We start from the raw sequence: 61,124 nt of genomic DNA, 5'->3' as shown, positions 1-61,124 counted from the left end.
TTTTTATGCAGAAGTTACACTAGACTAAAGTTCTGGATAGAAAAATTAGCTTTTATGTGGAGAGAAACCCGAGAAAACAGACTTTGAAAGTAGCCCTCGGCCGACCTCGAAAATCGGCGTCTTTCACTGATTTGGGGTCGATGGACAAAAATTCGCATAGCGGGTGGAAAAAAGAATTTAGAACAATTCTAACTGCAATTTTGTAGTGAGGATAGATAGTACTTTCGATGGTAGGAATATAAAAGAAATCTATTTTTTGAGCCCAGATCGAGTGGCACGCTGTTACAGAGACGCCCTCTTAAGAATGACGACAATAAATGCTTCCAGTGGGCAATTAGGTCTGCCTTATACCCAGTTGAGAAAAACACAGCGCGCACGAGTAATTACCCAACAGACGACCTAGATTGGACTGACGTTTCCTTTCCAATGCAGTTAAGTTGTATACCAGACTTAGAGGAGCGCAACGACCTAGCAATAAACGTTTATGGAGACCGGGAAGAGACCATTGTCCCACTAATTTTGTCAAAGCACACCGGAGAGCGCATTCACCTATTCTACCACGGCGGTCACTATTCCTGGGTTAAGAACCTAAGTCGATTATTTTACAGACATACCAAGCATAAGTGTAAGAAGTTCTTCTGCGAATCCTGCCTGCTTCCCTTTCCCGACTTAAAAGCCTTAAAGAAGTACGACGAAATCTGCCGTGGCATAGAGGAAGTTGCACAGCGCATTCAAATGCCAGCAGAGAAAGACTTATTCTATGAGGATTTCAAGTGGCAAAGCAAAGTTCCCTACGTTATTTACGCAGACTTTGAGGCAATAATCACGGATGAATACCAAGAATCAGGTAATACGCAGCGTAAAGGCCTTCATGAGATTTGCTCTTACGGTTACATTGTAGTGCGCAGCGACGGTAAAGCAGACGACCCAGTTATATACCGCGGTAAGAATGCGGCCGCACTCTTCCTAGAAGCCATTAAGGAGGAGGAAGAGGACATTAGACAGCGCTTACACACCACAAAGCAACCAAAGCTATCCAAGGCCGAGCAAGCCGCGTACGCAAAGTCAATGACGTGCCACGTTTGTAAGCATAATCTCCTCCAATTTGGACGGAGAGTTAAGAAGTGCTGGTCAGACGACGGCGCCTACCTTGGTGAAGCACACCCCAAGTGCGGGAAGTACGCACGCAAGGGTGAGAAGGCTGGAAAGCCAACCACGCACTGCATTCACTGTAAAAAGCCCTTCGAGGAAGACTTCTACGTAGATAAAGTTTTAGACCACTGTGAACTAACCGGGGCGTACAAAGGCGCAACGCATTGGAGATGCCGCAACAAGATTGACCCAAACATGGATATTCCAGTATTCTTTCACAACCTTCGCGGATACGATTCCCACCTACTCTTACAAGGCGTTGACGGCCACGAAGTTAAGTGCATACCAAATAACAAGGAGCGGTACATGTCCGTGACAATTGGTAAGTTAAAGTTTTTAGATTCCCAACAATTCATGGCAGACTGATTAGCGAACCTAGCTAAGTATAACGAAGATTCACCAATCTCAGACCTTTACGAGGCAGAGCGCAAGGGAGTTTACCCCTACGAATACATGGATTCCTGGGAGCGCTTTAAAGAGCCCCTTCCACCAAAGGAAGAGTTTTACAGTTCCCTAAACGAGGCTGGAATATCAGACGAAGAGTACGAGCACGCAAAGAAGGTTTGGAAGAAGCACGACTGCAAAAACATGGGATTACCACAACGTCTACCTACTCTCGGATGTAGTTTTATTAGCCGACGTATTTCAAGGCTTTCGGAAGATGGCGATGTCTTACTATGGATTAGACCCAGCAAACTTCTACACCTCCCCCGGGTTATCTTGGAGTGCCCTGTTAAAGAGCACGAATGCCCAATTAGACCTCTTAACAGATTACAAGATGTACAGATTTATGGAGGACGGAATTCGCGGTGGGGTTTGTGGACCATCGAGGCGATTTGCGCGCGCCAGTAACCCACAAGTTGAGGGGCACGACCCCGAGAAACCACCCACGTATATCTTTTACCTAGATGCGAACAACCTTTACGGCTGGGCGATGTCCCAACACTTGCCAGTGCGCGACTTTGAATGGACTGAGCCACGCAAACCGGAGTTTTACATGCAAATAAGACCCAACAGCCGCAAAGGCTTTATCCTTGAGGTGGATTTGGAATACCCAGAACACTTACACGACCTTCACGACGATTACCCATTAGCGCCAGAGTCGATTGAGATACCTTTTGAACAACTCTCCCCATTACAAAAGAAACTTTGCCCCACATACAAACCATACCGCAAGCTTACTATGAACTTAATGAACAAAAAGAAGTACGTAGTTCACTACCGTAACTTACAATTCTACGTGCGCCACGGAATGCGTGTAACGAAGGTCCACCTCGCGTTAAAGTTCCGTCAAGAGCCTTGGATGCGGCCCTACATAGACTTTAACACGCAAAAGCGCACAGCAGCCAAGAACGACTTTGAGAAGAACCTGTTTAAGCTTATGAACAACTCAGTGTTTGGTAAGACAATGGAGAACATCCGCAAGCGGGTGTCGATAAAGATTGTAAATACGCGTGAAGAGGCTAAGTCTTATGTATCCCAGCCAGGCTTTGTACGCTACGTAGACATGCTTAACTTCTATGTAATTCACATGAAGAAAGCCAATCTCTTCTTAAATAAGCCCGTTTACGCCGGCTTCACAGTGTTAGAGCTGTCTAAGTTGCTCATGTATGAGTTTTACTACGACAAATTAAAACCAAAGTACGGTGACAAGTGCCGTTTATTGTACACCGACACAGACTCACTAATAATGGAGATTGAAACCCCCGACGTTTACGCGGACTGTCTTGAAGACATTGACGAATACGACACGTCCGGCTACCCAAAAGACCACCCACTTTACTCAGCTAAGAACAAGAAAGTTATAGGAAAGATGAAGGATGAGGTGCTTGGCAGAGCAATTGTAGAGTACGTTGGGTTAAAGCCAAAGATGTACAGCGTCTTAAAGAGCGACGGCGCAGATAAGAAGGCAAAAGGCGTAAAAAAGTACGTAGTTAAGAAGCGACTTACGCACCAATCTTACTTAGATGTCTTGAATACCCAAAAGACGCAGCGCCACAACATGAACTCCTTACGATCGTATGGCCACCAAATACACAGCGTTACCCAGGAAAAGGTGTCGTTGTCAGCATTCGACGGCAAGCGCTGGATGTGCGACGACGGAATTTACACGCACGCGTTTAGTAATCACACAATAAGCAGTTCTTCTTTGACGAACCCACGCGTGGGACCATCATGAAGATAATACAAGATGGGCTGACCCTTCTTAGCTATTGCACTTTGGATCTGGTAAGTTTCCAAAGACCAATTAGGATCCGTAGCTCTTTTGGATCCTCCTTCTAATTCACCCGTCTCATAGAGATATCGAACCGTGACATTGCCTAATCTCTTTTCCTGGGGGAAGACCGCCCTTGAGCTTCTGACGTAGGACTTGTGTTCCACGTGTTTCTTTTTTATGGCATCCTTGGGTTTCATTCCCGTAGCCCTGGCCGCCTCATTATTTAAAGCCGCGACGACCTGGGGGAGCCTCTGAGTCCATTCCCTGTTGCGCTCGGAGGGATCTTCCAGCTCTTTCCAATACTGGTACCCAAAGAGACGCTCGGCCAGGGTCTTATTAAATCTTTCGACGATGCTCTGACCCCTGTGGTACTCAGCTTCGACTCTTCTAATCTTGGTGTCGTGGTCTTTCAGGGTCTTAGTAACCACGCCCATGAACTCTGTCCCCGCATCCACCTGCAGCAGCTTGGGCCATTTCAAGACGCGCTTATAAATCCTACCTAGGGCTTCTGCGACTTTCCCAGAATCCTTGCTGGTTATGGGTTCGGCGTCCTTGTATCTGCTTGCGATATCAACTATGGTCAAAGCGTATCTATAGGTCTTTCTTCTCACCTTGTCGTGCGGTAAGAAAAGCAAATCCGCCTGATGAACTTCATTAGGGGCATTTACGGTAAAGCTGGGAATGTACTTGGGCACGGGAAGATAGACCTGCCAGAGGGTTTGTTTTTTTAACCAGTTCTTGGCCGTTTCTTCTGATACCCTGGCCGCGGTCGTGAGTTTCTTGATAGCTGATGCTCCTCTCCAATAGCCTTCAGGTCCATAGTAAATCCTTTTAAGTTTGTCCTCTACGCGACCCATTATATGAATTCCAGGACGAGATTGATCTTACGTCCGTTAAAATCCACCGTCTTTCCGTCCACCTTAATGGTGATGTTTATGCTTTCTACCAAATTAGACAAATCGTAGCACAAAGAAATGGGAGTGTATTCTACCAGGTCAAATGGATTACCTTTGGGCAGAAACTTGGACATAAGAGAAGACTTTTTTCCATTGCTGTAACTATGGACCAAGTCGCAATAGACTTCATAAGAGGATGCAAGTTTCCATTTCACAGGTATGGCCGTGTCGGTAATTGTCTTACCCAAGGCGCATAATAAAGATCCCAATGGGTCAAACTTTCCAAAAGTTACTGAATAGTTTGGCATATTATGTTTGAGGGTCATTTCGTGCGGCAATCCCGTGGTGAGAGTATAACCGCGCTTGGCAAGCTCCTTAGCAAGGGTGATTGGCGTGTAATGTCCATCAGGCAGCATTACGCCTTGATAATTGCCGCTACCGTTATGCTCAGTGACCAGGCCCCCAATTAAATTATACCAAGAATTATACAATGAGCAACTAACCAGCCGAACCTTATGGGCTTTGATGGGGGGATTCAAGTAAGTGGTAAAGTCATTCTTGTCACTTTCCAAAAAGACGATCATTATATTAGATACGCCAAAGCTACGCCTCCGGCCAGCCCTGCGACTCCTACGAAGACCAATTCATTGTCTTTTTGTTTCTTAGAAGGCTGGTAGTAATTCTTGAACTGTGGCTTTCTTAACCTAAAGTCGGGGTGTGCTTGCGCATAAAGTTTAAAGGCGTAGTCTGTATTTTCGAAGTTCTTGTCTGCCTGCATTTTGTCTTGGTAGTTCTTGTCCAACCAATCCCTGTAAGCTTGTCCTTTTTCATTCCAAGCTGCCACGTCCCTTTGCTACTTTTCCAGCGCCAAATCATGCCTTTTCCTTTCGGCAGCCAATTCTCCGCTGCGATCACCTCTAACTAATCTATCCAAATACTGACCACCATAATTAGCTCCAGTGAATGCTAAAGCTGCGATAACTCCGCCTGCGACCAAGGTAGCCATTTATACATTAGGGATGTACTTTTCCTTCCGTAGGTAATCCTTTACCACGATAGCCCCACCCACGGCAGCGGTCATCTTAGCAAAATTAGCGAAGCTCTTGCTTGGATCTTCAGTATAGTCTTCTTTGAGCACCTTCTTACCTACCCAACCAATACCCGCAACAATGGAAGTAATAATAGCTGCTTCTTCAACAGTTTTCAATAACGCGGTTGACATTATATTACAAAGCGAGAAGGTTATTCCATCACGGGTATTTTGCTTCGGGGCTCCTGCGTCACATGTACGGGTTCCAATTCTACTTTTGGCTTCGTAGCCCGCCATTGTAAGTAGAGGCTGCCTGCTGCTATAGCAACTCCCAACGCGCCGATGACGTACCCAGGATTGATAAAGGATTCCTCTTCTTTTTCCTCTTTTTCTTCTTTCTTGGCTTTGTTCTTCCTGTTCATCTCCGCGAGCTTCTTCCCCGCCGCGACTCTACCTGGAGATTTAGCCTTGGTGATTCGTTGCTCCTCCTGAGGCTGCTCTGCCTTCGACTCTGGTTCACTCATTTATACTAAGGACTTGAAGGACTTGACAAGTAACTTAATAGGACCTGAGCAAGTACTTAAGGACGACTTGACTAAGTACTTGAGGCGACCTGGGAAATTCCTGAGGATGACTTAAGTAAGTACTTAAGAAGGACTTGAGGCGACTTGATCAGGTACCTCGGCAAGTGCCGCCTGGAAGACCTTTTCAACGTCCCTGTCCTTCTTGAAGTCCTTCCAAGACGTCGTAAGTTCCTTCAAGTCGACATGCTGAGCTACGTGAAGTGCAGCAGAGGCGACTGCCATTAACTTACCACACTTCAAAGACAACCACCCACAGGTTATCTTAAGTTCTTGGGATATGACATAGTCCTCGTTTATGTACTTCCGCAGTTGCTCCACGTCGTCTATGGGCAGTGCAAGTCCGAGGAGTTTGGTGGCAAGTCGGATAGCGGAGTCTGCTACGGCCTCCGTGGTCTTACTTGCAAGGGCAGCCTCGTACCTCTTATGGAACTTCTTGACTTCCTCTTCTGACAGCTTATTTACCTGCTCATGGGTGAGTTCCTTGCCTATCATTTCTTTGCACTTCCCAGATGACACCAGGATGTTAAGTTGTTCCTTAAGGTTACTTTCATCTAGCTGTGTGGGGACTTCTATCAACTGCTCAATCTCCATATATGTTAGGAGTTAAAGATCGCAGATCTTTATGGAATACGGAAACCTCAAAGAAAAGATCATTTTGGAATGTTGGTGCGTCTTTAAGTGCCGCATGTATTCGTGCAACTGTTCCTTGGATATCTCGCCACCGTAGTCGCTTAAGATGGTTTCCAGGTCAGATCGGCTCGGAGTATAAAATACTACGAGAGATCCTATGTTTACCCTAAAAGGCTTGGAGACACTGGTAAGCTGCTGCGAGAGCAACCAAACGCTGATATTGTCGTGTCTGCCGCTGAAAGCAAGCTTTACTAACTCGGAGGTGCGTCTTTTTACGTCGTCCCCGCAGGCGATGTCATCCAGTATGAGGAGTGTCTGAGTATTCTTGGGGAATTGTTTATGCCAAAACTTAAGATGGCTGGATAACTCGTTAGGGTCTAAGATATCCACAAAGAAGTCGTCATCTTTTGCGCCTACGCCCGTCCAGGTGCGGTTATTCACGTAGGTGGGGCATAATAGCACGATATAGTCGAAACGGTATCTAAAGGGTCCTAATAGCTGCTCTACCACAAACTGGGTCTTTCCGCAGCCGGTGGGTCCTACTATCAGAGCGTTACAAGGCATGTGATCTGGGTTCATTTATATCCCTTCTTTCGAAGGGAACTTGTTCCCTGATATTTTAGAAAATCACAGGGATTTTCACTAAGGTAATTTATTGCCTGAAATATATGGAGCCCGTGGAAGCAGTCAAAGCAATGGTTAACGTTGTCAAAAGGAAATCAGACCTGGAGAGGACGGTCGAAATGCAAAGGGAGGAGATAGACCGGCTGAATGAACGCGTAAAGGAGCTATATGAGGAAATGTGCGGCCTAAAGCGCGCAGAACGGTTTGGCGCTTTGATAATGATGGCAACGTGGGCCAAGGAATCCGTAAAGGATTTCATGCGCTACCCCATGTAAAAGGGTCAATAATGTTGCGTAGAGGTTAAGATATTTGTTAAGAGGGGACGCAAACCAATTCAAAAAAGTGCCTCAGGATGTTGCGTAGAGGTTAAGGAATTTGTTAAGAAGGGCTGCAAACTATTTCAAAAAGTGCCTCAGGATGTTAAATAGAGGTTAAGATATTTGTTAATATATATGAACTGCTTGATGTGTAAGAAGGTGTTTAGCACCAAACAAAGACTCCAATACCACGTTGGACATGGAGTTTGCACGAAGAAGCCCATTGAGAAGACCTGCAAAAACTGTAACAAGGAGTTCAGCTCCCTTCAGAAGTTACAGCAACACGTAAGGAAATAAGTTTGTTATAAGACAAAACGATGTGGTTTCTGTGACAAGGTCCTTAGCAGCCGCCAACGTCTTCAGACGCATAAGAAAGTGCATAAGGAAGCATATCAAGTCCTTTCAGAGAAGTACGATTTGGAAGGGGTGGATTGTTACCAATGCGGCGATCTTATGAGTTGTTGTGAGCACAAAGATGATTACCTAAGGAATAGAATAGACTACTTTATGAAGGAGTAGTTGCTGATCTGGCGATAATCTACCGTCACCCTTAGGGGTTTTTAACTCAATGCAGAAGCCTCGGTAGTGCACGTGCGCATTTAACAGTAGTAAGTCAGCTTGACCTCGTTGGTAACCCTTTTGCCAGCACTTTATGCGCTTGCCGTCGCTGTCCTGCAATTCTCCTAAGCCTGGCGCTATGAGCATCTGAGGGTAAAACCTGCGAATGTAGTTAACCACCTTCTTATGTAGGTCAAATTCGTTTTCTATCTTAAATACCAACTTATTTGGGGTGTCAAAGCGCTTTTCTATTTCGTATTTACCGGTCTTTCTTAGTGCGGGTAGCACTTCCTCAAATACCCAATCTTGTAATTCCACGGCTTTAGGTAGCTTGGAGCTAAATATCAGCTGATACAAATCAGGCTCTGATATAAATAAGGAACGTGGGTGCATAGTAGAAGCATAACGATTCGTTATGTTCATCTCGCCCAGCCTTTTCTTGTTCTTATCTGAGACGTGGTCGCTAATAGCCTTAGCCGTGTTCTCGTAATCTATCGCAGCAGCCACCTCCTTTGCTTTAAAGTAGAGGGAATTGCCTTGCACTATGCATTGCAGTTTGGTGTTGTTGTTTTCGAAGACGTGTAACATGGTATATCTAAGAAATATTTTAATTTTTTTATGGTAACTGAGGCACTGAAGTTATCAATAGGCGACGCTTTTCAATTGGTTCCTTTCTACACTCAGTTGCGCGTCAGACACCACGAAGATGTACGCGTTTATCTTATCGCCGTCGCCCGCACTGGTGTTCTTTGTGCGCTTGATCTCCCAGGTAATGCCGTCTTGGGTGTTGACCAGCCGCAGACCCTGACCGTGCATGGTTTCATCGTTGATGGTGCGCATATCGATCCATAACGCGTATTTATCCTTAAAGAATTCCTCAGGGCTAATTTGGTCGCCAAACTTATGCATTGCCTCCCTGTACACGTCTGCGGGCTTTATCCCCTGGGAGTAAACCTTGTTGGGTACTCCGTTAATATTTACCCCCACGTTAGTAATGTTGGGGTTGTGAAAGGCTTCGGAGTTGCGCTTACCGGCCTCATAGGGCTTAGCAAACACCAGCATTAACCCCGTGAGACTTCTTCGGGGGAGGTTGATGCTTTGGTTGATAACCTCGTCCGTCTTATCCAGGAAGCTGAACGTCTTATACATCACTACGTGGTCGTAAAGGAATGCCTTTCCGGCGCTATATTCCATGCCAGCGCTACGGGCCAGCTCTTTGCTGCATACCGTTTCGTACTGCAGCTCTAAGTTAGTGATAGAATAGGGATCAACAGCCCCGCTAATTGCGGTGTCCATTCCTCCTATGACATTCGTAGTGTCCGCCAAGGTTACTTCAAACTGTAACTCGGATAACTGTCTGGGGTAATACACACCATGGTTCGTAATCACTTCAAAGTCCAAAGGGATAACGTACTTGCTACCATAAGCGGTCTTTACCCTTGTTGCGTCTGCTACTGCGGTTGCTCCGCTGAAGTCCGTAGTCGCCGGGTTGGTGTCGCTGCGAAGCTTACGTAGGATAACACTACCAATTCTCTGCTCTATCTTTTGTGCACGGTCAAAGGCTGTTAGCCACAGATCCTTATACGTGGTGTACAAATCGTACCTATTTAAGTCTAAGAGGGATTCCCCGGCAAACTTGATTCTCATCTTAGAGACGAGGTTCCTGCCCACGTTATTGACGGTATAGCGCTTGTCCTTGGTGCTGGGCTGCACCGCTAGGTCAAACCTTAACGCCAGGGTACCAGGAACCAATACTAGGTTATCCGTTAGGCGGGGCACGCCTACGTACAAGGTTTCTCCTGGTTTTGCGCTGCTGGGCGTGAGTGTGACCCGGTGAAAGGTTCGTTCTGCCTTTAGTCCCCCAACCTGCTTAGGTAATACGTTGGGGTTTAACTTTGAGCTTATCATATATAATGGAAGTAGAAGGAACGGATTACCGAAGAAGGTCAAGTCGATATTAATGATGAAGAATTTGATGAATGGACTAAAAACGCGGAGGCAAAGCCTTTGCTTTACGACATGGCCTTGGCAAGCAAGTATGGCAGTAGGTGGAGAAGCTTCAAGGCAGCCTTGAATCGCATGTGGCAATCAAAAAACCGCGGCCCCGTTCCTGAGTACTTGGAACTTCAAAACATAAATGAGGAACCCGAACAAGAAACCGTAGAGTGGGCAACGCAAGAGCTAACGCAGCGCTATTCCCGCTTTGAGGTCGATGACATAAAGCTTACGGAGCGCGACGGCAAAGTCCTCATAAGCGTCCAAGACCTGAGATTCCCCGACAAAAACCGCTGGACAAGGCCGCAACCCCTTTTCGACGAAAATGGTGTCGTTAGGGGTGACGTGGCGAGATTAAAAGGCTTTCAACTAGCTACCCGAAGTGCGTTAGAAAGGTTGGCAACCCTGAATGAGAGGGTTGCGTTAGAAAAACGTGTTGAGGAGCTGCAAGAAACGTTGGAGGAAAGGGAAGCAGAATACATGAAACAAAACCGACTACTTCTCGATGCTCAAAGAAGAGAAGTCAACGACAAGAATCAGCGAATGATAGAAATGAGGGAACGAACAGACAATGCCCTACGCGATAGAGACCGAGCCCAAAAGGCCTTCAATCTTGCCCTGCAAGACCTGGATATGAGCAAGGAAGAAGCCAAAAACTTGCATGTCACCATAGCCAGCTCTTTGGAGGAACGGCGGCAGTTGGTTGCCGAAATCAACACCAAAGAAGAGCAAATCAGGCAAATGAGCCAGGCTATTGAAGACCTGGAGGGGCAAATAGAGCGGCAGCAGGAGGTAATCAACGACCAGGCTCGTCCCGAAGAGGAAAGGGAAGCAGCTCAAAAGGAAGTAGAAACCCTTCAGGTACGCCTTGCGGAATTACAGACACAAAAGGAAAACCTGGAAAAGGAGTTGGGGCTTACCACCAAGGAAAAGGTAAAAAGAGCTCTGGTGAAGTATGGTATTCCGCTGGCATTCGCAGTTGCCATTTCGAGCGTAGTAGGAGTTATCTTGTCCGCGCTTAAGGCTACGGGCGCAGGCGTAAAGAAATTAGGCAATGGACTGACAGACTTAGGGAAAAAAATGGCAGCCGGCTTGCCTGGGCTGCTTGGTAGCGTTCTTGGCCTGGCACTTAGAGCCGGCGGTGAACTGTTGAAGTTCGTGGGGAATAACATTTGGATCCTGGTCGTCGCTATTGGAGTGGTACTCCTGAATAAGATGAGGGGTTAATCTTATCCTTGTGTATTACTGGTGGCTTGTCGTCGGGCATCCAGGGTGTTCTCGACTGGGGATAAGTAAAGATAGTATTCGCGCCGCCTTGATAATTTGGTATTAGAGGTATAGCAGTCATAGGTGCTAATAGGCTTATGATTCCAAATAGCATCAGTCGGGGGATTTTTTGACGGGGCGGCATTTATTTGAACGCGACTGAGAAACCGAGATGGATCTCAGGAGTGAGCATCACTGGGGCGAACTTGAAGCTTCGCATATTGGCAGTTGGCTATCATATGAAACGTTACCGGTGTTAAGTCTTCTCCGCTTGTCGGGTTGGGCTCCGAAGAAAAGTGAGCCGGATGCCTATTGCTATCTTTTTTTCTGTAAGGCAGCAATGGGCGGTTGGCCTCATCAATGATCCTAAACCCGGCATTACACGAATACCCCGTCGAAATGCTAATAGTGCACATGATCAATCCTAATCCCCCAACCTCCACCCACAATCCAGTGTCATGCCATTCGTCGTTTACATAGTCCTTCTCCTCCAAATAATAAAGAAACCAATCTTCCTTCGCGTGCGGATTCATATATTTCAAGGATCAAAGATCCTCCTAAAGGCTCACCACCGTAAGAGTGCTAATGGTTGCATGGTTATAAGCTGTATCTCTTTGATTTTCTATGCTATTTACGCAAACGCGTATTTACGCGTATCTGCAGCTTTACCTTCCCATGGCAATCTGCAACCATGTGAAAAGTCCAAACGGAATGATTTTCAATACTACCGGGGTTGGGCTCTACGGAGAAATGCGCAGGCTCCCTGTTGTTTGTCTTATTTCTCATAGGCTGCAGTATGCCGTTGTCATCCAGGAACCTAAAGCCCACGTTGGCATGGCTGTCCGTACCAATGCAAATGCTGCATATTATCAGCTTCTTTTCAGAGTAGTTCAAGTCTACGGACATCCCCGTGACATCAACCCAAGCCGCCTGGGTGTATTTTTTCTCGCCTGTGTAAGTCGTATAGACACAATCTACTCCAGCTACGTAGGGGTTGTTCATCGCCATATATAATAGCTCACACCAATGCTTGCGGTGGCTAAGCCGGCCTTTAGTAAGTTATGGTCATATTCCTCGGGTATCGTAGGCAAAACCTTCTTTAATGGTTTCTTAACTACGGGTAGCTTCGTTTCGTGTGACTTTTTTGGCTTCTCTACGAAGTGAGGAATGCCCTTGGTCATGTCAGAGTTCACGTCATTCACCCCAAACGTCATATCCTTAGTAGCTCGCTGCAGCTTGTTGTTATAACCCACGACGGAATTGGCGTTGATAACCAAATTACTTGGCATTAACCAACAACCAGGACTCGAGGCATAATCTAGCCGCACTTTAGATTGCTGCACCGCAAGTTGATACCTTTGAACTGACTTAGAGATCTCATTCTCAATAACAGCGCTTTCGAAGAGGACAAGGAATACTTGTTGCGTTTGCCTGTGACGCACCACTGGCATCTACGATGGGGCTGCGAGTGCTAAGCTGTGCTCCTAGAATGCAGTAGACAAAGGCTTCGATGCTGCGGTTAATTCTTGCGAGATTCTTTAGACCAATGCCCTTTGCGGCAAAGAAAGGCGCCCAAGGATACTTCTCTTTGCTCTGAATGAAGTAAATTAGATTACCCTTTGTTCCACTGCCTCCTAAGTCCGAAAATTCGTAAGAGCTAGGATATCCCATGCCCGGCATTTCTATGCTGGCACCAACATACGAAGCATAGGTGTAAGTCTCTCCTAAACCATGGGCGGCACCCTCTTTGTTGCGAAAATCAGGGTTGGTAAGCTTAAACTCATTCTTTAATCGCTCCCATGCGACTTTGTCATATTTGTTATCCTTTGGGTTAAAGACAGTGTCACCAGGAAGCGGCGCTCCTATCTCAAACAATATCCTACGAATAGTAAAAGCAACGTGGAATCTTAGGAAAGGAATATGGAACATGTCCGCAGCTATGCCACATCCTTTAGTAGCAGCCCAGACAGCAAAGTTTAACTGCTGCGGCCAATACCGCATGTTGGGACCTGATAACCATTCTCTGGATTCTTTCCCTGAGTTATGTTTCATGGCAGTTTCTCTAAAGATGTCTCTGACTTTTGTCTTAAACCTCGCAGGAGCCTACGGGAATCTCCAAAGAGGTAACCATCTTAGCAAAGTCATCTGCTCCACCTTTGTTGTCGTAAAATTGGTAATTCTGGGTGGTCACTAATAGATTCTTTGGGAAGTTTGGCTCCTTTTCTACCGTCTTACTATATTCAAGGTGGCCGGGTGGTAAAATCTTAGGATGCTCGGCGGTCAGCCTTTGGCTCCAAGTCCGCATTACTGTACATTCTTTCGCCGTTGAAGTAAATCCCATCGGGTCTTCTTTCGAACTTACTAGGGTCTGCATGTGGAAACATCTTCCTAAATGCTCTCCAGTTGGCATAATCCCTGTTGTCATGATGTGGCTGCTCCTCAATATCATTCCCAAAAGCGCCGTACATTAGTATATATAATGGATGTTATACCATCAGCACCTCCACTTTATCCTGAACTTCCTAAGGAACCTAACGAACTAAACGCTGAAAACTTTCGTCTGAATAAAGCAAACTCAATCCTGGCTTACTTGGAAGGGCAGACAAAACACTACGAAAAAGTCCGAAAAAAGTACGTCAGAGCCGGAGTACGCTACATAAGATTTCGATAACTTCAGGATCCATATCTGTTGTGTTAACAGGCTCCGGCGTTGCTACTTCGCTTACTGGGCCGGGAATAATCGTTGGAGTTCCTTTGGCCGGCGTTGGGGCAGCCTGTGGTATCATTTCGGCTGTTGCTACGGGCATTACGAAACAGTTGTCAAGCAAAATATCCAAGCACGACACGACAATAGCTCTGTCAAGGGCTAAAGTAAATACAATTACCGATCTTGTCTCAAAGGCTTTGCGTGACAGAAAGATAGACGACGTAGAATTTTCGCTTATCTTAGCTGAAGAGGAAAAGTACGAGAAATTAAAGTCGGACATAAGGAACAAAAAAACAGTCGTAAAAGATCTTTCCGAGGAATCTCGCAAAAAGATCTACCAAGAAGCGAAAGAGAAGCTTCAAAGAAAACTCGCTCAGTAAACATCTGCTTTGAAAAGAGCGTGACAGGATTCTATTTAAATATTGAACGTCAGTCTGGAAATTACGCGTAACCAACGTCTTATGGCATAAGATTTATGCTAATTACTCATCTTATGGCATAAGATTTATGCTAATTACTCATCTTATGGCATAAGATTTATGCTATTCGCTCATCTTCTTGGAATCCATCCTAACAGGGGGTGGTTGGGGTCTATTTTGTAAAATATTTCGTAGATTACGTCAGGGTAATAAGGAATATCCTTATTCAACCGACAAAACATCCACTTGGCTTTTGTCATATCAGAAACCTCAGGAATAGGGTCGCCGGTAATTTCAGACAAAAGATAGGGAATAGCTTTGTAATATTTCCCTAGTTTTAATGTTTTCAGCGTTTTCCGTAGACTTTGTGGGGTTGGCTCTTCTAAGTGGTCTATGATTTTCTTCTTTACTTCGTTGTCTAAATATACCGGTTGTAAACCCTGGATATGACTCATCCAATCCCTAATGTATTTTATTCTCTTATAAGGTGTTTTCTTACGACCTCCATTGGCGTAATACTGCTCTCTGGTGGCATTTGGTACGGCATTGCGAATGTTCTTACCACACTCGTAACACTGCGCTGATGTGTCATCTTCTATTTGCATTTTCTTACCACAACAAACATACTTATTTGGCTTAGTAGGTACAAACTTGGGTCTCAAGCACTTTACACAAAAGTTATAAACAAACTCTTTACATTCATGCATATATAGAACAAATATTTTGACTTTTTAGTAATACAGGGCACGGGTAACCCCCGCCAGCCTTCCTTTGAATTTCACACTTCATAATATATGTTAGCATATTTAATGGCATTCGTTGGTGGCTTCTTTATTTCATTGGGTATTCACGGTCTCAAATGGGTCGTGGATGGCGGGAAGATCCCGTAATCTCTTGGTGGAATAACCCCGGGCCACGTTGCTCTCAAAACCCTGAATGAAACCGGGGCGTATGCTTTTAAGGCGGGTCATTTCGGGGTGGCGTGTGAGTTGGGACCCCCAACCCCTATACTACTGCTAAATATGTTAGAGATCCATGGATCAAAATTAGTCAACTACTTAATGTTGATAAACACCAAGCTAAGAAATCTACACAAGACAGAAAAGTTCTAAAAGGACTACTACATCAGAACTTTGGCTCCGTGTAGACTATATAGTCCCTGCTGATCAACTTATAGTTGGAAATAGCGGAATGACACTGATACTGATACTGAGTAGAATTATGTTCATGAAGTAAAAAAGATACATATATTAAAATGTTCTGATCTAAATGTACACAAACTTTCAATGCATCAATAATGGTTTACATTGCAACAATTTAAAACGGTTCGTAGGCTGCTCTTTAAAACAGTAACAAACAATATGATACATCTGAATGAAAATATAACTCTTTTCTTTTTTTCTTCTTTCTTTTCTTTTAACACAGACATTGCATTCATCAATGAAGTGAAGCAAGTCAAAATATAGTCCTAATATATTTATAGTTCCTAGAAACAAAGGAACAAAAAAACTATTTTTTTTAGGAAAAAGTCATTCATCCTTGCAACTCAGGCATTCTAGAATGATATGCCATTCATGCATTTACACTTTTCCAAAATACGCATTGACAAATGCATAGTCAAACATTTCAAACAGAACTTCTTCACTTGGAAGGTGGTACTCTAAAGTTGGCCTTCGTAGGTGCAAAGTGTTTGCACATGTATTTGCAAATGGAACAAAGTTCCAGGCTTTGTCTCCACTTGCCTCAGGAAACTCAATGGCTGGTGATGCACCAAACCCTAATAGTGGCTCTTCGTCTGCTCCTGTAACGAACTGAAGCACATGATTGAGAGTTTCATTTCCCCTTCGACCACTTGCTGCTTTACGGCAATATTTATTAAATGCAGCATAAACACTGCTTTCATCTTTTCTGGCATTAGAACCTTCCTCTGAAAACTTTGGACTTAACACGTGTAGTAACTTTTTTCTAGTAAGCACAGCTGCTGGAGATGGACGAAAGAGTTGGAGAAATATTGGTATAACACTGCCAATCTGATAAAGACCCACCCTTGCAAACCCTTTCCGAAGGTTTTCAATGCATTTGGATGGTTTACTTGCATTGAATAGTTCCTGCAGGAGCTCTTCTGAAAGGAATCTTGGAATCGACCCATTTTGTAGAACACTAAGTGCCATTAGTAATCCTACATTTTCATAGTCTTTTGACAAGTGCTCCTTTAAGCCATTATCAAAATACTTGGTCTTGATTTCCTGCAAACATAGCCTAAAAAATTCCCGTCTCGGGCCACCTGAATCTTGTGCACTTTCACCATAGAAGGATACCTCAAGTGTCAGCCTAGGATTCTCAAGTTCTTGGACTTCTTCTAGAGCACTATCAAGAACATTGTACCTGAAAACAAATAAAATTGTAAGACACAAGCCTTGACCTTTGGATATCTGAGCCCCTGAATGAAAAATCATACCTGTCAATGTTAATAAAATTGGTTTCTCCTTCCAAACTTTCAGAAGCTCTTTGGATGTCAAGATCCCTTCCAACATTGAAGGAGGATTGAGCACATCTTAGTACTTCCACAGGATCAGTGATGCCTTTCTCGTAAATATACTGTATACATAATGTAATAACTGATTGGAACTCAGAATCTACAGTTGTAGGTGATTGGGTTGGGATTGCTGCTTCCACTACTGACGATGTGTTTGGCACTGGTGTCCCTGGTTTAGTAGCGGACAATGCAGAATTGTTGGTGGTAGGTAAGGAGGTCACTTCATGCACCACTGAGGATTCATTTGAATCAGCCTTTTCTGCTGTAACCTTACTTCCAGAAGGTTCATCACATTTTTCTGGGTCCACTGTTGATAACTCTGTTGATACAAACAAATATTATCCAGTCAATATTCTGAATCACATTAAATCAGAAGGCCATGCATTTTTACTACAGAATAAGGCTGTATACAGGCATGTGTTTAACAATAAAATCATATTGTGTCATGCAATTTTGTAATCATATATAATTATGATTTCAGACCATAAATCTTAACGAAATATGGCCACCAACGAGTTTTAGAAATAAAACCCAATTTCAAAAATAACCACTAACATACTTAATTAAGCCCTATGTGCCACCTGGGCACGAGGTCGGCACGAGGTGGACAGGTACGTACTTAAAATATGAATATGAATTTAGGAAAGGTATGATAATGAAGTGGTGGTCATAATTCGTTAAGGTCAATGTTGCACTCCATTCAGTTCAATAATTGTCATCATTTTTATTGCACATTGTGCCTGGCACATTACAGTAAGAAAATATAAAAAACATGAAAAATGCTTTAAGTTTCAATGCTTCCGTTGCTTTTATTAACCAAAATACCTTTAATCCTCATTTTCTTGCTTTTCAAAAACTGAAGTTTTAAAAATTAAGTCGTCATCTTCTTCCTCACCATCATCATCTGTTAGCTCATATACCTGTAGACACAAAATTGAAATTCTAAATAAAAGGAATATAAATAAAGTAACATTTCAATATTACAGTCAAAGCAGGTCATGTATACCCCGATTTTTACCCCAATAATACATTGTTACAAATGATATCCATACATAGACACATACACAGGAAGCCTGTCACCAAAAGCAACTGCTTTTTGCATATAGAATATCCTTTGATTGTTTAATCCAATCAATCAGTAATGGAATGTTTTGAATATTCGTTTATATAGTATCAAACAGAATGCATTCTTGAAGTAAATAATGGCTCAAATAATCATATATTTTTCGAATAAATAATGCCTTCTTGGGGGTACTCTTGGCCTGGTATGACTGTAATTATTCTGCCTAAATCAATATTTACCTCAGTTTCAGTTTTTCTCTTCTTGGATAACTGGAGGCCTGGTATATCTAGGAAGGTCTTACTGGGTCTTATATAAATTGGCCTATCTTTAAGTATTTTCTGCAGCAAGAATGCAGACAACTGTTGCCCAGGTGCTAGATTGGGAGGCAGCAGCTTTGAATGGACTGGCATTAATATCTCAATATCATCAAATTCACCAAGTTTTGATGGAAAAAGGCTCTTCAGGTAATCGCAAAGTGGCAAGTAGTCTAAGTCCTTGCTGAAAGTCGCCCCAGACACAATATGGTTGTTTTCAGATAGAAAAATTCGAACGCCTTGGCGGGGAACTTTGTCTTCATTCGGACCAGCAAGCAAAATAACGTCCTTTACATAAGTGCCACTTGCTTTTTTTGTGCTGGTTTTTACTTGCTTTCGTTTTCGGCCTTTCATAAAATTATAGGCAAGCTGGGAACAGTAGAACTGCTTGTACCGCCGCCAGAGACAGTATTAGCGTTGCTTGTTGATGCAGTAGGCTGAGAATTTTGGCCTCTGAACGACCTCAAAATCTCTTGATGTACTGTGGCATCAGATACATTTGTCTCATTGCTCTTTTCATTCGCTTTCTCAAGCTCTTTACTCAGGGTATTTATATTTTCTAATATTTTTCGAATCGTTGGATTCATGTCAAAACTCCGTATGCCTCGTGTATGCCAATTCTAGAACGTACCACGTTTCAAAATGGCGCACATCAGCTTGCAAAGAACTATGGATGCTAGACCACAGGAAACCCGTAAAAAGTATTTTGGGTTCCCTGTGGATAGAGAAAACTCGTCGAGAAACAGAGAAATCTCGTCGAGAAACAGAGGAAATCTCGTCTTGAAACAGAGAAATCTCATCGAGTTCTCGTCGACTTTTTGTCAAGAAACTAAAACTAAAAATATTTCTCGACATACTTGGTATGGAACTTGAAAGTACAATTAAGAAACTCAATCTATGGTGTGCATAATTCAATATCTAGTATGACCATTTGAACAAGGTGGTGAAAACTGAAAGGCTTTTGGCAGTAACGGCATTCCATAGCTCGGCAAAGAATTTATATGCCTTCTTCGTATTGTCGCAACCAGACACTTTCTTGGAAGTCTTCTACTTCACCAAAATTAAGGTTTGGGAGCCCCAATGAATCAGCAGAACCTGTGTGGTAAAGAGAAATAACCTAGTCGTTATATCGACCATCGCTTGTGCACAAGGGAACGCGACAGTAGGAACTAATGCTCGTTTATCACGAATATCGGTCTCAATATCTGGATGTAAGGCCTAAAAGTAAACTTATATTTATTACTTATATTCCCGACATAAAATCTGAAAGATCTAGCCATTTATATACATACAATCATTCAAAGTTTGGAAATATTTACCTTGCTCGACGACCGCCATGATTCGCGCTATCCAAGTTTGAACTCGGTTCGTTTAGAGCTTGAAATATCGCTTTTAAATCACGAAACTTCGCGGGTAACCAAAAGAAAAGTCAGAAAAACACTAAAGCTATAATGTGTAGGAAATATTTTAAGATCGACTTTCTACAAGAGAAGAAAACGGCTTTTGAATTGTTGAAGGCCAGTCACGCTTTGTTGGTTGTCAAAGAATGTCTGGTTAGCTTGCAATCCAGCATGGCGTTGCTATGCGTGAACCGGTCACGTGTCAATCTGTTGCAAAAGGCCTATTCATCCACTTGAAGCAAATTAAATATTGAAACAGCCAGCAGAACTACATCAGCATCATTTGATCTCACCATAACTCGTCGGTGTCCACATGCACTGGCGTCCATGACATGAATCATCAGTCGAGTGTTCGCTTCTTCATGAGTGCATGGTGCAAGCTATACTCAGGAATCCTCCGCGGCAAATGGGTTGTTAAATTCCTTAAACTCAAATAACACCCAATCAAAGGAATATGGTAGAAATGAAATCTCAGGGTCGCGTGACAACAGACGGACTAATGCGTTTATTGAGCGCCTTTTTTTTCTTTTTCATTTCCTTTTGGCTTATCGTTATCTGTTCAGAAAAAAAATACTCAAAGCGTACATTTAGAAGGCATAAATAAAGTTTTTTTTTCTTCTAAATGTTGAAATTAAGAGTGTTGTCATTCTCAAATTTACAATTTTCTTTTTGTGGAATTGTTTTTGCACCCATATAAATTTTGAATCATGAATACCAGATTTGTGTGCCAGATCTAAAGTTGTGCAGGAGGGTCGAGGGTGAGATTCAATCACCACGGTTTTCAGGTAAAATGTTACAGTTATTGTATCCCAATCCAAGTATTTTATATTCCCTCCCATTCCCAGGATGTGGCCAAGTATGAAAGATGCACATTTCATATACCATGCTTATCTTCCATTTTGTATTGCTACGGGATATGTAAGAAAAAAAAGTAATTAATAATTAAATAATCCTTGCCGTCTTGTAGCGCCAGTCACTCTTGGTTAGTACTGCATAGGCTCACGTCACATGGCAGATATGGAAGAAGTTTTATAGTACTTCACTGTAACTTAGAATATGAATTCTCAAGAATTCCAGAGACTTCTTATATCAGATCTCTTGTCATGGTAATATTCTCAAAATTTCCAAGCTTTTGTCAATGATGAAGATGTGAAATGTCATTAGTTTGAATATTCATGCATTCCAGTAAAAGTATGGGGAATTGGAAAGAGTTTTTATTGTCAAAGTTGCACATTCTTTACCATTGGTATTTGTGAATATTTAGACACATGCTAAGCCTGAGCAAATGAGTCTGTAATCAAGGAACACAGCGGTATTATAAGAATTCGAAAATGGTCTATTCTGTACACTGGATAACTCTTATTAGGTGGATAACTTTATCCAACCTTCATACAACTTGCTCCGGAGTAAAGTCAATTATCAAACCTGTGAAATAAAAATTACTTTTTAAGGTGTGATTCAGTAATCAAATAGACACAAAAGAAATTAACAATGGAATTAGGGTCTGCTAAGGTGTATTATAGTCTAATATTTTGTGTCTAATGCTTGGTTTTAATTTTTTTGTTTTAACTTGACTGTTGGCTGTTAAACTAAGGGATAGCAAGAAAACAAGAAACTTGAACCATTTAAAATATGAATAAATTGAATTATCATTTAATGTGGAAATTGACCAATTCAAGTTCATAACCATTAAGGATTTAACTCATACATGTAGGCTATGATGTGAAGTTTATATTGGCATTTAGTTTGAGATTTGATTTAAAATATAAGCGGAGCACTATACTTAAGAAAGAATGATAAGCCATCGAGTTGATTTTTCATGGCTTGGCTGACGTCACTTCCGTCTGTATGTGACTCCAATCACATTAGGTGTACCAAATAAATGTTGTACAGTCTTAAACTCAACTATTTATTCACTCAAGAGTTTACCCTGTTACAGCAGTAGAAGTAATCTTAGTTGTAGACAAAATAGTAGTTGTTTTTCAGACCGTACGAATCCATCCGTATGGATATAAAGAAATACTGAGAATAAACAACAATATTGAGTCCTGCAAACTCTACTCGCACGAGTTCAAAAATTCACTTATACTAGACCCGAACGTGATGTCACGTAACCTTTTATATCACGTGCACCGGATCCGGATATGACTCGGTAGCCACACCGTACGTCCGTCCGTCCGTGTACACAACACAGGAATCCCGCTTAATGTCAAAGCAAATCCACTCACAAATGCGGCTCTCAAATGCACAGAAAAAAATCGCTTTAGGACAAGTTATAGACCAAAAACAATTTAAAAAAAAGTTTCTCGTATTCAAAGATGGATCAAGAAGTGTTCTTCAAGAATTCAGGTGTGTGTTTTTTAGCAAACAATCGTATATATACTTTTTTTGACAAGCATTTTTCTCGACGAATCGACAAATCAAAGACTTTCCTCAAAACTTTTAATATTAATTTCTATAGATAAGCTTAATTTACTTTAATGCTGGATGAAACATAACACTAAGAGCATATTACAACATATATTCGTTCTTTATTTAGCTTTGTAAATCTTTAACAATTCGGTTGTTTTTAACCAACTATCGTATGTTTTTTGTTCAAGAAAAATGCCGCTTTGTTCGCCTCCTATTGCGGGGTCCCATCGGCAAAACAAAGAAGACTTTCATCCAATAATTTTTTATCTTTCTACAGATAATTTATTTAATTATTGAATGAAATATGAATTTACACCAAATATTCAATTGTTTATTTAGCTCTTCGAGCAAGTATGATTATAAAAATGAGCTTAAATTTGTGTTGTTGAGAGATTTTATTATATAGACCAAGACTTTCACTTTAAAAAGCTAAAAAATATTCAAAAACGCCAATTTACTGACAAGAAATTCGTCATTTTGTATTTTGCATTGCCTTTTGCATTATTTTCTATTTTGTCTCAGTTGTTCTTGTCAAGTTTAACTGAATATAAACTTCATCTCGTTCTGTAAAAGACGTAATGCTTAAGAGGCTGTGTCCCTAAGAATCACCAGGCCAAATTGGATGGGGTCTCAGATTTCTTTCAAGCTTTATGTACAGAAAGCCTTTCCTACTGGTAGTATTAAAATGCATTTTATTTTGAATGTCGTCACAAATTCGCTAAGTTCAAGGGGGTCAAGTTTCGGGCAAAAATTAAGTCTTTGGATACCTTCTGGTAACGTAATTTGAATGAAATTTGAGGCTTTGTATCTCTTTTAAAAATGCGCACAAAATTAAATCCTTTTACATGCTGTTAGATACACATCTGAGGAATAACCTGACATATTAAAAGCTTCAAGAAGAAGTATTTTATTTGGAGAAAATTTACACTACCTTTGCACTATATTTGACATTTCGTGACGAGCAAAATTATGACAAAAGATAAAAATTCAAATCTCAAGAGTGGATTGCTCTATAACTCTAGTATTTTTATCGTGATACAAGTAAACATTGATCTTTCATAAAATGTAAAAATATTTTGCGGCCAGCATGTTTTAGGCATATTGTGACTCCGCCAAATCTAAGCATTTTACGAGTTGTCAAATTGAAAATGAAAATCGAATGTTGTTACATCCCTCAAATTTCTACTCTCTATTGACATAGACCCAAGATAGGATATTTTAAACGTATTTCTTTGAACACATTCCACAAGTGGGCTCAGAAAAATATTTTTTATCGTTCATTTGTGGTTGGTTTTGTAAGACATATGTATGTCGAATTAGCCATGAATTAATAGAAAACGATGCGAACGCTTATTTCAAATGATTGAAGACAAATTTCCACTTGTAAGATCAATAAATCAATAAAGATATACTACTTTAGTTTTAATTGCATTGAATTTCCAGGAAAGAGCTGTAAATTTAGCAATAGAGAGCATAAATACAACAAATTGAACAGACCTTTGATTGACACAGTTATTCACATCAGCTTTGCACGATCGGTAAAACAACGTGATTCTACAAGCAACCATCAAGACGAGTCTTCAATTCCTCCAACACCAAACATCATACAGAGCCAGTGGCTTTGTTTGTAGTCTTAGAAATGAGGCCGCTGATCAGCAAAATATATAAGGTCCAAGTCCAGTCGCTGTACCCTCTCCTTTGCAATACATAAATAAACAGACCTATGAATAAATATATACATAAAAATAATAAAAAATGAAATATTTAATAACTAGGTAAGTAAATAAGTAGGTTAGTAAGTAAGATAGCAAATAAATGATTTGATGAATAGATTTTAAAAATGAATGAATAAATAAATAAATGAATAAACAAAACAAAACAAAAACTAAGAAACAAATATAAAAATAAATAACTCTCAGACAGACAGACTGAAAGTTGACAGACTGAATGAATGGGTGGATGGATGGATGGATGGATGGATGGATGGATGGATGGATGAAGAGTTATAAATAAAATTAAAACATGCTCACAATTTTACCATAATATTATTAATTATTGGTTGCAGGTACATTCAGACAACTGAGTTGAAAGCTTTTCAAGAATTGTCATCTTGATATTCCGAGACTTGATTTGTATTTCAAGCTCAGTGCAAATTTGTTTCAGCAATTTGACGTTGAATTTTTTTAGTTCTTGGCGATGATGGGATGCTGTAATGCCATTTCACTCTCTATGATGTTCTTTAATTCATCTCTTTCATCATTGTCCTCCATCTCTTCTATCTCATCATCATCAAGACTAACATCATTGTCTTGGTCTATAGCACCCTGTATTTCTTGAAGGTTAGCTTGTTTTCTTCTGGCTGCAGTTATTCTTGAGAAAAATCTCTTAATTTGAGATTTAGTAAGCCAATCTTCTCTGGTAAATCTTCTTTTTCCGTATATAAGCCTTGCTTTTCGCATTTCCTTTGCAACATTCTGGGGGGCGCATTTGTTTCCTGTTTTCTCTCCCAGATCGTACTTAGCAAGGAGATAATCTTTGACATATTCGGAAAATCGTTTATTGCTTCTCATTTTATGGAGCGCCCAGCCTTGTGACAAAGTAGGATGTCCACGACTTTGAGGTATTTGGGCGTTTGTCGGCACCTGATTAGTGGAGTCTTCAAGGGTTAGTTGTGAAAATCTGGAAATCCAATCTAGCTTCAATTGGTCATATAGACCTACATCTTTACGCATTATGTGTTCCCCAAACTGTATGTGTAGCTCAAGATCGTCGAGTGTTGTAAATACTGCATAGCAATCAACTTCAGGACACTGATAGGAACAATTTTCTGTTGGCGCATTTGTACACTGTTTCAAAACTCGAATAGATATAGGATTAAAGAATTCTTGCCCATCTGCTACTTTGAGGAGTGTTAGACCTTGCGGTGTACTTTGCCACTTCTTGTAAGGAATCAATTTGCCATTACCTATTGAATAAGCCTTTCCAAACCCGTATCCCTTTGTCTTCAAAAGCGAAATTGTGAAAGCTACTGAAACCATCCAATTTGTTTACTTCTAGGTTGTTTGCTTGCACATTGACAATATTTACTGAAGCAGATGTACCTTTGACAGGACGTTGTTTCAAGGCGTTTCTCATTTCAGCAGCTGTTGTAATATCACTGCCTTCGTTGCAAAACTTTCTTATGGATGCCTTCATTGGGCATAGAATGCGATCACATAAATCCTTCCCGTGCTGTGGTTCAGAATAGTCATAGCGCTCAACTTTGATTTGAACACGCTCACCAACATCTTTCAATGCAGATATAATAGAATTGTTGTGGTAGCACCCAGCTTCATCGGAACGGAGATAAACTTTCTCAATGGATGGATTTTCAGCTTTGAGAGTTTTCAAGAGGTTTTCGATTATCGAAGTAACTGTAAACCAATCTTGAGTGCAAGAGTCGAACAAGTGCGCATATGTAGTAATTTCGGCTTTACTAGAAACCACATTCATGGTTACAACAGAGCTAATGTGCCAGTTTAAACCTCTCTTACCGTACCATTCCGATTGCTTCTCTCGGTACTTTACTTGCGTGAATTTCATCGCCCAGTCAATTAAGATAGCAGCTGTAGTTGGACTGACTAGTTTGAAGAAGTCTTGCTTCGCACGATCTTGATTCTCAGACCTGAGTATGTGCGCTTTCCAATCTTCAATACAAGTTTGAGAAGCGTACACATCGTACAAAAGATCACCACGAGTTTCACTATCATTTTGTACAGTTTCGTTACACTTGCACTCAATATCTTACATTCTTACATTCTTTAGTTGTTCACAATTATTGCAGACAGTGTTGTGCGTATCATGGCACGTTTTACTAAAATCATTATCTCCACTATCACTTAATGCAAATATATGACAATGATCAGGGCAAGTACTGTTTTCTCTGCTGTGTACCTTATATTCGGTTTTGAGATATCGCTTCCTATCTTTAAGAAGATTTTTTGTAGATTTAGCCCATTCTGTTGGAGCTCCATTTTTTTCTAAATCATTAACAATTGATTCTAAAGTATCAAAAGCGGCTGCTCCATCAGCAGCCGTGTTGTCAAGCCCCTGAAGTGATTTGCGCTGTGAGGACTTCCTAACTTCCAAGATTCTGTAAAGAGTTCGTCGACTCAAGGGATGAAATTGTTCTTCTTCACAAAAATGCAAGTATTGTGTGATCATTGTTGACCTAGTCACTGTTCGCACTACGTTTGGCATAGTGAACTGTTCCCCACTTTCCAGTTCCAATTTACTAACACCAAAGGCAACATCTTGGTAAAAATAAGGGCGGTTAATGAAGTCTAGAAAGTGGTCTACCTTTACCATGTCTATACGCACTCGATGTTTAGTAGATTTCTCAATAGCAATGCCTGGACCACTGCTTCTGGCATGTTCTTTAGCCTTTCGTACTCGATATTGAGTAATCTTTTCATAATTGTCATTCATTGCTTTGAGAGTTTTCATGGGATACAAATCAACGTAAATGCTGAGTATTTGTGTTTTCAGAGATTTAGAGGGAGCATTTTTATATGCACACATTAGAGTTTGTAGTTCATGGGAGATAGGGCTTTTCGTCTTGTTCTAATTCAGTGTATAGGGACTTGAGCAGCTCGTGCTTAGCCTGAGGAGCAATAACTTCACATACCATTTCACAAGCATTCTTGACTGCATTTACACATTGCATTCGTTGTTTTTGAGTTGTTTCGTTCCACGGTGATTTTACTCTTGATTTTAAAGGTGTAAACTCTCCTGAATTTGGAAGCAAGTCTGAAAGGGTAGTGAAGCATTCATTGACTGTAGTGAGACATTGATCATCCTGGGTAGTTTGGTAAGGAGTATCTGGTAGCCATTCTAACTCTTTGAGATTTGGTGGGGATAAAAAGGTACATTTAAGGGCTTCGTTTGCGACTTGCTTAGCTGATCTACAAATGTTAGAGCAATGTAATATGTTACTTGTGCAGTTATTCAATAAAGAATATCCGGTATCTACCAAATATTTTTCATGTTTCTTAGCTTTGTGATACTACGTGTTACCTTTCAAGATGTTTAGAATCAAGAGAGCGTGAATCCTCGATTTACTCATGTGATGATTGTGCCTCTACTATCAAACTCTTCAGCTTCTTACGACAAGGACAACAAATAGCTATAACATGAAGATACATAGAACTGTGACTTCAGAACCTTATTAAGACGTGACGGAAGATCAGTCATAATAAATAAGAACAACTGAACAGTAGATTATATTGCTAATCAGGGCCGTATCCAAGATTTGTCATTGGGAGGTCACAGTAAACCAAATTGTCACTATGACGTCATATGAGATACTGCATCAACGGTCACATATTTTTATCTGACACCCCTGAACCCCCCTAAATACGTTCTTTTTTGTTACTTCTCCTTAAACTATTTATTTGTAGCACACACTTAACATATCTATTTGTTATCTATTTTTTTTACATATTTTGTGAGTTAACTTTTTATATTCATTTTTCTCATAGATCGTTTCTTTTTCTTGTAATAGGCCTTTTGCAGCTAGAGATCACGTGCTTGGATACCGCATAGCCACGCCATACTGGAGAGCAAGCTCTCCAGTAAACAACAGAGATCTAAAGGTCATACAAGCGTGCTTTCAAACAAAGAATTATAGTTAATACGAGCCCAAGAGCATTCCGTTTCTAGATATTCAGTTAATACAACTCGAACTTGTCTGTAAAGTGAGGGTTCTAAGTGGAATTCGTCGCGGTTTGGAGTGGAGTTCGTCGCTTTTGCGGCCGGCTTCGTCGTCGGAGTAGAAACAAAATGGCTGCTAACGAAGGTATGTCTGAAAAAAACTATCTTTTAAACAAACTAATCGGCGGCTTTTTATGATAAAAAACGAAGAAGTTAACTTCATACTAAAGAGGGTTTAAATGGAAAGAGAAATTCGAGTCCATACCACTGCTATGATTGATATTTTTACTTAAACTTTTGGGTCTTTTTTGTTTGTTTACACCAGCCGAAAACTCTTCACAAGATATAAGTTCCCTGCCTGAGTTAACCTTTGCGTTCGTGGAAAATTACGCAAAAGACAAGTCTGGTTGTAAGAGTACTTCTAAAGCTTACAAGTTTTTTGCCGAGCCTGGATATTTACATGATATTAAAGGTAAATTACCCATTGGTTGTTTGAATTATTGTATACCTCTGATATAGCTTCTTGAGTTCACTCTCTTATTGTATTCGCTTTGTTCTTTTGTTAATAGTTGCCTATGATTTGGATTCTGCGGTAATTAAAGGCCCGATGCTACCGCTCAATGAAAAAGAGCGAGCCTCCACATATACTCCAAGTTAAAATCAAGTTGACCGACTGCTCAGCTTCTGGGAGATGCTCATGTGTAGCTGGCATAGGTGGATACTGCCATCATGTAGTTGGTCTTCTTTACTACATTGCCCACTGCAAACAGCTTGGTCTCCGCTCTGTCCCTGACTCCTTAACATGTACTAGCATGCCCCAAAAATGTTGACGCGCGTGCACGCCTCGATTTCAATATTACAAAATCGAAACTCTAGGGTAGGGTAAGAAGGTTTTCGCGTGGTTGCTATAGCCACCGCGAATTTAAAGAACAAGAGCGGGATATTTAAATTTTTGTTTTTATCACAAACATTTTCCAAAAAAAAATGTAAAAATCATGTAGAAAAACCCAAGATGACAAAAACTCACCTAGGAAGAAAAAGAAAAAAGTTCTGGCAGAAAAAAAGCAAAGATGAACAGCCACGTAAAATTAGAAAAATCAAAAATACTAGTAGCGATAATCGCGATAAAAACAAAAATATGCCACCTGTACCTTTGAAACCGTGTCCAAAAGGAATATCAAGTGTTTTATTCAACAATCTCTCTACGTGGTTTAAAGAAAATAAGCAAGTTCTCACACCTGAGGAATTTTCCCTAAGTATACTATTTGAATACGAACCCAATAAAACCATTGTTTTCGACACGCTAATCGATTGACGTACTACGTAAAAGTGACAACAAATATACAAAAAAAGTTTCTTCGTTTTGCAGCAAATATTCGCATTGGCTCTTTCCTCGACTAATACTAGAATAGAAGCTCTTGATACGATTCCCAGTGTTTTAGCTCCAGAAGAAAGGATTTACTTGGCATATCTTCTGGGAAGAACCCAAAAAACACATGAAGACAGTTCGTGCCAGGTCAACCTAGGAGAGCTGAGAAAAAGAAAACATTCCCCAAGATGAAGACCCGTGTGAGAGAACTTTTGGTAAGATTAAATAATAATAATAAGTATAATGAAATAAATGAGCATGTGATGTACCGAATCGAAAAAAAAAAAAAAAAATGGTTTGATATTCTTTTTAATATTCAAAGAGCAACTTGGAAATTCTATCTCCAAACTTCACACCTTTTCCGTGAGGAACGATCGCAAGTTTAAGTCGATAGAAGATCTTCGCCGACTCTGTGGAGATGCAAATCTTGAAGGGCTTTGGTCAGGATGCAAGGTTCTTTCGATGTCTAAAAATGCAAGATCCGATAAGAGAGTGAACCTTGCCGAGACCAGAGCCTACCATCTCATAGCTACGTTGTTAACTAACCACTGTTTGTGAAGTTCTTGGCTTTCTTTTCCAACCGGAATGCGATGAAACAGCAGCTCTTTGTGATATCTTGAATCACCATTACACTGAGGGACACAGCAGTGGTAGCAAGATTTCTTTTTAGGCTTCGAAGTGGAAGAAAACTGTATCTCATCGTGAGACTGAGTTTGTTCATTCGTTGAATCACCTAGCCGTAGAAAAGACCCAAAAGTTTAAGTAAAAATATCAATCATAGCAATGGTATGGACTCGAATTTCTCTTTCCATTTAAACCCTCTTTAGTATGAAGTTAACTTCTTCGTTTTTTATCATAAAAAGCCGCCGATTAGTTTGTTTAAAAGATAGTTTTTTTCAGACATACCTTCGTTAGCAGCCATTTTGTTTCTACTCCGACGACGAAGCCGGCCGCAAAAGCGACGAACTCCACTCCAAACCGCGACGAATTCCACTTAGAAACCCTCACTTTACAGACAAGTTCGAGTTGTATTAACTGAATATCTAGAAACGGAATGCTCTTGGGCTCGTATTAACTATAATTCTTTGTTTGAAAGCACGCTTGTATGACCTTTAGATCTCTGTTGTTTACTGGAGAGCTTGCTCTCCAGTATGGCGTTGCTATGCGGTATCCAAGCACGTGATCTCTAGCTGCAAAAGGCCTATTTATCATGGGTTTCCTGTTTTAAGCCTTTTATATGGTTTTTCAGGGGACCATGTATCAATCAATATACATGCTTTGGATAATGGACAATGCTAGTCATAATGTATAGTATTGTGTCACAGGCCCATAGGCTTTGGGGAGGGGGTTGATTTACACACACGGACAAGGTCCGGTATCACCGGACCTGGTATTCTTATTAATGATGCTGTCAAATCGCTTGTTCGTAAACGGAAAAAAAAATTAAATGCGTGTCAAACCGGTCAAATTTTCAATTAAATAGCTCTCAATATTGCATGTATGTTGGGGTTTCTGTGAAGCAGCATCATCTTTTAGCGTTAAAATAAATTACGAAAAGTCCCCAAAATGTAATCCCCCCACCGTTTTAAAGGCAGCCTACGGGCCTGTGTCAAAAACATATTGCATGAAGTTGATTTGTACCTGATCCTATTTGTACAGTTATTCCGTAAAGCTTTAGCGCCCACCTAGCAAGCTCCAGAGTAACTACATCTCTTCCAGATAGGACTATAATATTTCCATCATGATTTGGCATGTTACAAGACCTTTTATGAGGTCGCCAAAATTTGCCGAGAATATATCGGTGGTGTGGACAAATCCACCAGGTTGAAACCTGATCAGCCAGTTCGTCGAATTTTCCGCATCTTGCTAGTATAAGTTCATATTCAGTCAATTCTTCCTGAGAGAGGTGATATGTAAGAAGATGTCGTTTTATATCATCAGCACATTCAGTCAAACTAACTAAATGTGACAAACCTCGCGATTCGCCGCAGTTTTCATCACCAATAAAGCAAACTTCCATTACTTCACTTTGCAATTGAAACAATTTTAAAACACCTGCATTTGAGACAGCTCATTCATTTTGCTGGTTAGCGGCCTCATTTCTAAGACTACAAACAAAGCCACTGGCTCTGCATGATGTTTGGTGTTAACAGACCGCTTCTTTGCTCTAATGCAACACTTATGCTACAAAAATCATACTTAACTACAAAGTAATGCTTGGGACAATCGTTGGGAGAGGAATTGAAGACTCGTCTTGATGGTTGCTTGTAGAATCACGTTGTTTTACCGATCGTGCAAAGCTGATGTGAATAACTGTGTCAATCAAAGGTCTGTTCAATTTGTTGTATTTATGCTCTCTATTGCTAAATTTACAGCTCTTTCCTGGAAATTCAATGCAATTAAAACTAAAGTAGTATATCTTTATTGATTTATTGATCTTACAAGTTGAAATTTGTCTTCAATCATTTGAAATAAGCGTTCGCATCGTTTTCTATTAATTCATGGCTAATTCAACATACATATGTCTTACAAAACCAACCACAAATGAACGATAAAAAATATTTTTCTGAGCCCACTTGTGGAATGTGTTCAAAGAAATACGTTTAAAATATCCTATCTTGGGTCTATGTCAATAGAGAGTAGAAATTTGAGGGTATCCGATTATTTCGCCTACGCATCATTTCGCCTACCGAAGTTCGCCTACGCTTTATTCGTTTCGCCTACCAAAGTTTACTTAGCTATAATTACACTGTTTCTTTTCGATTTCCGAATAAATGTTTGTTTGTTCACACTATCTTTAGGAGGGGTTTTAATGAAATATTATGAGAGAAACATAAGAGAACGTCGAGAATGACTACAAGACTTCGTGACAACAAACCCGTGACTAACAACAGTGTACTTCGATCGACAACTCGTGCTCGTCAAACCATTAGATTTTCGAATAAATCTTTGTTCCCTCACCAAAATCTTTATCAAAAACACGAATATCTTATCTTTAGGAGGGGTTTTAATGAAATATTATGAGAGAAACATAAGAGAACGTCGAGAATGACTACAAGACTTCGTGACAACAAACCCGTGACTAACAACAGTGTACTTCGATCGACAACTCGTGCTCGTCAAACCATTAGATTTTCGAATAAATCTTTGTTCCCTCACCAAAATCTTTATCAAAAACACGAATATCTTATCTTTAGGAAGGTTTTTAATGAAATATCTAGGAGAGAAACATAAGAGAACGTCGCGAATGACTACAAGACAGACGCGAACGTCTTATTGTTTGTGAGAACAATCCTGTAAGACTCGTTAAAGGTGTGACTCAACCTCTGCTTGATTTCAATAGGCAGATTTCAATGCGTTGTTAACCTATTGTCGGCCATTCACTCAGCTCCTATCCATAAATGCCTTCGTCAAATCCGGCGACAACGCAAAACAGCTTCCCCTGGTTTTTGTTGTTATGTCGGGAAAGAAGAAGAAGGATTACAAAAAGGTATATCAGATTGTGAAACACAAACATGACAAATATCGTCAATGATTGACTCGAACTAAACATATTTCTTTTTTTATTGTAGGTTTTACAAGAAATTATCGGCCTTTTGCCACAGGAGCCATCTGTACGAAAAGTTACACTAGATTTTGAAAAAGCAGTATGGGCAGCCCTGAAGATTGTTTTACCAGAAGTAGAGCTTCAAGGATGTGCGTTCCACTGGACGCAGGCTATATGGAGAAAGGTAAAAGTGAAATCATAGTAATGCGATATTTTTGAGATAGATTTACTTATTATTCTTTTGTTTTTACAGATACAAGAACTTGGTCTTCAGCCCGCATACCAGCAAAACGAACTTATCTACAAGTACTTGAAAAAGATCATGGCCCTTCAGTAGTATAGGGGATGGGGGTTCCAGCGCAACGACCACCGGAGGATTACCCGTCTAAAGTACCCACCTCGATTCGTGCCGCGATTACCCGCATCCCGCGTCTATGTAAAATATGTTAGTCTATATATGGAGTGCGAAGATTGTAAGAGAACTTTTAAGAAAGAAGTGGACTTGAAGAAGCATTTAAAGATGAAGACGAAATGTATGAGCAGCTATGATTGTGGATGTGGTAAGAAGTTTGAGACTAAGGTTAAATTGTTTTGGCATTGTCAGGATTGTGAGTATGACTACGACGATCTGAAAAGGGTCTGGAATTAGGTACAAGATATTTCCTATTATATAGATGGAATCCCAAAGCAATTTCGAAACGGTGTCAATACCCGGTAACGGTGAGATTGACGTTAGACAGTTTTGGTGTCAGTCAGAAAGGAAGGTCAAGAGAACGCTTCGAAAAGGTATAGAAGAATTAGGAGCCCTGAAAGCGAGTATAATGGTAGAAGTAAGTTTGTCAAAAGATGAGGCAACGACGACAGCAATGTTGCGATCAAAGTCGTTAGTGATATTAGAATCCACGAATCTGGATAGGTCACTCAGTGAAGCCTTAGAAGCAATAATGGAGTCGCTGTCTAACTACACGAAAGAAGGATCGGGTTGGACAGTAGAGGAGGTTGAAGGAATAGAGATAAGTATAGCCAGGTACGTACCCATACGAGGGGGGAGTTACGTACCGCTACCAACGTGGGTAGAAAGGAAGAAGGCTATTGTAAACGTGAAGAATGAAGACAATCGATGCTTTATGTGGGCAATACGATCCGCACTGTATCCAGTAGATAAGGATCCCTGTAGGACAAGTAAGTATCCCACAGACGATTTAGAGTGGGATGGTGTGGAATTTCCCATGCAGTTGATAGACATCCCCATATTTGAGGAAATAAACGATTTAGCAATTAACGTTTACGGAGTCAGAGACCAAACGATAGTGCCACTAGTGCTGTCAAAGAGTAAAGGAGAACGAATACACCTTTTCTACCACGGCGGACATTATTCGTGGGTCAAACATATTAGCAGACTATTTTACAGACACACCAAACACAAAGGTAAGAAATACTTCTGCGACTGTTGTTTGTTATCCTTTACCAGCGTTAAAGCTCTAAAGGAACACGACGAAATATGTCGCGGAGTCGAAGAAGTGGCGCAACGGATCCAGATGCCCACAGATAAGAACCTATCCTACTCAGACCATCAAAAGCAGATGCAAGTGCCTTACGTGATATATGCAGACTTCGAAGCGTTGATAACTAAGGAAGAGCAGAAACGTGGTGCCACGAATAAGGTAGGATTACACGAGATCTGCTCCTTTGGTTACATAGTAGTCAGATCAGACGGTAAAGCAAACCCTCCTGTAATTTACCGAGGTAAGAACGCAGCTAATGAGTTTCTAGAAGCATTGCGAGAAGAGGAGGGGGAGATAAGAGAACAATTAAGACGTCCAAAGAAGATGGAATTTACCAAAGAGAACCAGGAGGCTTTTACCAAGGCAAAGAAATGCCACATTTGTCAACATACGCTTCTTCAGTTTGGAAGACGAGCCAAGAAAGCGTGGGATGAAGATGGAAAGTATTTAGGAGAAGCTCATTTTAAATGCGGGAAGTATGCTAAGAAAGGTGAGAAGCCGGGAAAGCCCTCCACGCACTGCATTCACTGCCACAAAGCATTTGTTGAGGATTTCTATGTGGATAAGGTTAGAGATCACTGCCACATCACGGGTAAATACAGAGGTGCAGCTCATTGGAAATGTAATATAAACTTCAAAGTAGATCCAGAAATGGAAATACCCGTATTCTTTCATAATTTAAGGGGTTACGACAGTCACTTACTTTTACAAGGAACAGACGGCTCCGAAGTAAAGTGCATACCCAACAACAAAGAAAGGTACATGTCCGTAACTGTAGGCAAGCTGAAGTTCTTAGACTCACAGCAGTTCATGGCGGACTCCTTAGCAAACTTGGTTAAATACAACACGGAGTTCCCCATTTCCAGCCAATACGGCGCGGAAAGGAAAGGAGTCTACCCATACGAATACATGGACTCCTGGGATCGATTCAAAGAACCCCTACCACCCAAAGAGAGATTCTACAGCACCCTAAACGAGTCTGGTATAAAGGACGAGGAGTACCAGCATGCGTTAGATGTGTGGGAAAAGTACTCCTGTGAGAATATGGGAGAATACCACGACATCTACCTACGTTCAGACGTAGTGCTGCTCGCAGATGTTTTCCAAAGCTTTCGAAAGATGGCAATGGAATACTACGGGTTGGATCCAGCGAACTTCTACACGGCTCCTGGGCTTAGTTGGAGTGCGCTTCTAAAGAAGACAAACGCGCAACTGGATTTCCTAATGGAATACGACATGTACCGCTTTATGGAAGACGGTATCCGCGGCGGTGTTTGCGGACCCAGCAGACGATACGCAAAAGCGAACAATCCCACGGTGGAGTACGACCCGGAGAAGCCAACCACATACATATTCTACTTAGACGCAAACAACCTCTACGGTTGGGCAATGTCGCAGTACTTACCTGTACGCGACTTCGAATGGGACAACATAAAGCCCATAGAGTTTTACCTAAATGTAGGTAAAGAAGACGACAAAGGTTACGTGCTGGAGGTGGACCTGGAATACCCAGAGCACTTGCACGACGCACACAATGAGTTCCCATTAGCACCAGAAGCAATAGAAATACCATTTAAGCGGCTGAGTCCGCTGCAGAGGGAAATGTGCCCTGGCTACAAACCCTACAGGAAGCTAACGATGAACCTAATGGACAAGCGAAAGTACGTGGTGCATTACCGCAACCTGCAGTTCTATGTGCGCCACGGCTTACGCGTGAAGAAGATCCATCACGTTTTGAAGTTCACGCAGGAACCATGGATGTGCTCCTACATTGACTTTAACACACAAAAGCGTACGCAGGCAAAGAATGACTTCGAAAAGAACCTGTTTAAACTAATGAACAATAGCGTATTTGGTAAGACAATGGAGAACATCCGCAAGCGCGTAAGCATAAAGATAGCCAGCACCAGAGAGGAAGCAGAAGCATACGTGTCACAGCCTGGATTCGTTAGATACGTAGAAATGTTAAACTTCTACGTGATTCACATGAAGAAAGCGAATCTATTCCTGAATAAACCCGTATACACGGGGTTTGCAGCGTTAGACCTATCAAAGCTGCTCATGTATGAGTTTTACTACGACAAGCTAAAACCGAAATACGGTGATAAGTGCCGCCTCTTATACACCGACACCGATTCCTTGATACTAGAGGTGCAGACGGAAGACATTTACGAAGACTGTGTTCCCGACATCGATGAATACGACACCAGTGATTACCCACGCGACCACTTCCTTTACTCCCCTAAAAACAAGAAAGTAATCGGGAAAATGAAGGACGAGATGAAAGGAAAACCCATCGTGGAATACGTGGGCCTGAAACCTAAGATGTACAGCGTGCTAAAGCTGGACGGTGTAGAAAAGAAAGCCAAAGGCGTAAAAAAATACGTGGTTAAGAAGGACATTACGCACGAGTCCTACCTCAACGTATTACGAACACGCAAGGAACAGCGGCATAAGATGAACAGCCTGCGCAGCTATGGTCATCAGATACATAACGTCACGCAGGAGAAGGTGTCACTGTCTGCATTTGACGGTAAGCGATGGATGTGTGATGACGGAGTGCATACGATAGCATTCGGACATCACACGATAAGCAGTTCTTCCATGACGAACCCACGTGTGGGACCATCATGAAGATAATACAAGATGGGCTGACCCTTCTTAGCTATTACGCTTCGGATCTGGTAAGTTTCCAAAGACCAATTAGGATCCGTAGCTCTTTTGGATCCTCCTTCTAATTCACCCGGTCCGTAGAGATATCGTACCGCGACATTACCTAATCTCTTCTCCTGGGGGAAGACCGCCCTCGAACTTCTGACGTAGGACTTGTGTTCCACGTGTTTCTTTTTTATGGCATCCCTGGGTTTCATTCCCGTAGCCCTGGCCGCCTCGTTGTTCAAAGCCGCGACGACCTGGGGGAGCCTCTGAGTCCATTCCCTGTTGCGTTTGGAGGGATCTTCCAGCTCTTTCCAATACTGGTACCCAAAGAGACGCTCGGCCAAGGTTTTATTAAATCTTTCGACGATGCTCTGACCCCTGTGGTACTCTGCTTTAGCTCTTCTAATCTTAGTGTCGTGGTCTTTCAGGGTCTTAGTAACGACGCCCATGAACTCTGTCCCCGCATCCACTTGCAGCAGCTTAGGCCATTTCAAGACGCGCTTATAAATCCTACCTAGGGCTTCTGCGACTTCCCCAGAATCCTTGCTGGTTATGGGTTCGGCGTCCTTGTATCTGCTTGCGATATCAACTACGGTCAAAGCGTACCTATAGGTCTTTCTTCTCACCTTGTCGTGTGGTAAGAAAAGCAAATCTGCCTGATGAACTTCATTAGGGGTATTTACGGTGAAGCTGGGCCTGGGAATGTACTTCGGCACGGGAAGATAGACCTGCCAGAGGGTTTGTTTTCTTAGCCAGTTCTTAGCCGTTTCATCTGATACCCTGGCCGCGGTCGCGAGTTTTTTAATAGCTGATGCTCCTTTCCAATAGCCTTCAGGCCCATAGTAAATCCTTTTGAGTTTGTCCTCTACGCGGCCCATTATATGAATAGAATCGCGCTTCGCTTGATTCAAGCGAAGGATAAAACAAGATTGATCTTACGTCCATTGAAATCCACCGTCTTTCCGTCCACTTTAATGGTGATGTTTATGCTTTCCACCAAATTAGACAAGTCATAGCTCAAAGAAATGGGAGTGTATTCTACTGGGTCAAATGGATTACCCTTAGGTAGAAACTTGGACATAAGAGAAGACTTTTCTCCATTGTTGTAACTATGGACTAAATCGCAATAGACTTCGTAAGAGGATGCGACTTTCCATTTCACATCATATGTACTGCCGTTATTTATCGTGGTACTAGTAAGACCCAGGAGTTCTACCAATGAACTGTCCTTCAAATTAGCGCTTCCATTATTTTTCTTAAATGTCATTTCATGGGGTAATCCTGTGGTAAGAGTATATCCATGCTTTGCTAGCTCCTTAGCCAGTGTTATGGGGGTGTAATGGGAATCTGGCAACTTTGGTTTGTTGGCATTCACAACGACAAAGCCATTAATTAAATTATACCAAGAATTGTACAAAGAGCAACTAACCAACCTAACCCTTTCCGCGCGGATGGGAGGATTCAGATAAGTGGTAAAGTCATTCTTGTCGCTTTCCAAAAAGACGATCATTATATTAGATACGCCAAGGCCACGCCTCCTGCCAGCCCTGCGACTCCTACGAAGACCAACTCACTATTTTTTTGTTTCTTAGAAGGCTGGTAGTAATTCTTAAAGTCAGGCTTCTTTAACGCCACTGTGGGATGCGCTTGCGCATAAAGTTTAAAGGCGTAGTCTGTATTTTCGAAGTTCTTATCCGCCTGCATCTTGTCTTGGTAGTTCTTGTCCAACCAATCCCGGTAGGCTTGTCTCTTCTTATTCCAAGCCTCCACGTCCCTTTGATATTTCTCCAGCGCTAAGTCGTGCCTCTTCCTCTCAGCGTTAGATTCTGCGTTTCTATCACCGCTAACTAATTTATCCAGATATCTACCACCATAATTAGCCCCTGTAAATGCTAAAGCTGCAATAACTCCACCTGCGACTAAGCTAACCATTATATGTTAGGTAGGTACTTTTCCTTCCGTAGGTAATCCTTTAGCATGATAGCCCCGCCAACGGCAGCGGTCATCTTAGCAAAATTAGCGAAGCTCTTGCTTGGGTCTTCAGTAAAGTCTTCTTTGAGCACTTTCTTACCAACCCAACCAATACCCGCAACGATGGAAGTAATGATAGCTGCCTCTTCAACAGTTTTCAACAACGCGGTTGACATTATATTACAAAGCGAGAAGGTTATTCCATTTCAGGGATTTTGCTTTTTCTAACCTCCACAGGTGCGTGATATGTTGCGGCCTCCCACTTTACTTCTGGCTTCGTAGCCCGCCATTGTAAGTAAAGGCTGCCTGCTGCTATAGCAATTCCTATCGCGCCGATGACGTAGCCGGGATTAATAAAGGATTCGCTTTCGTCCTCCACCTTTTCTTCTTTTTTGGCTTTATTCTTTCTGTTCATCTCCGCGAGCTTCTTACCCGCGGCAACTCTGCCTGCAGATTTAGCCTTGGTAATCTTCTGCTCGGGTTGCTCTGCCTTCGACTCTGGTTCACTCATTTATATCTAAGGACTTGAAGGACTTGACTAAGTACTTGAGAATGACTTAAGGACGACTTGACAATGACTTGACTAAGTACTTGAGAATGACTTAAGGACGACTTGACAATGACTTGACTAAGTACTTGAGGCGACTTGACAATGACTTGACTAAGTACTTGAGAATGACTTAAGGACGACTTGACTAAGTACTTGAGAATGACTTGAGGCGACTTGACGATGACTTGACTAAGTACTTGAGGCGACTTGACGACGACTTGACTAAGTACTTAAGGACGACTTGACTAAGTACTTGAGGCGACTTGATCATCAGCAAGTGCTGCCTGGAAGACCTTTTCGACTTCTCTATCCTTCTTGAAGTCCTTCCAAGATGTTCCGAAGGAACCTAGTACCTCCTTCAAGTCGACGTGCTGAGCTACGTGAAGTGCCGCAGAGGCGACTGCCATTAACTTACCGCACTTCAAAGACAACCACCCGCAGGTTATCTTAAGTTCTTGGGCGATGACATAGTCATCGCTTATGTCCTTCCGCAGTTGCTCCACGTCGTCTATGGGCAGTGCAAGTCCAAGCAATTTAGTCGCAAGTCGGATAGCGGAGTCTGCGACGGCGTCCGTGGTCTTACTTGCAAGGGCGGCCTCGTACCTCTTATGGAACTTTTTGACTTCCTCTTCTGACAACTTGTTAACTTGCTCATGGGTAAGTTCCTTGCCTATCATTTCTTTACACTTCCCCGAAGACACAAGGATGTTGAGTTGTTCCTTGAGGTTACTTTCGTCTAACTGTGTGGGGACTTCATCTAAGAGCTGCTCAATCTCCATATACATTAGGAGTTAAAGATCTGAGATCTTTATTGAATACGGAAACCTCAAAGAGAAGATCATCTTGGAATGTTGATGCGTCTTTAAATGCCGCATGTATTCATGCAACTGTTCCTTGGATATCTCACCGCCGTAGTCGCTTAAGATGGTTTCCAGGTCAGACTTACTGGGTGTATAAAATACGACCAGGGAGCCTATGTTTTCCCTGAAGGGTTTAGAGACACTGGTAAGCTGCTGCGAGAGCAACCAAACGCTAATATTGTCATGTCTGCCGCTGAAAGCGAGCTTCACTAATTCGGAGGTGCGCTTTTTTACGTCGTCCCCACAGGCAATGTCATCCAGTATGAGCAAGGTTTGCGTATCTTTAGGGAATTGCTTGTGCCAGAACTTCAAATGGCTGGATAACTCGTTAGGGTCTAAAATATCTACGAAGAAGTCGTCATCTTTCACTCCTATGCCTTCCCAGGTGCGGTTATTCACGTAGGTGGGGCATAATAACACTATGTAGTCGAAGCGGTATCTAAAGGGCCCTAATAGCTGCTCCACGATGAACTGGGTCTTTCCGCAGCCGGTGGGTCCTACTATCAGAGCGTTACAAGGCATGTGATCTGGATTCATATATAGATGGAACCAGTGGAAGCAGTAAGAAGGATTACCGCCGACGCAAAGGATAAAAAAGACACCATAGAAATACAAAGGGAAGAGATAGACCGGTTAAAAGAGCGCGTGCAGGAATTGTATGATGAAATGTGTGGTCTGAAGCGTGCAGAACGGTTTGGTGCGCTATTGACAATGGTAGGCTGGGCTAAGGAGTCCATCAAGGACTTCATGCGATATCCTCCATAGAATGTTAACAATTAAGGAACCTCGAAATGAACTAAGTTAGGTCCGTCTTAAGTATGGCCAACTTCATCGTCGTTGCTGGCGTAGCATTTCCGCCTTCTGTAGCAGCGCATCTCTCATACGCATTTCGGCGTAGCGACTGAAAGTACGTGCTTGTGATGGATCGTATAAGCACTGCCACAAGTGTTGTTCCTTCCTGACGCAGCCACACTTATCGCAAGTGTCGTTCCAGTAGTCTACGTTCTCCCAGGCGACCTTTTCAAATGTGACGTCGAAGTTCACAAAGAGGTTATCTATTTCTTTTTTCTGGTTGTTCAATTGCCTTACCGTGTCGACTGGACAACAACGTTCTGCTACGTCGCCATGCTTTTTGCAGACGACTTCTGAAAGGTCGTATCGTTTACATCTGTATTTGTGCCAGGCATCTTCAAAGGATGCGTTGCAGCTTTTACAAAGAGATTTGAGGCAGACTCTGTGTTCCATGTGGTATGCTAGTGCTTGAGAAGAGCTTAGTACCTTGTTGCATTCTTCGCAAGTAAGGTTGTGTGCGTTGTTTCGGCGACAGACCTTCTTTTCGACGTGGTAGGAACAAGCTTGCGCGGTAGCAAAGGTCTTATTACAATGTTCGCATGTCGTTGCTGTCGCGCGTTGCTTAAAGCAAACCTTGTTTTTGACGTGGTAGGAACGAGCTTGGCTGGTTGTAAAGGTCTTATTGCAATGTTCACATGTCGTTGCTGCGCGTTGCTTAAAGCAGACCTTGTTTTCGGTGTGATAGTTAAGTCGCTGTAAGGAACTGAATCGTTTGTTGCAATCGTTGCACGTCATTATAGTAGGGTGTTCTTTATGCCTTATTAATGATCCTACTTCGTTGTTGCTGATAGGGTAGGGTCTCTTAGGGCCTTTAGTTTTAATGATTGGTCATTATTCCTTAATGTTTCAAATGTTATTAGGCTTATATTCTCAATGCCTTTAGTTTTAATGATACCTTATTATTCTTTAATGATACCTTATTAACATTACTTAATATAATAAAGAAAAAGAGGATAATATGAAGGACCTTAAGATAAGTCTTTACGTAACGTATCCTAAGAAAGAATAATAAGATATTACAATGAAGTTAAGGGCGCAGGAGCCTTTCTGGGAGGAATTCTAATTACCCTTCAATATATGGACTGCATTACATGTGAACTACCTGCCGACTGCATAATTCCTCCCGCAATTCGTGAGGAGAAAAAATACACCTGTCCTCATTGTAATAAGGTATTCCCCGAAGAATCATTCGTTGGGCATTGGTGTCCCGCAGATCCTAAAGCACAGCGAACTTTAGTTTACAAAGAGGATCTGCAAGGTGGTTTCAAATAAGGTATGTATAATGGAGCGCATGCAATACCATCTTTCTAAAAAGGTTTGTCAAAAGACCATAAGCACCCTTTGCGGTGACTGCGGTCAAAAGCTGTCCACCCTCCAAGCCTTACAATATCACCGCGACAACAGGGTCTGTCTTAAGAACTGCTGCCGCCGCTGTGATGAGCCCTTCTTTGAAGAGAACTGGCATAAGTACCGCTGCCGCCGTTACCACCTCGAAGGTATTGCCTGCGAAACCCACGGTGACATAGCCGAACGCTGTTGCCCCCTTGAAACCTCCCGGGTGCTGACAAAGCGTAAGAAGGAAATTGACCAAACCTTTGTAGGCTTTGACGATGTTGAGGGTGTTAAATGGGAGGACAGGGAACACTGGGAGGCTATTTGCGATCGCTGCGGCTGTCAACGGAGTGGACAACATATTTGGTGCTGTCTATACGACGGACCACGTCCTTTAGACCATTACCTGGCGGTACGAAAGGCTTGGAAAAATGATAAAGATATATGATACCTCAAATCGCAGCATTCGTAGGAGGCGTCTTAATTACCGTATCCGTTTACCACATGACAGAAAAAATGAGGTCCGCCGTGGCAGACCAATACTTAACCGCTCATGAGGATGACTTCTAATCACAAAGAGGATTAGCATCTACCTTCCTTTCAACGTCGAACTTCCATCGACCGCTGACCTTACCATAGCTGCGTATGTGCGTGAATTCCTCACCTTGAAGGACGTACCGAACGCAGTCGGGTGCCCACAGTGTGCACTCTTTACCTTCGTGTTCCAAGACCAACCTTAAACGGCTAATGTCTTCGAACACAACGTAATTTTTTATTCTGTATGAAATGCCTTGGACTAATTCACGCCAGTGTGTCTGTTCAACTATCATTATATCTATGAAATATTCTTTGGTGAGTCCTTAACGCCTCCTGCGTCTTAAAAGCCTTAACACACCAAGGACAAGGTACACGAATGCCTTCCGCGTAATGGTCGATCTCCCTGCATATAAGGTCGTAATCATTGCACACCATGGTTAGGTAACCATTTGCCTCGTATTGTGCGAGTAACGCCTCTTGTTTTGAGGATAATACGCCGTTACCCTTAGGCGTCTTCAACTCCAGGCATAACCCATTATACTTTTTATGTGCATTGAGAACTAAGATGTCGGGTTGCCCCGCCTGGTAACCTTTCTGCCAACATACTATTCTTTTGCTAGCCGAGTCCTGTAGTTCTCCAAGACCTGGTGCGAGCAGTAGGATAGGGTGGAATCGACGTATGTAGTTTACGACCTTCTTATGCAGGTCAAATTCATTTTCTATTTTGAATACCAACTTGTTAGGACTGTCAAAGCGCCGCTCTATTTCATACTTACCTGTTTTCCTGAGGGTAGGGAGAACGTCACCTAACACCCATTTTCTGAACTCCTTAGCTACGGACTTTTCAGATCCGAATATTAACTCATAAAGACCCATTTCAGTGATGTAAACGGAATGTGGTTGCGCATTAAGGGTGTCAGTCAGATTTACACCCTTTATAGACCTCAAAGTTACCTTGTTTTCCTCTGAGACGTGATCAGACGCCGCTTTTCTGGAATTTACGTAACCCAAGGCATCAGCCACGGACTTTGCTTTGAAATAAAGTTTATCGCCTTGCACTATGCATTGCAGTTTGGTGTTGTTGTTTTCGAATACGCGAAGCATTATATACGTAAGGGATATTTTTATCCTTTCTTGGATGAGGGAGCGCAGCGCGCGAATCAATACGCAACGCTCTTTAGCTGATTCATTTCTACGCTCAGTTGCGCGTCAGACACCACAAAGATGTAGCAGTTTATCTTGTCGCCGTCGCCCGCGGAGGCATTTTTGGTGCGCTTGATCTCCAGGGTAATACCGTCCTGGGTATTTACCAGACGCAATCCCTGCCCATGTAAATCCTCGTCGTTAATGGTGCGCATGTCAATCCACAGTGCATACTTATCATTAAAGAATTCCTCGGGGCTAATTTGGTCGCCAAACTTGCGCATTGCCTCCCTGTACACGTCTGCGGGCTTTATCCCCTGGGAGTAAACCTTGTTTGGGACTCCGTTTATGTTGACCCCGACGTTAGTAATGTTGGGGTTATGAAAGGCTTCGGAGTCGCGCTTACCGGCTTCGTAGGGTTTGGCAAACACCAACATTAACCCCGTGAGACTTCTTCGGGGGAGGTTAATACTTTGGTTAATAACCTCATCCGTCTTATCCAAGAAGCTAAACGTCTTATACATCACTACGTGGTCGTAAAGGAATGCCTTTCCGGAGCTGTATTCCATGCCAGCGCTACGTGCCAGCTCTTCGCTGTACACCGTTTCGTACTGCAGCTCTAAGTTGGTAATAGAGTATAGGGTTGTTGTGGTAAGTGCAGTGCTTAGCCCACCAATGATGTTATTAGCATCTGCTAAGGTTACTTCAAACTGTAGCTCGGATAACTGTCTTGGGTAATACACACCGTGATTCGTAATCACTTCAAAGTCCAACGGTATGACATACTTACTACCATAGGCAGTCTTTATTCGCTTTGCGTCTGCCACTGCGGTTTCTCCGCTGCCGTCAGTAGGTTGCGTTTTCGTAGGTGTGCGAACCTTACGTAGAATGACACTACCAATTCCTTGTTCTATCCTTTGCGCGCGGTCAAAGGCCGTCAACCATAAGTCTTTGTACGTGGTATACAGATCGTATCTATTTAAGTCCAGCAAGGATTCCCCGGCGAACTTTACGCGCATCTTAGAAACGATGTTGCGACCCACGTTGTTAACGATAATCCTTTCATCTGTGGGGCTTGACTGCACCGCTAGGTCGAACCTTAAAGCCAAGGTGCCAGGAACTAAGACTAGGTTATCCGTTAGGCGGGGCACGCCTACGTACAGCGTTTCTCCAGGTTTAGCGCTGCTGGGGGTAAAGGTGACCCGGTGAAAGGTGCGTTCTGCTTTCAGTCCGCCAACCTGCTTAGGTAATATATTGGGGTTTAACTTTGAGCTTATCATATATAATGGAAGTAGAAGGAACGGATTTCGATCCCCTTACCGAAGAAGGTCAAGTCGATATTAACGACGAAGAATACGAGTCTTTACTTCCTGATGACAACGTTGACGGGCGGGGCCTTTTTGACAAGCTAAGACGCAAATATGGCAGCAGGGTCCGCGATGCTATGCGTTCCTTGAGAGATAAATTTAGGTCTAAGAACCCCCACACACCTATTCCAGAATACTTACAAATGGAATCCCTTGGCGTGCGGTCGGACTTAACAGCGGACCTCCTCAATGACCTAAGAGAGCGATACCCAAACATAAACCTGGCTACTTTGGACTTCCAAATAGGAGACAAAGGGCAGGTTCAAGTTAGAGAATCGGGTAGGGAAAAATGGCACAACCTGTATCAAAGGAAGAATTCCCGCCTGCTTAACAACCAGCTTCCAAAAGGAGTCACAAAAGCGCTTGGAACGCCCAACTTGACGATGCTAAGCACTTTGACTCAAGAGGAAACAAAAGTTGCTCAAAGGACCTTTATTAGAGGTATTTCGAACCCTGGCTACAAAGATGCCCTCAGATCCGCAATCAGACTGCAAGAGGAGCGCCAGGAAAAACTCAACCAATTAGAGACCGTCAAAGAGGAAAAAAGCAAACAACTTAAAGAACTTCCAAAAGATAGCGACGCGACTGGAGGCTTGGTGAGCTTCTTGCAAAAGGTAAGAGCTGAAAAGGAAGCACTTCAAAAGGAAATGCAGGAAAATAAGGTAACCATCAACGACCTTAGGCGACAACTCGACGAAGCAACCAAGAAAGGGGACAATGTCGATAGTCACTTTAATGCCGTCCAGGAGGAAAACCAAGCATTGCAGGGGCGTATAGAAGAATTAGAAGACGAATTCATGAAACAAAGTAGGTTGACCACTGAAAGCCATGTCGCCGAAATTGCAGACTTTAGAGCTAGGCTTTCTAAGCTGTTGGAAGAAAAAAGCGCCGCAAGAAATCAGCTAAGGGCTGCTTTGAATGAATCGGCGGGAAAAGACGCAGAACTACAGCGCCTGGGAAAAGAATTGATGGAGTCTGTTGACAGAGAAAGACAAGTAATGGTGGACAAGGCAGTGGCGGAGGAACGAATACAACAACTTCAACAGGCCGTCGAAGACCTGGAGGGGCAAATAGAGCGACAGCAGGAAATAGTTGCGGACCAAACTCACCCTGAAGAGGAAAGGGAAGCAGCTCAAAGGGAAGTAGAAACCCTTCAGGAGCGCCTTGCGGAATTACATGCGCAAAAGGAAAACCTGGAAAGAGAATTGGGGCTTACTACCAAGGAAAAGGTAAAAAGAGCTCTGGTGAAGTATGGTATTCCACTGGCATTCGCGGTCGCTATTTCAAGCGTAGTAGGCGTGATCTTGTCCGCGCTTAAGGCTACAGGCGCAGGCGTAAAAAAATTAGGTAATGGGCTGACGGCCTTAGGAAAAAAGATGGCAGCCGGTCTTCCTGGGCTGCTGGGTTCGGTTGTTTCCTTGGCACTTAGGGCCGGCGGAGAACTGTTGAAGTTCGTTGGGAATAACATTTGGATCTTGGTCGTCGCTATTGGAGTGGTACTCTTAAAGAAAATGAAGGGTTAATCTTATCCTTGTGTATTACTGTAGGCTTATCATCGTCGGGAATCCTAGGCGTCCTCGACGGGGGATAAGTAAAGATAGTATTCGCACCACCTTGATAATGCGGAACTAGCGGCATGGCGGTCATGGTGCTAATGGGCTTATGGTTCCAGGCAGCATCCGTCGAAGGACCACTTGACGGGGCGGCATTTATCCGAACGCGACCCAGCTTACCGGCATCAACGCCTGACGTTACCTTATCACTGGGGCGAATCTGTAACTTCGCATATTGGCAATTGGCTATCATATGAAAAGTTACCGGCGTTAAGTCTTCTACGCTTGTTGGCTGGGGTTCAAATGAGAAATGAACTGGGTTCCTATTGTTATCTTTTTTTCTGTAAGGCTGTAATGGTCGATTACTTTCATCAACGATCCTAAACCCAACATTACATGACCACCCCGCTGAAATACTAATAGTACACATGATTAATCCCAAACCTCCAACCTTTACCCACAATTCGGTGTCAAACCATTCATCATTTACGTAGTCCTTCTCCTCCAAGTAATGAAGGAACCAATCTTCCTTTACATGTGGGTTATTCATATATTTAAAGGCTAAGCACCGTAAGAGTGCTAATGGTCTTGTGATTATAAACCATATCTCTTTGATCTTCTATGCTATTTACACAAACGCTCCCCGTATCGTCTACTCTTATCTGCAGCTTTACCTTCCCGTGACAATCGGTAACCATGTGGAAAGTCCAAACCGATAGATTTTCGACACTACTGGGGTTAGGCTCTACGGAGAAATGCGTAGGCTCCCTGTTATTATCTTTTACGCGCATGGGCTGCAGTATTCCGTTGTCGTCGCAGAAACGAAATCCTACGTTTGCATGGCTGCTCGCGCCAATGCAAATACTACAAAGGATTAACTTCTTTCCGGAGTAGTTCAAATTCACTGACATGCCTGTGACATCAACCCAAGATGCTTGGGTGTATTTTTTCTCGCCTGTGTAAGTCGTATAGACACAATCTACTCCAGCTATGTAGGGGTTGTTCATCGCCATATATAATAGCTCAGACCAATGCTTGCAGCTGCTAGGCCGGCTTTTAGTAAGTTATGGTCATATTCCTCACGTATCGCAGGCATAACCTTCTTTACTGGTTTCTTTGGTTCGGGTTTTCCTACATGCGCCTTCTTCGATGGTTTTTCTACCTCTTTTTTTGGTTTCTCTACGAAGTGAGTAATGCCCTTGGTCATGTCAGAGTTCACGTCATTCACCCCAAACTTCATGTCCTTGGTAGCTCGCTGCAGCTTATTGTTATAACCCACAACGGAATTGGTGTTAATAACCAAATTACTTGGCATTAACCAACAACCAGGCGACAAAGCGTAATCTAGTCGCACTTTAGACTGCTGCACCGCTAATTGATATCTCTGCACCGATTTAGATATGTCATTTTCTATTATTGCAGACTCAAATAAAGTTAGGAATTCCTGTTGCGTTTCCTGTGAAGCGCCTTGGGATCCAACAATGGGGTTGCGGGTATTTACCTGCGCCCCCAGGATGCAGTACACGAATGCTTCAATGCTACGGTTAATCCTGGCTAGGTTCCTTAAACCTTTTCCTTTCATTAACACAAATGGATCCCAAGTGCCGGGGTAGTTTGTTTGAATTCTAGTAATTAATGAATTATTACCCTTATCACCGCCCATATCGCTAAACTCTAACTCATCACTTGGATATTCCTGATGCCCGTAGTCGGCTGGCTTCTCACCGTTGGCACCCCAAACATAAACAATGCCAAGCCCATGCGTCTTACCCTCCTTATAACGAAAATCTTTTTGCTGTGGTTTGAACTCATTAATTAACCTTTCCAGGGCTGCGACGTCATAGCGATTATTCATTGGATTAAATACCTTATCTCCCGGTAAAGGTACGTTAAGCTCCTTCAACAGCCTCCTTACCGTAAAGGCAACGTGAAACCGCATAAATGAAATGTGGAACATGTCCGCGGCAACACCACAACCTTTAGTGGCAGCCCAAATAGCAAAGTTTAACTGCTGTGGCCAATACCGCATGTTGGGCCCTGCTAACCATTCCCTGGCCTCTTTACCCGACGTATGCTTCAACATCGTATTCTTATAGATATTCCTTACTACTACATCAAATGATTGCTTACCCACTAAAATCTCTAGATGCGTTACCAATTTTTCAAAGTCGTTTACACCGCCTTCAGCATCGTAAAATGGGTAATCTTCCTTGTTCATTAATAGATCCCTTGGGAAATTAGGTGCTTTATGCTCGGGTTTTGGTGGCCTTTCTTTATGAACGGGCTTAGGTGTTGGGGGGTGTACAATCGGTAATTGCTGCACCTGATCGACCAGCGTAGGTTTCAAATCCTCATTACTGTACATCCTAGAGCCGTTATAGTAAATCCCATCGGGTCTTCTTTCGAACTTACTAGCACCCGCGTACGGAAACATCTTCCTAAATGCTCTCCAATTCCAGTAATCCCGGTTGTCGTGATGTGGCTGCTCCTGTATATCATTCCCAAAAGCGTCGTACATTAGTATATATAATGGATGTTATACCATCAGCACCTCCACTCTATCCTGATTTACCTACAAAACCCAATGAATTAAATGCCGAGAACTTCCGCTTGAATAAGGCAAATCTAATCCTGGCTTACTTGGAAGGGCAAACGAAACACTACGAAAAAGTCCGAAAAAAGTACGTCAGAGCCCGAAGCATTTTACATAAAATCGCGATAACTTCCGGCTCCATGTCCGTGGCGTTAACAGGCTCTGGCGTTGCTACTTCGCTTACTGGACCGGGAATAATTGTTGGAGTTCCTTTGGCTAGCGTCGGCGCCGTCTGCGGCATCGTTTCCGCTGTTACAACAGGCATTATGAAACAGTTGTCAAGCAAGATATCCAAGCATGACACGACAATAGCTCTGTCAAAGGCTAAAGTAAATACTATCACTGACCTTGTTTCAAAGGCTTTGCGTGACAGAAAGATAGACGACGTAGAATTCTCGCTTATTCTGACCGAAGAGGAAAAGTACGAGAAATTAAAGTCGGATATAAGGAATAAAAAAACAATCGTAAGAGATCTTTCCGAGGAATCTCGCAAAAAGATCTACCAAGAAGCAAAAGAAGAGCTTCAAAGAAAACTCGCTCAGTAAATATTTACTTTGAAAAGAGCGTGACAGGATTCTATTTACATATTGAACGCCGACTGTCTGGGTCATATGCGTAATCGAATGTCTGAAGCTATCATTGACGTCAGCACATTCCTGAGCGCCGTAACAACGAAGCCTCCAAAAAGTAAATTTCAAATCTACTTTCAAACTCGCTGGTTGTTAAGGCGAAGGGGTATGATTGGAATGTTGTCTATTGTCTTACACGTGAACAACTCATTATTCTTCCTAGGCACGCCACTTCCACCACGTGAAAGTAAAAACCCGCCTTGCAGCTGTCATATTATTACGTCAGTCGCCTTGGAATCCATCCTAACAGGGGGTGGTTGGGGTCAATTTTGTAAAATATTTCATAGATTACGTCAGGGTAATAAGGAATATCCTTATTCAGCTGACAAAACATCCACTCGGCTCTGCTCATATCAGAAACCTCAGGAATAGACTTACCGGTAATTTCAGACAAAAGATAGGGAATAGCTTTGTAATATTTCCCTAGCTTTAATTTTTCCAGCGTTTTCCGTAGGCTTTGTGGCGTTGGCTTTTTTAAGTGGTTTATAATTCTTTCCATTACTTCGTTGTCTAAATATACCGGCTGATGACCTTGAATGTGACTCATCCAGCCTCTGAAGTATTTTATTCTTTTGTATGGGGTCTTCTTACGACCTCCATTAGCGTAATATTGCTCTTTAGTAGCATTTGGTACGGCATTACGAATATTCTTACCACACTCGTAACACTGTGCTGACGTGTCGTCTTCTATTTGCATTTTTTTACCACAACAAATATACTTATTTGGCTTAGTAGGTACAAACTTGGGTTTTAAGCACTTTATACAGAAGTCATAAACAAACTCTTTACAATCTTCGCACTCCATATATAGACTAACATATTTTACATAGACGCGGGATGCGGGTAATCGCGGCACGAATCGAGGTGGGTACTTTAGACGGGTAATCCTCCGGTGGTCGTTGCGCTGGAACCCCCATCCCCTATACTACTCCCTTCCTTTCCTGCCCCATAACGAGATTCCTCGCCAGTTTTATAGACTGCAGACGCAAGCTAACGGAAGAACCCTACAAGAACTATGCCAGTATGTGGACGATCAGTGGATATCTTCGACCATCCACGAACCCAAAGAGTGGAGTGTTTTTGGTCAGCCTATTAGGACCAATAATGACCTTGAAGGATGGCATCATGCTTTGAACCGGCGGGCCGGGAGAAGTCACCTTCCCTTTTATGAGTTAGTTGAGCTACTCCATAACGAAGCTAGGGTATGTGAACTCAGCGTCAAGTTGATCAGCAGTGGCAAGCTCAAGCGAATTCAAAAGAGAAAGTATCGAAATCTACAAAGGAAAATATTTGACTTATGGGAGAAATTTGAAAGTAATGAAAAATCAGCGGTCCAACTGTTGAAAGCCTGCTCTGCCCTGAATGGCCCCTCTAGAAGTCAATAAACCCATATAGATATTATATCTATATAAGGAATATTTTAGAAATAAACTTAATACATTTGATAAATGTCAATAATCAAAATTTTGTAAAGAATCTTCGATAATAAAATTGGTTAGTTATTACAAATTGAGTTGATTATCGACTGCCTGTGTATAATAATGAATGGAATGTAAGCACGAGTTGTCGATCGAACTATTTTGTTGTCACGAAGTCTTGTAGTCATTCGCGACGTTCTCTTATGTTTCTCTCCTAGATATTTCGTTAAAAACCTTCCTAAAGATAAGATATTCGTGTTTTTGATAAAGATTTTGGTGAGGGAACAAAGATTTATTCGAAAATCTAATGGTTTGACGAGCACGAGTTGTCGATTGAACTACACTGTTGTTAGTCACGGGTTTGTTGTCACGAAGTCTTGTAGTCATTCGCGACGTTCTCTTATGTTTCTCTCCTAGATATTTCATTAAAAACCTTCCTAAAGATAAGATATTCGTGTTTTTGATAAAGATTTTGGTGAGGGAACAAAGATTTATTCGAAAATCTAATGGTTTGACGAGCACGAGTTGTCGATCGAAGTACACTGTTGTTAGTCACGGGTTTGTTGTCACGAAGTCTTGTAGTCATTCGCGACGTTCTCTTATGTTTCTCTCATAATATTTCATTAAAACCCCTCCTAAAGATAGTGTGAACAAACAAACATTTATTCGGAAATCGAAAAGAAACAGTGTAATTATAGCTAAGTAAACTTTGGTAGGCGAAACGAATAAAGCGTAGGCGAACTTCGGTAGGCGAAATGATGCGTAGGCGAAATAATCGTGAAGCAATTTGAGGGATGTAACAACATTCGATTTTCATTTTCAATTTGACAACTCGTAAAATGCTTAGATTTGGCGGAGTCACAATATACCTAAAACATGCTGGCCGCAAAATATTTTTACATTTTATGAAAGATCAATGTTTACTTGTATCACGATAAAAATACTAGAGTTATAGAGCAATCCACTCTTGAGATTTGAATTTTTATCTTTTGTCATAATTTTGCTCGTCACGAAATGTCAAATATAGTGCAAAGGTAGTGTAAATTTTCTCCAAATAAAATACTTCTTCTTGAAGCTTTTAATATGTCAGGTTATTCCTCAGATGTGTATCTAACAGCATGTAAAAGGATTTAATTTTGTGCGCATTTTTAAAAGAGATACAAAGCCTCAAATTTCATTCAAATTACGTTACCAGAAGGTATCCAAAGACTTAATTTTTGCCCGAAACTTGACCCCCTTGGACTTAGCGAATTTGTGACGACATTCAAAATAAAATGCATTTTAATACTACCAGTAGGAAAGGCTTTCTGTACATAAAGCTTGAAAGAAATCTGAGACCCCATCCAATTTGGCCTGGTGATTCTTAGGGACACAGCCTCTTAAGTAAGCTTTTTTTCTGCTCACCTTACCAGTTTTCAAGTCTGTTTTTTGGTCTTGATTTGTCCAAAATCTCCAGATTCGATTTCAATGAAAGACATCCGAAGTAAATTTAACTAAGCTTGATATTGTATTGTATTATCTGTAGTTATCTTTCGTTTTTTTGTTTTTTGTTTTAAGTAAAAGAGATTCAAAGCCTAAAGCTGTCGGCCTTGGAAAACTTTGTCGAAGGATCTTCAGAGAACAAAACTAGTCCCTGGGGGTGGTGGTGAGTTGTGTACAAAGTCCCTAAGTCAGAGAGTGTACTCGCGCAAACGACATGGCTTAAAAACGCGGGATTGGCTAATACAAAATACTATCTGAGGATGCGCAATGTGGTTTTCTGCTGAATTTAGCGCAGGGGGTCAGTATAAAATGGCAGACGAGAAAGGAGCGCAATTTTTTCCAAAAATAGAAGGTTTTTCCCTAGCATAACTGGATTAAATGCCCTAATTGATCAAGGAAACAAGTCAGATGAGTATCATCTTATGTGAATGGTTAATTGTATTGTTTTCAGTCTTACTACCGTTTGCGTTCGACCATGAAGCGTGACCAATTTTTCGCGCAGGTTTACTTTTCAAACGTGACAGTTTCCCAGACATCTGTCTACACTAGTCCAATGAAAATATCGCGTTTACACCGTAAAACTTGGCGGGTTTGTCACACAAACGTTGCGCCTTTGCTTCACATAGTTTGCACGTTTACAGATATTTCGAGACAGTTTGTCAGGTTTGTAGGGGAAGTATGGATACATTTCGTGTAAACAGATTTGGACGAACATATCGAACTGGAATTGCACTTGACTGAAATGTAAATGCTTGAACGCTGATCGTTTTTCGTTTTGACAGAGCTTCCTTGAGTTGAAAAGAAAAATATACTGGAGATATGTCAACCTCGTGTTCTTCTTCGTTCATAGTGAAACGAAGCGGCGCAGTAGACAAGCTTGTAACTTTGCCCAGATGAGGGACTTCTCGCACAATACGTTCTTTGAACGCTTGGAAATCATACTCCAAAAGCTCATCTTCAGCTATAAAAAATGGAGGAATTCGCTTGGAGGTGTAATAATCATATATCACCTTAACTTGCACTAAAGACATTTTTAGATTTTTAGTTCAGCGATACTAGTACATAAATGGAAACAAGAGAAACCTGACAAACTGTCTCGAAATATCTGTAAACGTGCAAACTATGTGAAGCAAAGGCGCAACCTTTTTTGTGACAAACCCGCCAAGTTTCATGGTGTAAACGCGATATTTTCATTGGACTAGTGGAGACATGTCTGGGAAACTGTCACGTTTGATAAGTAAACCTTCGCGAAAAATTGGTCATGCTTTATGGTCGAACTCAAACGGTAGTATTCGGACAAAAACAAGTCCTCGAAGTGTATGTATTTGAATAAAAAGACAGCAAAGAAATGCCATTATTGCGACGTTATTCTTAGTCTTTTCCTAAGATCTGACCTATAAATGCTGCTTGATTGTCAAGATAATAATGTAAATATAGTCGTGAGTGCTTTAAATTTGAAAATAAGTAATCAAAACTATAGATGAGCATGCATTACTCCGATTATTGTTAAATCTGTTCAACTGGGTTGCTGTAATTCGATATCGTGTGTTAGATTCCTAGATAATTCTTCCTTTTAGGTGTTTCTTGGCGAAAAAGAAAACGTACAATGGGAATAATCATAATTCAACTAGTTTGAAAGCATACATGAACCTCCCATTGACAAACGGCTTTTTTTTTCGTAAGAAAAAGAATTTTTCTTCAGGAAAAGGGTTCTTGCTATTCCCATCATTAGCAATGAATGAAATGCTACTTCATTTGTGTTTGCATGGCAATCTTACTTTTTTCATTTAATTTTGATATCTCTACGATATCAATGAAGAAGTTCTTAATATATTGTTGTAATATGTTAAGTAGATATGGGAGAATCTATCTTGTAAAGGGCTCCTGAGTTTGATCTTCCTCATACCTTCAGCCAGTTTAGCTAGGCTGTTTTTTTTCTTTGCCTTTAAACATTTGAGTCATGCACAGGAGAATATTAAAACAACTAAAAACAAAAAAAATTAACTTTTAACACTGTTTCTGTTGCGTCAATAAACGAAATATGACAAGCTACGGTTTCAAAACTTTATTCTCTTCTTACGTACATGAAGCTAGTTGCTAATTGCGAGTTGGATAGGCGAGTTGTTCGAAATCTAAAAAAAGCGAAGCAAAAATGAAGCGTTACTCATATCTAGAAAAATATATTCAAAGTTGAAGCGATCTGACTTACCCGGTAGATTGCTCTGAAACTTGACGAACTGAATTTAAATTAGCGTTACTTATATACTAATGCAACTTAATCCGAGGCAAGCTACTCGTGCGTGCGTGCAAAAAGGAATCTATTACTGAATTCTATCATGCTTTTCGCGCATAACGAAACAGTTTCCACTTAATGTTAGTGCTGCATTTATAGTTAAGCAAAAGTTGTCACAGTTCTTAGTTTTATCAAAAACCTGTTATAATCAGGTAATCCTCTAGATAAGCACGGTGAAACAACATTAAGAATCTTTGGTTTCATCACATCTGTGTTCAGTTTAGATATAATGAAATTCTTCATCAATTGTGGTACTGACTAGAAAGCCCTTTCCATATGGTATAATTTGCACTTGCCTTGCATTGGATTCATCCAAAATGCTAATTCCCTCCCAGTGTAGTAGTGTTTCATGTATACATCAGATTCCTTGTTTTTGTTAGTTAATTCAATCATGTTCAGTGTTGGTTGTAAAGGTAAGTGATCTCAGCATTATATTTGCATATTTGCAATATTCATAACAGTCTAGGGTAGTTTAATCAGTAGTTTTGCCCTGTTTTTACCCTCCCATATGATGCACCAGGAGGTTCTTTTATATTTAGTACACCTAGTGGCCTGTGTTGTTTGATATAGATCATAATAATTACAATACATTTTCTCCTTTCTGAGATTTGAGAATTATGATATCACCAAAGTTAAAAACCAAAGTAGATAGATTTTCCATCTACCAAGATACAATTTTTTTAATAGAGTAAAGGAATATACTCTAAGCACCCTTTATGATACACAATTGCAAATTTTAATTAAGAGGCCTTGTAAAAATTCCTAAAGACAATATCGTTCCTCCTCCCTCAAATAAATGTATACCCCATCTTCAAATTGTCAACTCTTTTGATGCACTAAAATACTAAATGATAAGATGGTTGGAGTATGATTGTATCCCACCCATAAAATGATTACATCACTCTGGGTATACCTTCCTTGTAATTAGTTCATCAATAATTAGATCTTATTAACCGACCGGGAGGTCTGTATGGGATAATCTTGACCGAGGTCGGAATGTACAGACCGAGGTCAAGATTATCCCGTACAGACCGACCAAGCTCGGTTAATAAGAGTTTTATTATATGACCACTTTTCATTGAAAAGGACAAATTTCATTTGCACCTTTTTTATTTATAAACAAACCATTTTTGGAAGCGCGCGTGTATATTACACTCAAATGGCTTCCCAGTGATTTTAATAAAATACCAGTTATAAACCAGTTTGACAAGAAGTCCGAAGGCAAGTTATTCAATAGAACTTACAGATATTAGAAGGCAAAAACTATTCAAAAAGGGATATTCTTTAAACTCAATCCTAAAGAGGAGGCAATCAAAGCAAGCATAAATGTTCAATGTTATCTTAAAACACTAAGAAACAAGCTCATCATGGTTTTGAGGCTGTGCAGACGTTTGGCAAAAGACATTCAGATTGAACGTGCAACCTTCAAACTTCTCGATATTTGCTCCAGCAAAGATGGCTTGAAATTTTCATTCTGCACCAGTAGGGAAGTTGAAGTATTCAGAGTCTGAACGGCGGTTACTGTAGATGAAGAGGTCGAAGGAGCTGAACCATTGCTCAGGATGGCTGACATTGCTCTTTGGTTCTGGAGGGATGCTGATTTATAACTATCGAGGCTTTTCAGATTCTTATGACCGCTTAGTTGTGCCACGTAGTTAGCTTCCACATTTGCATCAAGGAGCCTGCCGATGCTAGTTTTACGTACAGCATGGTTGGTCAGTTTTCTCTTGAGGCCTTGCTGATTCTCCTTACCAAGAACCGCTTCTGTTGATTCTTTCAAGAACTTTCCAATTTCATTCTTACCGAGAGGTCTATTCAAATACCAAACTTTATCCTCTGGTTTTCGTTTGTGGTTGATGGCCAGTGTTGTCACTGCTTGTCCCATACTTTATTTTATTCTATACACATACGCAGAGCGTACGTGTATAGAATAAATTAAAGTATGGGACAAGCAGTGCCAACATCGTAAAGAATTTGTGTACGAAGGGACGAAACTGCGAGCACCAACTACCAGTTAAAATCAGACCAGAAGGTACAAGTCAGTTCATCATAACATATGCCCTCTTAGACAGTGGTAGTACCTCGACATTCTGTACCGAGTCTTTGATGAAGAAGTTGAACGTTAATGGTAAAAAGACCAAGATTTCACTGACTACGTTAGGAAAGAAAGACGATCTGACAGATACTTTCCTAATCAGAGGTCTAGAGATTGCAGATATGGATGAGAATCACTTGATTAAATTGCCATCGTTCACCCAGCAAGAGATCCCAGTGGACAAAGCGGATATCGCTACCCAAGAGGATGTAGATAGATGGCCACATTTAAGTAACTATGTACAGATTATGTCTCCTGATTCTAGAATCGAGTTTGGTCTTCTTGTCGCTAGTGATGTCCCAGAGGCCTTAGACCCACAAGAAGTAATCCACAGCCAGCACGGTGGTCCATATGCAACTAGAACAAAACTAGGATGGACAACCAATTTACCATTGAAGCGATGTGAAGAATCTCCTCGCATTTCTAATTTTCTGGTCAAGGCAGACGTACAGTTGAATCAGATCATGATAGACTTCTTTAACCAAGAATCCAACGATTCTATCAGTAATCACAGAACTGAGATGTCTTCGATGGAGTGCCGTTTCTTAACAAGCGTCGAGTCGTCGGTGGAATTAAAGAACGGTCACTACCACATCAATCTGCCTTTCAAGAATCCAGAACTCCACTTGCCCAACAATAAGCCTCAAGCCATTTCACGTGCCAAATGGTTAAAGAAAAAGTTCACCAAAGATCTCAAGCTACATCAAGATAACAAGAACTTCATGTCTGATTTGCTCTCTAAAGACTTTGCTCGTAAAATCCCACTTCGCATGTTGAATCAAAGTCAAGGAAAAATTTGGTACTTACCTCACCATGGCGTATATCACCCACACAAGCCGGAAAAGGTACGCGTTGTCTTCAACATTTCTGCAAAGTTCTAAGATATGTCACTCAACGACCACTTATTGCAAGGACCCGATCTTACGAACAAACTTCTGGGCGTTCTTTTTAGATTCCGCCAAGAAAATATCGCGCTAATGGCAGACGTGGAAGCAATGTTTCACCAGGTGAGAGTACCGGAACAAGATCGTAACCTTATACGCTTCCTGTGGTGGCCACAAGGTAACATTGATCAAGAATTGGAAGAGTATCAAATGAATCTACACTTACTTGGTGCAGTATCGTCACCAAGTGTCGCCAACTTCGCCTTACTTAAAACTGCCCTAGACAACAAGCAAGTTACAGTCCCAGCGCAGTCAGCACAGTTCTTAACAACTTTTACGTGGATGATTGTCTCAAGTCTATGCCAACCATTCAAGATGCAATTACACACTCCAAAGAATTCAGTGAGCTCTTGTCCAAAGGAGGTTTTCGCCTAACAAAGTGGGTTAGCAACAGTCGTGACGTTATCAGTACTATACCAGAATCTGAAAGAAACAAAAACATCAAAGAAATGGACTTAGCTAAAGACAATCTGCCCATCGAAAGAGCGCTAGGTGTGAACTGGAATATCGAACAAGACAAATTTGGCTTCAAGATCAATCTCAAGGAACGCACTCCGCCAAGAAGAGGTATACTATCCATGGTTAGCGCATTGTACGATCCATTAGGATTTGTCTCGCCGTTCACATTACAAGCAAAGTCCCTTTCACAAGATTTGTGCAGACTCAAGCTAGATTGGGACCAAGAGATACCAATAGAACACCATCAACAGTGGCAAAAGTGGTTAAATGACCTACCAAAGCTTGCACAATTCGCAGTCGAAAGATGCTACAAGCCAACGAACTTTGGTCAAGTGACATCTACACAACTTCACCATTTCTCTGATGCGTCTCAAACTGGTTATGACCACAGAATACTGATGGAGAGATGGAAGATTCATGATGTTTGCACTGCTTGTCCCATACTTTATTTTATTCTATACACATACGCAGAGCGTACGTGTATAGAATAAAATAAAGTATGGGACAAGCAGTGCCAACATCGTAAAGAATTTGTGTACGAAGGGACGAAACTGCGAGCACCAACTAACTAAGTATTTACATAGAGGGCGTATATAAGGCGTACGAAAGCTCCTAAGGGACAAGACTAAATGACGAAACAATGACGAAAATACTTAGACTGAAACGAGTGAAACAAAAGCTATAGAACACTTATAAACAAACCTAGGACAAAGAGAACTACACTAAAACTCATTAAAGGCTTTTCAGATCTAACAGCCAGATAAAAAGGAGCATCAGATATTAACATAGACTCTGATCGATGGCTCCTAAATGCCTTGTAAAACTCAACAGGACATCTCGATTTGTTGACATTGGCATATGCTTTTGGATTGAAAGCTCTTTGGTGCCCTCCTTCTTGGCCTGTTCGTGTCTTGCTACCTTTTTCTGTTTTCCACACCAGACATTCAGCTCCAGTTTCTGGGTCATTTTCAAGGCTCACATCTCCCCAGTTCTCATCTCTAGCTCTCCAACCAAAATGTAGGGAAAGGAACCACCACAGAGCCTTTTGCAGCGCCTTTGGTTCTTCAACACTGAACTGCCCGCTCTCAAACAGTGTGTTTACTTCGGTTGCCGTCAGCTCTCTCGTTGCGTTGGGAAGATTGCCTTTTCCTTTGCCAGTGAGATCCTTTCGTTTGGCAGCAATGACGCTTCTGGACCTGGAAAACTCGTTATCCTTGAGAATATTATACGAAGAACCTTTTTCCTGGAGATAACGTTGGAAACTTCTTTGTAATTTTTGAATCAACAAGATTGGCAAAACCAGAAAAAATGTCACTATTAATATTTTCTGACATTTCAGATCTAGCATGTCACTCAAAAATAATTCAATAAACAAACTTTAGATTACAAAAAACACCAGAACAAAACGTCAGGTTTGATATTTTGTAGAAAAATGTGAAGCCTATTCAGTACAAACTTAAAGGCAATCTTCCAATGTCTTTGCCGAGTTTTTGGTAGATACCCTTTCACTAAAGACTTGAACTTGAACTTGAACATAAAAAGGATTTCCAAAGAAAAGAAGATATTTATCCTTCGCATCACAACATTTCATCAATGACTAAAGCTTTTATCCTTAGTCTTAGGACTCCTTTTAACCTGCTCTTTTATCGCAAAGAACTTTATTTTTAAAGTACTAATAACTACATCTGAAGAATTCCTATGAAATAAATTTATGTTAAAATCTAAACAAAAAAATAAACAAACAATGTAATGCATTTCGATTTGATTTCACTGCATGGTTTTTATTATGGGAGAAGTTATCTTCATCTCGAATAATTTACCTTTCATTTTCATTCAAATTGTTCTCCCTGTGACTTCCGTATCAGGAGCTCCGCGTTTAGGCCGTGCCTAAATATATTATTAATAATAGGGCGTCTTTTTGGTTAGCTGATAGTGAAAAGAGAAAGAAAAGTGATAGGAAACTTTAATTATCGTGTTGATTTGCAAATTAATTTCGTTTTTTTCTTTTCTTGACGCATAAAATGTCAATCGAGTGACGAAGGGTTCCTCAAACAGCCCCATAATGCAACGCATTTCTACAAATCCGAACGGTTGATATGCATATACCCTCTAGATTATTGTTATTTAGTGTATATACCAACGTGGGAACCTACAA

The 61,124-nt window shown here is 41.6% G+C and overlaps 1 protein-coding gene and 1 long non-coding RNA gene across 2 annotated transcripts; both read right to left on the bottom strand.

Annotated features, from left to right (window-relative positions):
• Window positions 1-15,919: 15,919 nt before the first annotated feature.
• Window positions 15,920-19,647, bottom strand: LOC148904793 (uncharacterized). Its single transcript, XM_089024512.1, has 6 exons — window positions 19,629-19,647; window positions 19,315-19,404; window positions 18,235-18,656; window positions 17,828-17,852; window positions 16,855-17,251; window positions 15,920-16,781 (listed from the first exon to the last, which is right to left on the bottom strand). The coding sequence occupies exons 1-6, from the start codon at window positions 19,645-19,647 to the stop codon at window positions 15,977-15,979; spliced, it is 1,758 nt and encodes a 585-aa protein (XP_088880638.1). The 3' UTR covers window positions 15,920-15,976.
• Window positions 19,648-29,353: 9,706 nt separating this feature from the next.
• LOC148904792 (uncharacterized) lies at window positions 29,354-30,115 on the bottom strand. Its single transcript, XR_016118878.1, has 2 exons — window positions 30,088-30,115; window positions 29,354-29,914 (listed from the first exon to the last, which is right to left on the bottom strand). It is a non-coding gene; the product is annotated as an uncharacterized LOC148904792 (long non-coding RNA).
• Between the last annotated feature and the right edge of the window lie 31,009 nt (window positions 30,116-61,124).

This window comes from Actinia tenebrosa, unplaced genomic scaffold, assembly GCF_029948245.1.
Source record: "Actinia tenebrosa isolate PJP-AT-01 unplaced genomic scaffold, QUT_ActTen_1.0 PGA_scaffold9__36_contigs__length_13948895, whole genome shotgun sequence".
In the NCBI taxonomy this organism is placed as follows: domain Eukaryota; kingdom Metazoa; phylum Cnidaria; class Anthozoa; order Actiniaria; family Actiniidae; genus Actinia; species Actinia tenebrosa.
The sequence above is the reverse complement of the archived record's forward strand: the minus strand, read 5'-3'. Positions and strand labels throughout refer to the sequence as shown.

Excerpts from the sequence above, each read along its gene's own strand:
- LOC148904793 (XM_089024512.1), bottom strand. Across the intron at positions 18,657-19,314 it reads GTTGCGACAATACGAAGAAG|GCCGAAAACGAAAGCAAGTA; the intron begins GCATATAAATTC and ends ATTTTATGAAAG. Across the intron at positions 17,252-17,827 it reads TGAGCTAACAGATGATGATG|AGTTATCAACAGTGGACCCA; the intron begins GTGAGGAAGAAG and ends TTGTATCAACAG.